Here is a 72,089-nt window from a genome sequence, read left to right as displayed (position 1 = left end):
CTGCCTTTTTTATGGCTAGCTCCAGACCACCCCCCAAAATGGCTTCTCCCTCTTCCAGGGCTCCTAGGGGAGGGCATCTCACTCCCTATTGATCAGGCTAGCTCTTCTTCCCAGGCTTTCCCTTGTAATCATTTGACTCTGCCTCTCCCTCTGAGCAGGCACGCCTGCAATTCTTCCCAAAACCAGTGGGGCCCCTGTTGTTCTACATAGTGTCTCTCCTGTCTCTCTCTCTCTCTCTCTCTCTCTCTCTGGGTTGCCTAGCAGACTGAGTCTGCCCTTGGCTCCCGCTTCCTACCAGGGACAGTGTGCTTCTCCCTGAACTACTAGCACACAGAGCCCCAGGAAGCTAGGTAAACTCCTTGGGGTTACATATAGATAAGGTAAAAAGTAAACATGGGGCAAAAATGCAAATCTGTGCCTGAATACCAACAAGAAAATCAGTGCTTAGAAATTTTCAAGAAAAGTGAAGACAGGAGTTAAGAGGATGCATTGCGCTGCAAGTACTGCAGCGTTGAGGTCAGTGCTCGCGCTGACAGAATAAAGGAGCATATTGAAAGCAAGTGACACAAAAAGCTTAAAAAAGACAGTGAGCTTCGGGATTAACAGTCAATATCAGAAGCTTTCACCAGGACTTTAATGAAAGAGAGGACACAGCACGATTGTGTCAATGAATTTGTGCATCATGCTTTTTTGTTTCGCCGGACAAACACTATTAATAGTAGAAGGGCCTACTGGTGACTGTGTGACAGTACTGTCCAGCAGCAAAAACCCCTTCCTAATGCAGACAACCTCACTCGTAAGTATCTGGAAGAAAACGACAATGCTTTAGTATCTAAACTGATGGAACAAATTGATGAAAATGTGATGTCTCATCTGATTTTTGACGAGTCTTCTGATGCATTGGACCATCTGATTCTTGGCCTTTTATTTTCGAGGTTATTTTTATTTCAAAGCAAATAAACCCACATTGTTTTGTGCTGATGTGACATTCATATCCTCTGCTGACAGCTGTTTTGTCGACGCATCAATAACTGACATGTTTGAGATGTACCAACTAACTTGGGAAAACGTGGTCACAACTAACACAGATTCTGTTTCCTATATGGCTAAGTTTACACAGGAGATTAAACTCAATCAGAAACCGGAGTTGCTATGTATTATCTGTCCTGCTCATCTGATTAACGTTGCGCTGTCAGAAGCTACTGCTATAGAAAAAATGAAATCTTGCATCACTGGATTCGGTGGCCATTTTCAAGCATGCAAACAAGTTGAAGGCTTTGTTTTACACAGTGCAAGATGAGTGCAGGGCCAACTGCTGATTACCTACCTCTGTTGTGCCACATTGGTAGATGAGCTTGTATTTCGCTGTAAATAATGAGTGGACGGTGCTAATATGTCTCTTGATCATGCTCAGTTTGTTGGTTCTAAAGGAGAAACTCTGAAGAGACTGGCAAATAACCAAAATGACCACCAGATTCTGTGCAGTTAGGTAATGTTCATTGTTGGAAACTTGGAATCACTGTGTGACACACAGAAAATACTGGAGTTTTCTCCAACTACTGCCAACACATTTGCCAGTACAGATGTTTACCAGATCCTGACAACCAAAATCTCAGCTGAACTGAGCACAAAAGCCACAAGAGAAACATACAGCCAACCCCCCCAGCTGTTTATGGAAATTCTTCTCACCCCGGAACACGAGAGAACCAAAAAACATTCAAAACCTTCAGCACAATGCTCAGCGAGAAATGGGAGATGACCGTTGTCCATAATCTGAACCCCAAAGTGTTCTTTTTGAAATGTCATCCAGGTTATGCAGCCCTTCCTCAAGGGGAATTTTGCAGCAGACTGTGACTGTTATGCCAGAGCGTTTCAACCATTTGCCACTAAAAATGAAATTTCAAATCTGAAAGGGGAATTTACTACTTACATGAACTTGCCTAACCCTGACAATGTGAAACTAGATGTCTTGGCTTTTTGGAACAGTCATCAAGACATATTTCCCAACTTTAGCAAAGTGATACGGTGAGCTTTGAGTGTAGCCACTAGATCGATTGATGCGGATTGCATATTTTCAAAATTGGACTACCTCCAAGACAGCAAGAGGCTCAACATGAGTGAGGATACTTTGAAGAAAATTATGTGAGCATACACACACCAGAATTTCTGGAAAAAACTACTGGTTCTGAGAGAAACAAAATATAACTTTGTACATTAAAAAAAAGTTTCAATTATACGATATTAAAATGTGTATATTACAAAAGAGGTTTTTTTTGTTTTTTCTTTTTCCCTGATTTTTTAATTTTTAACCCAAATTCATCCCAGTTTTAATGTCTGAAAAATAAACACTGAAAAATTCCTGGATTTTTTTTACAAGTAAAAACTGAAAACACGGAACACTGGGGATATTATAAACAGACTGTTGAATGGGGACTGTAGTGGTATTGGTGGAGGGAACTTAAATAAATGGTACTGTGAATGCACCTCCTGTAGAGTCTGTGCCGTTTCTGTGGGGCAAGAAAACAGGACTAGATGTGGGGTATTGTCCAGGATCATGATTTTCCCCATCTGTGGTGACAGAAGACCAGAAGTGGGAAGCTGGTGCAAGGAGTTGATGTTCGGGCAATGGAACAGACTCTACAATGGTTGGTGGAACCACAATAAAAGATGCACAAGACCATGCATTTGTTCCAGCAGTCCCACTGGATGGAATGCCAGTCCCTCCTTGCCTGGCAGACTGAGCAGCAAATGAGCCTGCAAGAGTTCATAAAGGAATTGGCACAGGTGCAACAGCAACGGATACAGAGTGTGGTGAGTCCCACAATGGGGAAAAGCAGTAAGACACAGGGTTATCCTGTGTAAGATGGGCTCAGCATTTGACCTTGATGCATTTTTACCAACTTTTGATGGGGTAGCAATGGAAGCCATATAGGATAAGAGATCATGGGCTCTCAGAGTGGCACCCTATTTGTCAGAGGAAGCCCAGGTGGCTTATATGACCCTGAGTAAAGAACACGCCTGGGACTACTATGGTGTAATGGAGGCCATCCTGAACAGGGTAGGCCTCTCCGCTGAAAAATACAGACAGAAATTTCACGCTGCTAGATGGACTGGAGGTGGACAGCCCAGGGCATTTGCATAAAAATTAACAGACTGGGCAACTCACTGGCTAAGGCCAGACACCCAAAGTGAAGGGGAAATAATAGACACAATAATATTGGAGCAATTTTTCCAGAGCCTCCCTGAAAGCACCTGCATCTGGGTCTGGAGGCAGCAGCCAACAGCTATAAAGGATGCAGTGAAGCTTGCAAAAGAGTTTGTGGACATGGACTTTCCCAAGAAGGAATTACAGCTGTTTCAGGGACCAAATTCAGGGAAGAAGGGGGGCAATTTTTCTTCACCAATGACAATCGAGAAGAAAAAGGAGGTGATGAGGAGACCTCGTTCAGGGAACTGGGGCATGGTTTGCTACCAATATGGATGCCCAGGGCATATAAAGTGGTTATGGAATGTGGGCTCACAGAGTTTTGTGGGTGGACTGTGGCTAGCAGAGACAGGCAGAAAAGAAAAACTCATAACATCCCTGTAAAGATGGGGAGGAGGTATCAGAGGGGACTGTTGGACACTGTTTCAGGATGTTCACTGATCCAAAGAGATTTATTGAAGCCCCATTGGATGCTGTCGGGTGAGAGCTTAAAACTAGAATGCATCCATTTTAGATGAGAGGAGACTCTGTCTAATGTCAGAGATATCCCTAGAGGTCAAGAGGGCATTTAAGTGGAAGCAGGTAGGGGTGAGAGATAAACTGCTCATACAGTTGTTATAGGGACAGACTGGATCCCCTTCCCTTATAAGAGAAAAATGGAAGTCTGGAGTCCCCTGTGACAGGAAGCGGGGCTACTCAGAAACTGGGCAAAGGAGCTTGACATACTAAAATCAAAAAACCCTAGACCTAAAGACACAAGCCAGGAGGAAAATAGGACATCCCTGGTGGGCTGGGTAAGATAAAGAGCCAATTAGCCCATCAGCATGGAAGGATAAAGAGACACAGAAAGGAAGAGCTGGGGAGATCAGAGCTAGGGCTAGCTGAGCCCAGTCTCATAAGGTATGTCCACACTACAATTAAAAACCTGTGGCTGGCCTGCACCAGCTGACTTGGGCTTGTGGGACTTGGGCTTAAGGGCTGTTTAATTGCAGTGTAGACATTTGGGCTCCCACTGAAACCCAAGTTCTAGGACCCTCTGAACATCTACATTGCACTTAAACAGCGGCTTAGCCTGAGCCCCGCCAGTCAAATTCAGGACGTGGGCCAGCCATGGCTGTCTAATTGCAGTGTAGACATACTCATAGAGACTTCAGGGAAAGGTAACCTCTGCTCTTTTCAATTCCTGAGGAGAGGGCCGAAAGCACAGAGGGTATTGTAAATAGACTGTTGCATGGGGACTGTAGTGCTGGTGGAGGGAACTCAAACAAATGGTGTGGTGAATACACAATGAGTAAGGCTATGTTTTAGTCACGGATATTTTTAGTAAAAGTCATGGACAGGTCATGGGTAATAAACAAAAATTCACAGCCCCATGACCTGTCCCTGACTTATACTATATACCCCTGACTAACTCTTGGGTGTTCTGGCAGACTCTGTAGGCACTGCTGGTGCTGGGGGGACCACCGGGGCTGCTGGTGCGGACCTGGGGTCAGTCACACTTGCAGGCTGCAGAAGTCACAGAGGTCCTGGAAAGTCACAGAATCCATTACTTGCGTGACTTCCATGACAGACTTGCTGCCTTAACAATGAGTAATCTGTACAATTTCTGCAGGGCAAGAAGAGAGGAGGGAAGGCATGCCCTGTTATAGAACATGCAATATGTTCTGCAAAATCATCACATACTGGAGTGAATTAATGACAAGAGGACCAAATTCTGTTCCCCTTAATCAGGCATTTGGTCCCATAACTTCACTCTTAATTTCTTTGGTTGGTTAAAGATGAATCCTAAACATTCTTCAAGCTTTTTTTTTGTAGAGTTAGGTTTTAGGTTTTTTTTTTTAAATAGTATTATTAACATGCTTTTCTGGTGTGTTGACTAAAGAGACTGAAATGGCTCCTTTGCTGTTACTGTCTGGTATTAATATGAATTGAAATACATAAGGGTATATATTTATTAGGTAGATCCAGTCCTGCTCCATCCAACAGAAGTCAATGACAAAACCTTCAATTGGAAAGTTATCAGGCCCTTTAATAGTTATGAATCCTTAAGAGCACTTAGACTATAAAACTATCAGGGTTTTAATATGGACAAAAACAGACTATTCTTCACACATTAGTAATTTTAGCCTTTCTAATGTTTTTATGTAATGTCTCTCATATTCCATAACATTTCATTTTTTAGTATAGAGTGGGGGTTCTCAAACTTCATTGCACCGCAACCCCCTTCTGACAATAAAAATGACTACACAACCCCAGGAGGAGGGACCGAAGCCTGAGCCCGCCTGAGCCCCACTGACCCTGGCGGGAGGGGGGTGGCACAAAGCTGAAGCCCAAGGGCTTCAGCCCCAGGCAGGGTGTCCTGTAACCTGAGTCCCAACACACAGGGCTGAAGCTCTCAGGCTTTGGCCTCGGGTGGTGGGGCTCAGGTTTCAGCCCTGGATCCCAGCAAGTCCAAGCCAGCCCCGGCGACCCCATTAAAATGGAGTCACGACCCACAGTTTGAGAACCACTGGTATAGAGTACAAAAATGCAGCCTAAACTACTTCACTTACTTACAGTTTTATTTTTTCACTTCTTAATCAGACTCTTAAATAACTTTTACAAAAAATGTACAAAAATATTGAGGTGGAGACTTTGTAATACAGGCTTAAAAAATTCTTTGGGCTAAGAGGTGGTGTACGCACACTTGGAAAATTAGGTTTGTAATGGAAATGCAGACAGAAGACTATTAACTGTAGTGGCACTAGCAGGCAGTGGTTTAATAATAGATTTTTCATGTAGGAGACAAAGCCATTAAATCCACCTTGTGTATGTGTGTGTATGTACATTGGATGGACACCCCAGTAAGACTCATAACTTTATGGAGAATTGGCAGGCATCGTCAATACACAGGCAGGCACAGAGGTGACAAACTCATCTGTGTGGAATTATTGTTTATTGAATTTTCGCTGTATGGATTTCTGTATGTGTCCCTGGTTAAATTAATATTTAAAGAAGTCAAACCAAGCTGGTATTTTCCGTTTAGATAAGGATTCCACAATTCGCACTCTGGAAGCTCAAATGTGTCCTTAATTTTTACAATTCCCCAAAGAACTTATTGTTTTAAGGAGCTGATTAGTGGAAGCCAAATGAGTGCATATTCCAAATGAAAATCAAAATGTATGACTCACGTTCTTTACAGTAATATTTTCTTTACTTGGTGTAACGGGGCTTCCACCTATCCTTTGGAGGCTATTGGGGAAAAGACTCTTTAAAAAAGTATGCAGCAATGGATAGTTATTCCTTCTAACTTTATTTTTCTTCTCTGAGTCTAGTTAGCTGTCTGGAAGTCTGAAGCTCTGAAGGGAAAGCCCTGTTTTGAAGACAAGTGGGAAGTTACTTTGGGCGCTTGGGTGAGCGTTGGAGGGGGATTTGATGTTATTAGAAAGCGTGGATAGTTTGTAAAGCCTTCCCTCTATTGGGCATGAAGTTTCTCTTTACAGATCTGCTTGTACATTGGTGATAAATTAAATAGACTTCTTGATGGTGACATCTCATCTGCATCACGTTCCCAAATTGTCTCAGCTTGCAAGTCTGGTATCCTTGGGGTGTAAGAACAGGAAGGGTTTTCAACTAAAGACATAGTTAATTAGCAATGCAATGGCAATTAATAAGTGTGGGAGCGTAGATGGCACAGGGAAAAGAAAGCAGAAATGGCGATTTTCTGATCTGCATTCACGCTGCAGCATTTTATAATCTGCCTTTTCCTCCCAATTCCAGAGACGCTGAGCGCTTTAGACGTGAAAATATGACTATTACGAATTCACAGATTATGGAAAACATTAGCTAATCACCCCATCCCCATGCTGGAAGAGAGAGGCGTTGGGAAAGCACTGGGGACAGTCTGGTGTGAAATGCAGTAGTCCTGCGAAGGGCTTTCCAAATTCATCCCCCTAGCACAAGAAAAGGATCAAGTGAGAATGCTGAGAAATGAAACGCGCTGAATAAAACAATCAGGCTTCATCAATTGGGAGCCAATTCGCTTGGCTAAGTGAATTTAGCCCGGATTGCTGAGGCAGGGTGGGTGAAATTTGTAAACCATATCCTTGTCTATTGCTTTAGCATTGGAAAAGTCGCCCTAAGGAGCTGGTATGAAGGCTGTAACGGCACAATCCCAAGCATTTCATCTGCTTTGTAGAAAGATGGTAAGCAGTTATTTCCGAAAAACAAAAGACAGGATCACAGGAGCAGCGATTCCCCTACTCGCTGGAAGCGAGGCGCCTTGGGTATTTTTCCCGTGGGGTATCCTATTGTTATCTTTCATGATACAGGCAAACTCGGCAGGACAACAAAGATTTGATCTTTGTGTGAGAAGGGAAGGTAATAGAGTGAAAGTCCTCTCCAGAGGGTAATTAATTCCTGACCATTCAGAATAGAAGCCCCCGTTCACTGTTAAGGCTAATGTTCAGGTAGCTCCGCTCTATTTTTCTTTTTTCAGAAATCTTTTTTTTTTAGCAGAATGTTATACTATTAATTGCCAATTTGCATATGTGTGCAGCTGCTGTTTTGGCTCCGATCTCCCATCCGATAAGCTTGCTGGAGGTATCACAGAGCACTTGGCAGCTTTCCTATTTGAAAAGAAAGCCTTCCTAACTACAGAACAGCTGATAGTCTATCAGTGATAGACCCTGATGGCGTGAATTACAATTACACTACTTTTCACACTAAATCTGGGTGATAGCTACTTGGAAAGAAGTTTCATCATTTTTTACCACAAACTGGAAAAAGAATTACATGGTCATGCTGTGCTTTTAAAGGCAGTTTGGTTCACTTTTGTCTATTTAACACCTAATTCGGAAGAGTCCATAGGCATCTGGAGATCTGAACGCCGCGTAATGAATTCACTGTTTAGATGGGAAATTTTTTAAATCTACCTCAAATTACATTTATTAACAAGGCGACCAGGAAGTGTTATAGTTGTTAGACGCTTCATTTATTAAATAATTTGTGGGTATTTTCAGTTGTCATATCCAGAGTCATGGGGGTTTACTTATTTTTAATTAGCAATTCCAAAACAATGCTACTGCAATTTAACAATTCATCGCATAATCTGGGGCTCTTCGGTTCAGCTGCTAATGTTAGATCATTCAGATTGTTATTTTGATCTATTTATAAATCATTTTGCTGTGGTAAGAGAACTGCTGCCTTGAAATTAATAGTCAGGATCCTCGTACTTTGCTAGAACCTACCAGCCAGCAGTGTCTACCTTTGGGTGACCATTTAAAAAAAAAGGTTTGGTATGTGTCAGAGGAATAGTAATTTTAAAAACTCACTTATTTTTTCTCTCACTTTATGATTGGTCCCTATTTCCTGTTGGCTTCCTTTGAAAATCAGCTGTGACAAGGAGGGGGGGGGAATGGAAGTGTCAAAGCAAATTTAATTGTAAGACTAAGTCACCCGCATTGCTTCTGAGGTCACAGTCTAAACTTTCCTTTTTATGCAAGGAAGTGAATTCAGCAAGATGCCTTAAATGTTTCAGATTATATATATATAAAATATTGAAATGCCCTCTGGAAAGCACGAGGCCTGACGTAGCTAACCTAACAGAAAATAGACTGTTTTCCTTTTTTAGTTGCTTGCTTTATTAGATTTCTCACTCTCACAGATTATCCAAAAACGACCCATTGATTGATCGCCCGTAGAGCTGCATTTGGTGTAAAGAAAAACTTCACAGCTTTATTGGCTCCCAGGAGACAAAACAAACAGAACAAGATATTCTTATTAATACAAACAATGCAACAAATGAGAAAATCATCACATTTAAATAAGATAGTAAAGTCAGTCCACTGTACATCCCAGCCGCCAATATACCAGGGATGACAGCTAAGGTAACGACCAGCTCTCTGAGGGACAAGTTCCCCTGAGAATTGCAATATTGCTCACAGCGTCTCATCATAGGGAACACAGTTAAGCTAAGAAAATGCCACCGAAGTCAACTATAAGAAAGTAAACTAGCCTGCCTTTCCCACCCTCTTACAATGGTGTTCCAATACGAAACTGCAACTCTGGATGTAAAAGGCAAAATGAGTTTATTCTTTCGAAAGCGTTTTGAAATCCTTCATGGCATGGGAGATTTATGTAGACTGTGATCTGAATGCAGCTGGTCAGAGTTTTGAGGCCCTATACGAATAATCGCAACCACTATATTTACCTGTGTGAGAGATCAGATCCAAACATCCTGCCACGTCTTCCGCAAGAATAGAAAGATCGTTCCTTACTCTTTAATTAAGACTCCCACGTTACAAATCAGTCTCCACTCAACTTTCCACGTGATTATTTAAAGTGGAACAAATGTCCTCCACTTTTTAAAGGAAGCCAACAATCGATTAACTTCCTTTGGGGGAAAAGTCGGACTGATATTTGTTTGGAAAAATAAAACAGAAAGTGAACCATTTTCAAGGTCAACGACCCAGGAAGTCAACCACGTGCCTCCTTTATTGGCTGCTAACCCATTAGAGGAAGGGTGTACCCAGCCTCTTGGTTAGTAACATTTCCTCAACTTGACATGGGAAAGTCAGGGAGGCACAGTGAGGAATATGGACCTTTTTGAATGTCGTGGAAGTCTTAACAGGCTTCTGGTCTCGTTACACTCAGGTAAAGAGTCGGGGGATTGCTGTTCTACCATTCCAGCAATCTCTTCTCTCCTAACGGACAGCCTAAAATCAAGGTAAAGAAACATTTGTCCGAAGTCTGTGTGCTTTTGCTAAACACAGAATGTCCCCCTGTCTGGGTGGCGGCCACCTGACTCCTATGAAGCCCATGGGAGTTTTGAAAAAACTGCATCTGTGCCGCGGCCTTTACTCTTCTAGATCTGCAAAGAAAAGCTGAAAGGATTGGCTCTTATTGTGTGTTTGCAGAGGGCCGGGCCCAAAGGAGTGCCATCGTGGTTGCTGCCTCTAGACCCTATTGTGATACAAATAAAATAAATAATAACGAGAATAATTAATAAACGCCTACTACACTCAAACCCGTTGACTTGCGTTTGGGCCTGCTGTGGGCCTGTGCGCTTGAGAAAGGGCCGCAGGCTCTTTTTAAGTATCAGCTGAAGAACACCAGCGTTCTTTATGCACCTCCAGCTCCCAGGGATAATAAACAGGATCGAGGCCATTCATTCCAGTGGGCATGTTGGGTGCACAAGGGATGCAGAATGGGGCCAGGTGAGCATATATACACACGTGGCCCTGTGTGTATAATGTGTATGCCCCCCTACACGCTTAGTAGCCAGCTGACTTCCATGACATCAACGGGAGTTTTGCCAAGGCTTCTCTAGAAACGGTATATACATATTTAAAGAGTAAAACAATTATGTGTCTACAGTCCAAATGGAATTGCTTTACCTTTAAAAGAAATGTCACCATTGATTGAATTTGGGACACAGTACTCTTGGTTGGGGCAATGATTACATAAATGAGTTTCTATGATTAATAAATAAATTATTGCAATGAAATTATAATACCTGACATTTGTGATTTTTTTAAGTTGTAATCAAACAAGTTCCATTAAAATGCTCGATCCTTAAAATCTTAATATATTATTGTAGGATATTTCAGGCCAAAATAGAAGCAATTTTCATATTACTTTCCCATCACGTTTTCTTTTTAAATTAATTTTGATTGAAATAATATTAGTAAAACATTAATCGGAACCCCCTCGGAAAACATGTTGATATTAGTGTGTTGGGTAAGATTTGCACAAAGGAATGCAAAGACACTTTGATTACTAAGAAAACTTGCTGTGCCTATTCCTGGTGCTGTAAAATGACTAGACCTGGCAGACTAAGCTGTCAAGAACTGTAATGTTCTAAGAATGTTTACCATTTCTTGGATGCCTATGGGCACTATATTCCATGAGCAAGAAAGTCAGATTAAGTAAATTAGGGATGACATTCCTTTTGCCACAGTCTCTTTTGTTGTCACTTGAAACAATTGCGAATCTATAAGTAACGAGTGTGCTTGGTAGACTCTATAGAAACTGAAGTTAAATGGACACATGGTTGAGAACTTTATTAGAAATTCAGTTTCTGTGGTTTTGGCTGCTGAGTCTCCGTGGGCTTTCACATCTTGAATGGCATGGAGCCCGAGGTTTCTTTTCAGTGCTCCTATTGAGCTTGGACGTGGCTTTTTACGCCCCCACCCTTATGTCCACAGTTACGTACAGTATTTCCACATACTGAAAATGTAGTCTACGCTGCTGAGACTGACAAGGCTAACAAAGGCTCTTGGGGCGCATACACACCAGATCTATTTGTGCTCTGGAACACAGCTCTCCAAACAGCTAGTTCGACTGATCTAGTGCTGTACTGGTTGATAGTATGCATAAAACTGGGATATTTTTCTGCTCCTTTATCATTATATACCGCCTATGATTGGTAATTCCCAAAGGAAGACGTGGATATTGCAGTTTCCTTTAACCCACCACAAATAACCTGCTGTTCACAAGTTGATGGTTCGGATGCCCTTTCATCTGGTTACCACCTCTGAAACAAGTGCTAATGCACTACATTTCTAGATTGGATTCCCATCCTACCTGCGATTCAGTTTATGCTATGGAGGCACTGTATTGTCACTCACAGACTCGACTTCTCACACGCAATCTGCATGTGCATTCCTGTTGCACGTGTATTGACCCTAGAAATAGCTTTAAATGGTTTTTAGGGCACCTGCTGTAAACACAACATATTTTACAGACAGCTTCTAAGTCCAGGATCTCAATGTCTTGTTTAATTCCACTCTCCAATTAGTAATTGTTTTTAATAGCCGATGTACATGCGCCTAGTGGTGGCGACAAGGGCATTTGATCAGTTACAAAATAACCACAACATTATTTGTCGTACCAATGTTCACGCTCAAATATGAAAAAGATGCTTGTATTGATGCTGTCCGAAGGGTAGCAGTGCAGCAGCACAGGCTGCCCTGGTGCATCCATCTCTTCCAGTTTGTGGGCAGGTACCGAATCACGTCCCAGCTGGCAGGCAAACGGAGTTAGCAGGAGAAGAGGCTCTTTTTGCGTATCTTCTGTGAATCCTCAGGGAACACAATAGCGTTCCTGATCTCTGGTGCTTGTAATTAAGAGGATGGCATCTTGGGCTGGAGTGTACGGGAGAAAATCACTTTCACAGCACCTGGAGAGTTTGGTGTGGTGCTTGCTGACAAAGAGGGAGCCTTTATGAAGGTTCCATAACCTTTTGCCCTAACAGACTGTACATTCGACACAGCAGGATGGGATAATATAGATGTTTGTGTATAGGTGATAGTGCGGGGATTTAAAAAAAACCGAGAGCTTTATTAAAGTATTTTAATGAACTACATTAAAACAATGAAACCCTAACAAAGCGTCCGTGTCCCTGGTAAGAGTAAAGCCTAATTGCTAGCCAGCTACTGTTTTGCTTAGCGAGATTTTTGTATTGCAATCAGATATAGAGAAAAAGCTAGCAGGTGAGATTCACATTCAACGTTTTCAGCTCTTGACCTCACAAATGTCACGCCACTTTTCTTCTATACATTCCCCTTTACCTATGGAGCTTTATAAAGAAAGTGGTAAAACAAACAAAATAAACAAAAAGACTTCATTCGCATTCGGCGTCTGCCTTCTGTCTCACACATATTAAATTTCACAAAACAGAAAGAAACAATAGAGCTTATTAAGAAAAACTTGTTCGGAATGGCAAATTAAGCATAACGGAAACACACACGTTTTTACAAGTACGTGGCTCTTTTCACCAATTGAACATTTATAACAATTATGAAAGTATATATTTGTCTCTGCAAAATGTTTCCGTTTTAGTTCACTTTCACCATATCACCCTGTTACATAAATCTGTAATTCGGTCAGTTTTCAGAATCCCTTCTAAATCAGAGCACTCTTCGCCTTTATTTTCTGGGCAGATATTAACCAAACAAGTGTAATCACTGCTCGTTGATTTTCTTTCCCAGTGAAATAGCGGGGGAGACGCAATGCACTTCTGTAGGTACAGGTTAGTCCCCACTGAACATTCTTATGGAAGAAGTGATTAATATGATAGCCAGGGTGGAACCCACAGTCTCAGCATTCCTCCTCACGGCCAATATGTGTATCATATGATGATGTATATGTTAAACAATCTTGGAAAATTATGTCAAAGGAAGCAACAGCCCAATAAGCCATATGTTCAGGGAACTTAACCGGTTTCCACTAGGGATCAAATATCAGTTCATCTTTGTCTCCTTATGTGCAAATATTAAAAAAAAATCTCATGTAGATAAAATATAAAGAGAGCCGAGACTGCATCCCCCATCGCTAGATTAAGAAACAGAGATGGACAATCTGCTACTTAGCAAAGGGCACAAAGGTTAACATGAATGTCTCCTCCTATTTGTGTTTCCAAGAGGTCAGTATTATTTACATATACAAAACTGTGCACCTAGAGTTTTTAACATTTCTAAAAAATGTTAAGAAATCTAATGCTGAGCATCGCGAGGTACTAGACTTCTCCGCACCCTGGGTATTGTAGCGATCTGGGGAATTGTTTTTTGCAGCCTGGGATGTCAGAAAGCCACAGACGCATGAAAATCTCACCATCTGTATGCTCATGGAAATTCTCATCAAATAGTCTCAAATACAGGCTTAGCATAATTTAAAAAAACCAATAACTAGTTATATGCATATCTGAAAACAATTAAAAAGCTATCGAAAGTAGTGTTCAACCTGGATTAGCAGGGTCTTCATCGCAGGCCTAAAACTAGCACTTTTCTTTGTTTGCTTAACCTCCAAATCCCCTGGTAAGGCACACCAAAATGATTTTAAATATCGCTTGTAAACGAGAGGTTTAAACTAAACCGAGATGTGTGGCTAGTGGATATCGGTAAACCACCCTAGTCTTAGGAAAGGGGTGGTGGGCTGACTTTGGGATTAACTAGTATTCTGAACAAAATCCTCCTGTACGTATTTCTCCTGCCTATTCCAGAGAACAAGGGATGTGTATTATTAGGAACCACCTTCTCCCTCTTAATGCAGAAATTACATTGTTCATATAAACTCCTGCAAGTAATACAGCATCAATATGTTATTCCCTTAACATAAAAACACCCAGTTTGTGTAAATCTGTAATAAATAATATTTTAATGTTAAGGAGAAGTGTATAGTAATCAAAATCTTTAGGGGCAGGATGGAATAGAAACTGAGAAATATTTGACAGTAAACAATCCAACGCTCATTCTTCTGCCTCACACTAGGAATATGGCGCATTTAGCTGTATTAGGGCTGCAGATGCTATCGCACTAGGAGCTGTCTTAGTGAACTCCAGGGGTGTTGGAAGTGGGGGGCAGTGAGCAAGGGCCGAGCAGGGCCTGGGCAGACAGCGAGTCTTCCCTCCCCGCCAGGAGTGGGGTGGGCTGCTCTCCGCGCAGGGACGCGGTGCGCGCATGTAAAGCAATGTAGAAGCGGGCACCTTCTACAGCACCTTTTCTCCCACTCGAAGGCCAGCTCCCTTTGTGCCTCCTCGCAGCCAGCACGCTGGACCAGCATGTGCCGCGCTTCAGGCTTGCAAGGCCAAGCGGTCTGCAAGGCACGAGGCTGGGCTCAAGGAGAGCCGGGGCAGGCTGCTGATCTGCCAGAGCCTACCAGCGAGACAGCAGGGACCCCCCGGGTAGGGCGCTGCAGAGGCTGGAGCCCTAGTAACAGGGCGCAGCCGTGCGCTTCTCCCGCCTGGGCGCCCCCACTGTGGGTACCTCTTCTCGGATTCCTCGGCTCGCTACACTGCCGGGAACTAAGGAGTCCAGCCTATCCCGGGGCTGGGAGGGGAGCGGGCATTGCCGTGTGAGGAACCCCCAGGGTTTGTGCACGTTGCCCGGGACCCCCGCCCGGGGGCTGCCCTATGAAGGCCGGGCCAGCGGGAGCTGGGTGCCCCCCGGGGTCGGGCCGGGTTCCAGCCTATACACAGGGCGCGCGCGTTGTGTGGTTGCGGAGGGCCCTGGGCTTGCCATGCGGCGGGCGGGAAGGAGGGATCGCGGCAGGCGGGCGGAGGGAGGAAGGAGGCCGGGCTGATTAGCATGCAGAAGCGCTCGCAAGCCCGGCTCCATTGTTTTAACACCTCCCCTCTCCTCCGCGCCAATCTGTCACCGTTCAGCAGGCGAACGCTGCTGCCTCGAATGCTGCTCTTCTCAAATGAGACGGATAATTAGCTGCCCCGCACGAATGGCGCACTCTTCTCACCCCTGATTGCTATCACCTTCTTGCTCCTGGCAGTTTTGACACCTCGTAATCAGCCTGCTGCTTTTTCTCTTTTCTTTCCCTATTTCTGATTTTTTTCTCTCCCCCTTCTTTCAGTTTTTTTAATGCAATCCCAGTTGCCATTTGGATTGAAACTCCTCTGCTGAGTTAACCTTGTGCGGTTGCGGGGGAAAGGAGGATGTTCGGCAGGGAGGGAAAGAGACAGAGCTTCCTCTGAGCCCCAGCTGCTGAGCTCACCAGGGGTGGGAGAGAGGAATAGCTTCGTTTGAGCCTCCAGTGCCCTTTTCTACTGAGGGAATAGCTTCCCCCAGCCTCCTCTCAATTCACCGTATTGTGTGTGTGTGTGTTGGGGGCGGGGGTACTTGGAGTGCCACACCGGCTCAATTAAGGGAGGGGGGAAATTGCATTGCCGCAGTTTACTTACGCTTGGGGTATGGGAAGGGGAGTTTAAAAGTCCAATGGCCATTTGGAGACTCTCTTCTGCTGGGAGGGGGAAAGAATTTAGCTTCATCTGAGACTCCTCGAATGAGGTGACATATATCCGCGGGGGGGGGGGGGGACACAGCTCCCACTGGAGTATGGCAGAGGGGACTGATTCCAGAGAGGTAAGAGACCTCAATTAATGCCCTGACTCTCTTAGCCATCACACAGAGGAGGACTCGTAGGATCTGTCACAGGAGTGTTTTCCTCTCCTCTAACGAGCACTGACATGACAGGCGAATTACTGGAGCTACACGCAGCTGTCGAGGTAGCAGCCAGACAGAGGAGCTACATGTGTGCTACCGGGCCGCCAGCACCAGGCATTAGGATGAGCCAGTGAAGATCTTAGTGGATCTGACCCCCAACCAGGCAGAGTGTTTGCTTTGCCTATGCCGAGAGGTCTCCCCTACACCAACGCTACCCCCAGGGGAGACCTCTCGGCATAGGCAGAGGAAACACCCTGCCTGGTTGGGGGTCAGATCCACTAAGATCTTCACTGGCTGCTAGCTCTGAGCATGTGTGTTCGTTGCCACCTACTGCCCTCACTGGGGACAGAGGACTGCAAGTGAGGCAGCAGTGGAGGCTTGTAAACCTCTGCAGCGCAGGACTGGCGGGGACTCGGCTAACGCCACTAGCCCGAGAGAAGAGTGGGGAGGATGGGAGGGAGTAGAGAGAGGGAGGAAAGCAGCCGAATACCTTGGCACGAACCTGCTGCTCCTGCCCTAATTCTGCTTCCTTCCTCCCACCCGTGATGGGTTCTTAATGCACTTCCCATGCGGACTCAGCCTCCGCTGCTGCGTTAAGCTTGTGTAGGGGAGGGGGGAGGAGAAATCGCTGCAACTGAACCTGCTCTGGAGATGAGCGTAGTAAAGCAGATGTCCGTGAGCCGCAGCACAGCCGCCGCCTCCTCCTCCAGGAGAGCAGCAGGAGAGCGGCGCCCTCACCTCCCACTGCTCCAAGCGGCTCACAGCTGGCCAGGGGGTGCTTTGGGGGGTGGGGTTTTAAATAGATTCTTGCACCCCTTGCTGTGGTCCGGGCACAGGGAACTGCCCTGGACGTGGCGCCCCCTCAGGCGCTCACCAGGCCGGAGTGTTTGAAATGCAGAGACTTAACTCTCTTCGGCGTCAGGTCCCTGGGGCTGATGGATTTGGACTCCCCATCTTTGGCTTCTTCCTCTCCCCCCTCCCCGTGCTCCCGGGGAAGGGAGGGGGCGTTTCTAGGTCTACCACCCCTGTTGTGCAAAGAGGAGAGCTCTGGCCCCTGGGCGGACACTCTTCGGCTCGGAGCAGGAGAGCCGGAGGGGAAAAACGCAGGCACGCGCAAAAAAGGTGGCAGGGATTAAAAAGGTAAATCGCGGTTTGCTCAGCTCTTGCCAATGTGAGCTGCGGGTCTTGCTTTTTACGGGTCAGAGGACAAGGCAGTTGTGTGGCGGCTCTTTTGGAGTGCGATTCCCTATCCCCCTCCACATTTCCCCCCACACCAAGTACCACCCTCAACAGCGCTCACCTCCCAGCGATAACAGGGAAGGGAACTTCACACACCCCATTGCGCCCAAAGACGTGCCTCCCTCAGACCTTTCCACCCACGGAGCTATGTAGGAAAAGGGGTTTTAACGCTATTATAGTAACAAACGCACTCTCCAGGTCACATTAACAGACAAGCACTGTACCCTGCACTTTATTACAGTACATTATCAGCCAACAGCTAGTCACATACACAGCAGGCACTTAAAACTACAGTAAACAGTTGTAGAAAAATGTTTAGTGTAGGAGTATTCTCCAGTTGACTTAAAAATCCACTTCTAAAAATGATGCAAGATTTATATTTCCCTTTATCTTTGTAAAATGGTTACCATCACCCAATAAATCTTTGAACAGAGAGAAGTTAGCGCCATGCTTACCTGTAGCTACAGAAAATATATTAATGCTAATTACGACTTAGGTCTGGACTGGAACTGTCCAGTCAAAGTGCAGAAGGCTCTCCTGGAAGAGATCATTGCACATCAACTGTTTAAAAACAAAATGCAAGCTAGCTGATCTAACATTCATAAAATTCACACACAGCCATCAAAATTTAAATTGTAGTTTAAAAGTGATTTCTAGTTTAAGAGAGACATGTATTTTGGTCTGAAGACTTGTGTTCATTTTTAAAAAAAAAAAAAATCCCTAGAGTTTGAGTAACATCCAGTAGGGAACCACAAGAAATGCTAAATTATCTTTTGAACTTCTAGTTTTAGGGGGAAGTGTAAGCTGGTTCATCTCATCTTCTCTGTATATAGGGTGACTAGATAGAAAGTGTAAAAAATCGGGACGGGGGTGGGGGGTAATAGGTGCCTATATAAGAAAAAGCCCCCAAAATCAGGACTGTCCCTATAAAATCAGGACATCTAGTCACCCTATCTGTATGTAAAAACACGTATCAGCTCCCACAGAGGAATAATTATTTTCCATGAATTATGAATGCTAATATACATTAACAATTTAATAGTGCACTTCTGCCAAAGATACATACCATTGCAATCTTCATTTTAGCCAGAGAGTGAGTATTGTTTTGTTTCTGAGACAAATCTGTTTACTAAAACAGTTTTACAGTGGATTACGCTGATCTCTGCCAATGATGTAAGAAACAAAAGACATAAATGTATCTTAACTATGACATACCTGTTACTTGGCTGCTCTAGTGATTTTACAAGAACCTTATCTACAATATAAATACAACACTGAACTTGTCTTAAGTAAAATTTGGAGATTCCTCCCTAGCCCTTCAAATGTTCTTAGGGCCTGTTCCTGCTCCTATTTACTACAATGAGTAAATAGGAGGAAAAATTGATAGGATTGCTCACACTTTATCGCCTCAAATTAAAGGCCCAGTTCTGCAAACGTTTACTCATGCAAGTAGTCCTTACTCACACAAGTAGTCAATTATTGTGGGACTACTCAGGTGAAGATAACTTGTGTAAGAAAAGGTTTGTAGGATCAGGCCTAAAGCTCATATTGCAACATGACATACTGAAGTGAAACTGAATTACAGTTTTCTACTGGGTAATTTAAATGTGTAAAATTTGAAATGAACTTAACTGAAAAACAGTTTCAGTAACATTATGAACATAGTCTTAATTCTGAAATTAACATACACACTTGAATTAAAAATGAAATATACACAAAAGCGCAACCCAGTATCTCTACAAAGCCTTATTCAGCTTGCTTCCGGATACATTGATTGTTCTTTAAAGTGTGAATTAAGATGCCTGAGAAAATCCCCCCTGGATGTAGTAGATGGTGGGAAAACTTTTTGACAGAATTCACATATTCCAGACTGCTTCAGTTCTGAGTCTGTATAACCCTGTGCCAGTAAGTTATTATCTTGAGTTTGAGATGGCTTCCAGAAGGGCTGAAAAAGGCAAAAAAAATTATTACTACTTGTGCTTAAAATGAATACAGTTCTAAATATAAAAGTTACCAGCATTTGTTTTGCACTAGTTAGAGTTTGTATATACTTGATATATCAAACAACAAAAATGGCATTTCTGGTTCTCATTACATTAAAAATCAAGAAAAGACTTCACATTTCAGCAAAGTAAAAGAATCTGAAGGAAACTAAACATTTATACATTTACATCTGCAAACACTTTGTCAAATACAAGAATATAAGTCAGATTTTAAAACTCTTGATAATCAACTAAAGCTTCCTTTGTCAACAATGTCAGTGTAATAAATACTAAGGCTTTTTATGGACTCTTCAAATATTTCACTGTAGGAAAACTAAGCCATGGCATTTGTAGTCTCTGTACTGAGATACTGTATAAACATTCCTGCAAAGATAATATTGCCCTTTTTAGAAAATAAGCAATATACATTTTACATTCCCCCTATTGGTACATATCTAGTTTTCAATTTAATCAGAAAGCAATCTCCCTGGCAATATAGGGTAGCTTATAATTTTACCTCTATTATCTGTTGCTAATATTACAGTAATGAAATTAAATTAATCCTTAACCTTCCTTTGCAATCCTGATTTCTTCATTACAAAGACTGTGTGGCCTGAGGTGTCTGAGTCTCTGCTTCTTCTTCCTACTTGGCATCAAGTTATAAGCCAAAGTGCACTCAAACTGAATGGCAGCAAGTAAGTGACAGGAGGGGACACAGCACAGGAGAGATCTCTACAGTCTTTTTGCAGCAGACCTTTTCACTATAACCTCACGTATGCACAGAAGGGAAAGAGTATGTTGGCAGTAGAAAGGCAAGCAGTTTCTCTTGAAGTTAAGTCTCTTGCTGTCCATCCCCATAAAAGAGCTTCAATTCTCATGTTCCCAAACTTTGCCACGCTAAAAAGCAGGTGCTTAATCCTCCAGTGGCAACGAACTGTGCTACCAACCTGGCTTTCACAGTGGTTAATTCTTATTTGTAAACCAGATGCAGTTTCTTTTAGGAGTTAATTCACTTCCTAAACAATGTTTAGCATTTCAGGGGGCTGTTGTTCATTAGTAATTAAGTGTAATTAAATCACTTCCTTCTGCAATACAATCTACGGCTTGTAGATAGTGGGCAGTTGATGTAAATTGCATATGAAATCTGTCTAGACACTAACATACTTTTAAATATTCCTACAGAAGTGTGTTTGTGGTTACTGACTTGCAACCACCTTGAATAAACTGGCATTTTTAATAACCATATAAAGAGGCCTGATATTTAAAGAGACAAAAAGGTTCTTGTAAAATTTGCTGAAATGTATTGGGGACAAAGTAAGGTTCTAATTTTACAAACTGTAACTAGTTTCAGAGTAGCAGCCGTGTTAGTGTGTATCCGCAAAAATAACAGGAGTACTTGTGGCACCTTAGAGACTAACAAATTTATTAGAGCATAAGCTTTCGTGGGCTACAACCCACTTCTTCGGATGCATATAGAGTAACTACTAGACTCAAGTACCAATCCCTCAAAGCACTTAAATACCACAGACTTCTTGGGGACTTAAGCACATACTTAAGTGCTTCCCTGAATAGGGATAGAATTAAGGAGACGCTTAAGCATTGTGCTGAATTGGGACCTTAAGCATCTATTTAACTATCTTCAAGCAATAGTAATCCCATTACAGTCAAAGGACTATTCATGTGCTTAAAGTTATGCATTTTAAATGGTTTTCTGAATTGTGGCCTCGCTAGGGTTGGCAGTCCCACTAAATAAAGTACTGCATCAATAATTAATATTTTCAGAATCAGACCTTAAAGTTGTAAATGTGTGCACATATGTACAGTTAACTATAAATCAGTAAAGTCTTAGGTCCAGTAAGATGCATGTTTATTTTAATCTGCTACATGTTTCAATCACATTGTTTTCAAAGAGGTACTAGATCCTAACAGGGCCACCCAGATGGAGCAAGGAGGGAAGAGGAAAAGGGGCAGTGAGCCCCTAAACTGAGTGGCATTGTGACCAGCTGCATGGGGTTGCAGTGCCATTCAGGTTTGGCACTGTGACCCTGTGTAGCAGCTCACAATGCCCAGAGTGGGTAGTGTGGCCTAGCCCCGCAGGACAGGAGCCACTTCTATGCAGTAAGTGTGGGGTAGGCTCACTCTCCACACCCAACCCTTGCAGCCTCCCCTCGGTGTTTTTAAACCCTTTTTTTGGGTGGGGGGACGACTCTGTTTCAGATTTTGTCCCAGGCCTCCAAAAATCTCTGTGCCACCCTGTATTCTAAGGAAACAGCACTGAGTTTTCCATTTAATAACCAAAAAGCAGGAAAGAGCTACATTTACCACAAACTGAGAGCAGCAGCTCCAAAGGTTCATTGTTGCCAAATATGTTGTATTTTAAGGGGCTGTTCCATCTTATAAGTTAACATATGTAGTAAATATGACAAAGTCCTAGTCTACACTAGGGAAAAAAAATCATCATGTAATTCACCACTGTTGGAGCTCCAGCAGTAGCAGCTATAGATAGGGCGCGGGAATGGGTAACGACAGGGAATAAATATCGATAGGGCTTGGATGTTTATTACTAGTCCCTATCCGACAAGGTGGTAAAAGAGCTCTGGGCACTGTCTAAACTAGAGCACAACTGCTGCAGCTGCACCCAGTGGAGAGAATTACATGTCCAAGTTTTGCCAATGTGAATACAGCGCAAAGGAGTTGTATTCATCTAACTGGATGATACTGCAGCACTTGAACTCAGCTTAGAGCAAATCTTTGACCCTATAATCAGTAAAAAGACAACCGATCAATTCAATTCACCCAAAACAAAATGCATGGAAACATTTTGGAAGCAGTTAAATAAAGGTGATGTATATTACGTAAAATATACACAGATGTATATTTAATGGATCCTAAAGTAATATTGGCTTCTGTCAAATAAACTTCTGGATAAGATGCAACATTTTAAATACTGTCCTTATGTTCTATTTTGCTACATGGATATGACTTATAAATATTGAAAATAGTTTCTATTGCCAGTTCTCTTTTGAAATGTAACATTCAATATTAAAATCTCCCCATAGAGCTGTAGTACTGGTCATTCACATTCTAAAATGATACCCTCAAACTAAAGTAATTTCCTTATTTTGCACAAATATCAATTATCTAACCCTATGCTCTTGTCCACCAACTCTCCTGTACTTTTAAAGCTGCATACTTCCCTATCAACTTGTAATCACATACCAGCTGTTTCACTTGCTGTAATATACAATGCAGGGTGCCATCTATTGAAAAATGAATTCACACACTGGCTAGTAAAAGAACAAGCAGGAGAGATAATGGAGAAAAAGGGGGAAAAAAAGTAACAAGTAATAGAATGGATGCTTCATAGATTCCACAGGAATTCTACTTGTAATAAAATAAGTTGTTTAATTTCTTTTACTCAGTCACAACTATAACTGAGAATCTGGGGAAAATAAAGCACAATAAGAAGAGTACATAATTAATAATTCAGGATAAAATTAAAATCTACCACAGCACAAACAATATATCTAAAATATGACAATGAATCTATGGTAATTTAAAAAAATAAAGTTATGTAAAGCAGACTACAAATCTCAGATTCTCTGCCAAAAATTGTCAGAAAATTAAATTTAAGACTAAGGTAGACAGTAGAACTAGGCTGGGTCAGTTTTAATAATAATACATCTATAGCTCTAGAGATCCTCAGATGCAAGGTAAATGTTATTTTAGCCCCATAGCGCCTCTTTTCCTTATTTTAAAGGCAAAGTTGAGGCACAGAGCAGTTAAGGCAATTTGCCCAAAGTCTAAGGGAGTCACTGGAAGAGCTGAGAAGAAAATACAAAAATCCTAAATATCAATATCTGCTCTAGCCTTTGGATAATGCTCCCTCCAATGAGAGAGACAAAAAAGTGAAATCCTGGCCCTATTAAAGTCAATGGAAGTTTTGTCATTGACTTCAATGGGGCCAGGGTGTTACCCAAAGGCTCTGATTCAGCAGAGCTCTCAATGGCACTTACGCACATAATTGTTTTGCTGAATTTGGCCAAAGGGCCTTATTTTCAGAGATACTGAGCATCTACAGCTCATGCTGACTTCAGCTGGAGTTCTGGATGTTCACACCTCTGAAAATCAAACCAAGCGTCTCCTTAAAAAGTAGATATACATTTACCTGTATTTCTTTAGGTTTCTATTTATGACTATTTGTGAAAATACATATTTTCCTATTCTACAAGTACTTCTAAAATATTTTACCCCTTCTAAATTGTTCTGTGTTTGTCCCTTATTAGATCTAAAGATAGATTTTTTTTTTCCCAGAAGGAAGTACACTGAATTATCTGGTATTTTTTAAAATAGCACATATGCCCACATGTTCAGTTGTACATTTTTAAAAAGTATAGTGATGCACACTATATTTGATTCTATGGAATAAATACTTGGGTAAAGAATTTTTGGATAGTTATGATTAAAATCACTTTTGCAATGGATACAGAAACAGTTACTTAATATCTTCCTGAAGTGAAATTTGTGCAAGCATCTATATTCTTAAATCTAATTTAAATCCCTCCATTATTTCACTGAAAATTTAGTTAATGTACACAAATTCAGTGTCAGAAAGCAGATCTACATAAAATCAAAAGTTCACCATAAAAATGGTGTGATTCATATAGGTTTCATTCCTGCCTGAAAGACATTTGCATAGCACCTGTTTAAATGAAATATTAACCTTTAAAATATACAATATCAATATAAAGATACCTGCTGAGGTCCTCTGACAGCCCTCCTAGTGGCCTCTGAAGAGGGAAAATTTACCTCAGTAGCATCTTGATTTGTGTACGGATGTACAAGTTTGGTACCAATGTCTGCTGTTTTCAAATATGGTGTTTTGTCCTGAGTATTCTGTTTGAGCATGGCTGTATGGCTTGGGGGTTTTGTTTTGTCAAGTGTAGTTAGGTTTTGCATAGCTGAGGTTATGTGGTCAACTCCATGAGTTTCAAATGTGTTACATTCCAATTTACTCAGGTTCATAGCATGGTCTTCATGATCCATGTTAAAATGATGATCTTGAAGCATATTTTCAGCTATTGCAGTACAAGGAACTGTTGGTTTATCTGGAGTGCTCTGTAAGAAAGTAGAGTCATTGTCTGTAGGTGGAAACTTGACACTAAATTTAGAAAGTGATTCTACAGAGTTGTCTTCCTCATCTTGGCCCACTCCTCTTGGTGTGATAGATGTTATGCATGATACACCTCTATTTATATCTGTTTTAACCCGAGGTTTTAAAAGTTCTTCTGCTTGTTCATCAGTTTTATCAGTACACTGAATAGGCATGGAAAATGGAATTTCTGTAAAGGGGGGAAAAAGGAAATTGTCAGACGCCATCTATGGAAATAATAGTTCAAAGTAATTGTTAAAGCACAAATGTGCGGATCAGTTATTTTTCTTGATTCTTTTTCTTGATTTTTTTTTAGAGTATTTTCCTGAAGTCAATAATTTGAGGGATGCTCCCCCCATTCAAGAATGATAGCCCTAGTGCAAAAAACCAGAATGTGAAATAACAGAGCTTGATTAATTTATTCTAACAATTCTCTCTCTCTTAGGTTTTGTTAAAACGTATGTTGCCCCATATTCTCAACACACACTCACGTACATTTACTAAAGTGTTCTGGCACAAATAGAAGCTGCAACTCAAGATATTATTTTATGGAGTGCCAACGGTGTGCTAGGCACTGTAGTCCCAAAGCATTTGAAGTGAATAGACCTTCACCGTAGGGATTGTCTTCCTCTGTGTTTGAGAGCTCTCAATATTATTTGTAGTTCTCAAAATGCAATCTACATATTGCTTCTAATCAAATTGGGGAATAGTTTTACTATATATTTCATGTATGCAAAGTCCTCCTGAAATCACTCCAATCTCATGGTGATAGACGCCATATAAATTCACAGGCAGAAACTGGCATGGTAAGTCTACTGCTTTCTATGCTACAGATATATATTTTTTAAATTATATGGTGAATTTGCCCCTTCTAAAGTAGTTGTAGTCATGTTGGTCCCAGGATATGAGAGAGACAAGGTGGGGGAGGTAATATCTTTTTATTGGGCCAACTTCTGCTTTTCAGCTCCCCAGAGCTCTTCTTTGGGTCTGGGGAAGAGCTCGGTGTGGTCAAAAGCTTGTCTCTCTCACCAACAGAAGTTGGTCCAATAAAAGATATTACCTCACCCATCTTGTCTCTTCCTGAATGAGGCAGAGAATCTTTTCATGTGAAAAAAGGACATCATATTGTTTATTCTATACAAACAATACACAATAATAATGTAGTGTAAAAAACCCCCACAGAAATCAATTTTACAGGCACCTATTAATTAACTGGAAGCAGCTTGACAGATACCCAGAACTTTGGAATATCAGGTCCCTTATTTACATCTTAAAATATGGATTTAGGAGCATAACTTTAGACTCATTCAGTATTTTCTTTTCAGCATTTGATGTCCAGGTTTAGCTGAACTCAGTAGATACTTGTACATATTGATTTCAGCTGAGTACAGCCATAAGTGGGTACCATTAAAATTTTATCTTTTCAATTGTTATTCATGGGAAATTATCACAAATATGGTTACCGTTTAACAGTTAGACAGTGAATACAAGTTTTAAGGGAGTCCAGTGTACATCTTATTAGGACTACAAGTCATGTTATTAATAAATATATCACAGTCATGATCAGCAAGCACTTCATTGTACTTGCCTCAAGAAAAGACAAAACATCAACTTTGGAATAAACTTGCTGGGTGCCCCAAATCAGAGATAAGAGGGGCACATAATAAAAGATCAACTTTCATCTACCCTTTTTTCCCCTTTAATCACTTGAAGTCATGGACCACTAGCTCTTATTTCATGTGAAGTTGTAACATAGTTTGCCAATATGTACTGGAGACATCTGCAGGGAGCTGGAAAGGTAAGGTAAATAATTTTTTTTGTGAGGGTTTGAAAAGTGGTCTGTAAAACCATATCAGGACCTGATCCTGCTGTCTTACTAGCATGTAAAAGCTAATGAAACTACTTCTAGTATTATGCACTATGTCCAGTATAAGTGTTAGCAGGATCAGGCTCGTAGGACTTAGTCCAGTTCTCGCTGAAGTCAGTTTTTCCATTGATTTTGGTGAGAGTTGGACGTTTAGTCTGTATAATTTAAAAAAAAAAAAAAGTGTTTCAAGTCTGCACAAAGCACTCTATTTTAAAGTCCTCTACCTCTCCACATGCCAGCTCCACAATCCGGCAGCCTTCTGTGACAAATGTGAGGCTGGAAATATTCATAATGGGCATTTTTATAAACAGAGCTGAATAAAAAACAAAAAGTGCTGTCACTTAGAGCATGCTGGGGCATCAGACTGAGTGAGAGCCAATGATCTACTTCAAGGGATAAAAAAGAACCCTGAAAGTCAGTTACATGGTGACTGCCTCTTACCCATGTAATTTGGAATGTTCCTCATACAATTCCAAAACTCGTGGTGCATTTTCTTAGTGAACTGCAGAGCACCATGCAAGCAGACTTGAAAGAAGCAGATGGTAAACAGTAGAAGTACTTTCAATGTATGTGTAATTTACAGTATTTTCAAATATAAAGCAAAGCTTTCAAACAGTTGAATCACAATAAGAGCTAAAGTAAGATGTTACCATTTACAGGTTCTCTCTTTATGTTAAGTTTACTGAGTTGGTCTGTTTGCTTTCTTGCTAATGTGCATATTCGATGACATTCTTCCTTCATCTCCTGGAAAACCATCTCTAGATCTTCCCTAAAAGTTCAATATTTTAAATCAAAGTGTCAGTGAGTTCAGCTCTTTCATGACCTCGAATTAAAAAAATAATATTCCACAACTGTAAGCCAGAGATAGTGTTAACAGCTAAATTTTTCTGGTAGCCTTCTACTTAAGGCATGCGCACACACATTCTCCTTTGCAAAAGCAAATGAAAAGGAGGAAAGTAGTCAAACATGATGAAATATGTAGCTGTTTGGTCATATAGCACATGCATAGGCCCCCTGCATGAAAATGGTGGAATGGAGCAATAAACCTTTATAGGCCAGGGATTCAAAGGAAACCTGAGCCACAGACCTTTCATGTTTCACTGAGTTCCCTCCAGCATTGGCAGTACAACATAGCCTTGGCAATTATAGTGTTCCTGTGTTCATGTGATGGCCAGTCCAGAGTAGGGTGACCAGACAGCAAGTGTGAAAAATCAGGACAGGGATGGGGGGTAATAGGAGCCTATATAAGAAAAAGACCCAAAAATCAGGACTGTTCCTATAAAATCGGGACATCTGGTCACCCTAGTCCAGAGAAATTAGCTAATGCTGTTGTGAACATACATTATTTCCCATTTTTTGCTGTGGACTTTAGTCCATGCAGGAAAGGAAATATGCTATGCAAAAGCAGCTGTTGCCTTGAAAAACAAAAGTTTTGCCGGCGACAAGCACCAGTGTGAACAACGTGTTGTCGGCAGGAGCATTCTCCTGCTGACAACTCAAACACTGCTTGTTGGAGACCCGACAAACAGCAGCTACACAGCGCTACTTTTAGCGGCATGGCTGTAGCGACACAGCCATGCTGCTAAAAGCTGTGTAGCTTAGACATAGCCTGGTATTCCCTTCTGCACAACCCAAATCCTAGCTTTTTTTCCCCTCTTGCTTTGTTTCCCTACAGACCTTTCACAGGTTCCTAAATGGCTGTCAAATACTTAGTAAATCACACTAAGAATGGGAAACATAGCTCTTCATACAAGTGCAGTTTTTGGCTTCTTGAAAAACCATGTACAGTACATTATTCTGCTTACTTATGCATCACAAATACTTGAATTGAGACACATTAGACCACACAGACTAATAAAACGTAAGTTCTTAGATCTTGCAAAAAACTTTTAGTTAAAGGTGACCTGAAGATTTGGGGTGGGGTAGGGGAAAGAGACACAGGGCTCGTGCCTTATTTTGCTCCTTTATGCCACAGGGTTGTGTTGTTGCTTTTATAAAAATGTTTTTTTTCCCTGTGTTTTTATTCACCCTGTAACAGTTTGGTCTATTAAGTGCTGCCTTCCTCGTTTTGCTGAAGGTGTCCTTTGGAGGACCCAGAGATGTGGATTAGGAACTCACTCAGAAGAATGAGGACAGCTGGTGAGAGTGGTTTTAGTATTTGTTCCAACTGTTTCTCAGGTGTTTCAGTTTGTTAGTAGTTAAACACACCAAAACCCCACTCAAAAGCTTTTAATATTTTGCATTTATATTTTATTCAATCAGATTTCACTTGCTTCTCTCTAATGCCGTGTCATAATCCTGCAAGTTCTCCAGTCACGCATAGCCTTGCAAGAAGAACTGGGCATACAAGAGCTGAATTTTAATGTAAAAAAACATGCGGAGGGTAGGGAAGAGGGGGAATACTTTTTTAAAAGGCACTTCAAATAAGCTTTAGGAAAAAATAAAGTAGCAAAAAAAAAAAAAAAAAAAAAAAAACCCATTTTTTTCACCCCATGTGACACCTTTAAGAATCTCCCTCTAAATGATCATTCAGCAAAGATTGGTAAAAACCTGGCTTAGGTCTGCACTTTTCACAGGAGAATACTACTAAGGCTCTGGTCAACCCCCTTCACCATAAAACATGCAGAAGGGCAATACTCGCTCATTAAATACAGCGAGGTTCAGTGTCATACACCTCTGTGATGCCCTTCTCTTGATTATACAGGGGTCACAAGGCCTCCTCTGCATTGTGGGCAGAGGCACCATAGCTAAACCTGGCCCTGAACACTCCGATTTGGAACCATAAAATTGAAGGATTAGTCCCTTGTGCAATCTGTTGAGCCCTCTCCTGGCAGCACTGCCCTCCTGTACTGCCACTAGTTATTCCAGCATGACTGCACAGTCCCCCAAAAGGAGTTAATGCTGGTTATTGTATGAGCTTTAACATCCATAGCTATTTCCCATGGAGCTTAAACTCCTGCTGCATCAAGTGGCTGTTTTTTCTTCCTCCTGATATATCCCTGAATACCCATAGAACACCAGCTATGTGTCCACATGCCACACTGGCTCTGCTCCCCTCCCTACGCCGGCTTCTGGGCCCTTTTCTGTTCTTTCTGTATTATGAAAAGGGAGAGAAGCAGCTGGCCTTATTACCTTTTAGTAAATGTGAACATTAAAAATTGTTTACAAAAATGCTGCAAAATTATTTACCTTTCATGCACAGTTAAAATACCAGGGATCCCTGGAGATAAATCCTGTCTAGCTGGAGCAATCTTCGTATGTTTAATCTTAAAGTAAAACATGGGATTAGGGAGCTTGTTTTGGTGTACTAATTTCAATTCTTACATTTACATGGATTTAACACAAAGGTAGATTAACAAATGTCTCAACATTCTTCAACATCAGCAGAACCAACTAATCTTGCTTGTACTCCAAGAAGCCATTTAGAAAACAAAATGTACAAGAAATCTCATTCTTCATTCTTTGATTTAAAATCCCTTCTAGTACAAATTTGGTAATTCCACTATTTTTCCCTTATACAAAGGTTTTCATTTGAGACTCTCACAGGACTTTAATATGTGGGTAAATGTTATCCTCCTCTTTATAGGTAGGGAAGCTAATGCACAGAAGTTGTATTGTATTATAATTCAGTTTTAATCATGTATCAGATCATAGGCTCATTTCTAAGGAACTGATGTATTTTAGTTTCAAAAAGCAATTGTCTCTAAAATTTTCAACAAGCAGATTAAAAGCTGATAAGTATTCTATCATGCTTTTAAACAAGTTGTTACCTTTGACTACCACCTTGTGGATTAGACTCGTATTACATGGACTGTAAATTGTTCACTAAATATAGGCTACCCAGTAGTTTTCAACCTTTTTTCAGTTGTGGATCCCTAAAATATTGCAAATGGAGGTGCAGACGCCTTTGGAAATCTTAGACATAGTTTGCCGTCCAGCAGGGATCCGTGGATCACAGGTTGAAAACCACTGCTCTACCCTGGATGTTTTTCCTGGTAAGTGAAACACCCAATCTGACCAAAAGAGTGGGATAAAAATGGAGGATTGAAGCTAGGGATAATATTCAATCTGAGTCTGAATTGTAAAGACCAACTACAATACAGCTATGTTATTTTTCTCCATCAATATTATATTTAATTTTATAACAACTTAAAATAAAAATAAGATGAATAGTTAAATTGCACAAAATAAGATTCAAGTATTTTATGGCTTAACTGAAGGAACATTACAGCTAGTGTTACTGTACCTATTTTAACAATTTTCTTAGCAACTTACATACAGTTGTAATCTAAAATCTGTTAACCAGAATAATTTGTATAAACAAAATCTAAAATAAGCATAATTATTTGCAAAGGTGTGGTGTCTCATTTTATTTACTTACCTCCATTTCATACATTGGCATATGTATGCAATCCTGTGCTTCACTTTTTTCTTTTAATCTGTTTTTTAGAAACCTTATTTCTTCTTCTTTAACGGCAATAATAGATACAAGTTTATTTTCCTTTAGAATGTTTTCTTCCTCAGTTTCCTTCAATTTAATGCTCTCTGTTTCCAACTGGTCCTAAAAATAGCACAATTGGTTAATATTTCCAGAACAGGAAGAATATCATTATGCAACAGCCTGGGATAGACTAAATTAAGTCTTGGCAACCTAAATGAAATGAGTCTTATCTACTCACTAACATCAGTTTGCGTTGACATAATTAAAGACCATTTAGTACTATCTACAGATATGTCTGATCATGGACAATTACTCAAAACAAGTGTGTGCTGTTTTGAGTTTATAAAAGCAAACCCAGCAGATGTTCACCTTAGTGTTTTAAAAAAGTGGAAGACATTGTCTTACTTCATTTATATACACTGTGTGCAGTAACATTTAATTAGTTTCATAGCATGCTAAAATCAAGTTACAGCAATTTTAAAGAAGGTGACAAAGTCTTCAGAGTTAATTTCTGGAGCAGTTAGAAATGTAGCTCTTTATCACTTAGGTGATTTAGATTTCCAAAGACCCAAGGTGCATGCAATGCTGAAAAGATAAGGAATTAGACATTTTAAGTGTAAGCCCTAACCCAAATATTCAACCAGACTTTTGTAGAAATTATATAAGGAGAAAATCTAGCAGGTCACCAAAGGAAAACTTAGGTTTTTTTTAAATGTATAAGGAGGCAATCCTTGGATTATTTTTGAGTAAAAGAATATATGGCAAGAGGCACAGAGACGCAGTTACAACAGCTAACAAGTCGTCTTTCCTTGAAAGCTGTGGAAATGTCTATAGCTAAAGTTTCTATACTAATAGAAGCATAGGATTTCTAGAAAGTTTGCAGAGGACAGTAGAAGCAGTAGTGACAATTATCCAGTTACATACATAAATATATTTAAGAAGGGGGAATAAGAGAGGGAATTTTGGCAGTTATTTTTGGAGGGATTCAGGAAGCACTGTGGCAGTCAAATAAGAAAAGGCAAATTATGGAAGAGAACTATTTGAATATGGATGACTGAATTGTATTTTTAAAATGCCACAATGCGAATAGGAGACATTCACTTGATTCAAATTAGTTTTATTATATTTGTCTAGAAGCAATCAAATGCACCAGAAATATTCTGCTCTTATAATTTTGAAATTGGGTACAAAAGTCTCTCTCTGAAACATTTCTAATTGCTTTGCAAGTCACCCAAATAACAGAGTAATTCAGGTGTTTCATTCCCAGGACATTTTCCCACTAAAATTAAATGTTTGTTTATAAGTGTATTGATCTAACTGATCAAAATGGTTAAATAGAAACACGGTGACTTTGACCTAGGGCTGCAAAAGTCGCATGCAATGTCAAGATAAATAATGTGCCAAAATGCAAGTCACACCATCTGGAAAAATAATTAGTTTAAAAACAAGGTCAGTGGGAAGACAGATAAAGAATGCTCAAAGGATGAGCCATGTTAAGTCAGGTACCCGGCTCCAACAGGATAAAACTTAAGTAACCAAATAGAGAATTAGGCCCAAGGTATATCCTGTTCAACACCCCCCCCCCAAAATGTTTTATGAAGCCTGTACATGCAAATACAATGTACTAGAAGTACAATGTGTACATGGGATGGGGGCAGATGGAGAAGGATCCAGCCCCAGGTGTGGTGATTCAAGGAGGGGAGTGTATTCAGATAACCCATTAGCAGAGCCCCAAAGAGGCTGCTGTAAGAGTCAAAATATAGATGCATTCTGGGATGAAGTTTAGAGAAGACGTTTCTATATTTAAATTTCACAATTTGAGCCAGTTAACCAAGAGTCAGTGCTCCAGGTCAGCTCACCCTGCCCCCCAAATTACCTAGTCCATAGTAGGCCTTCCCTTTTCTCAAGGAGTAACAGTCAGCTTCCTCCACTCACTGAGTGGTCAAAATAGTCTTTAAAATGGGTTCTCTTCACCACAGGGAAACCCCATATCTCACTGGCTGGCTGAAGTCCTAGCAAACCCAGTTCCCCTGATGCTCTCAATTGGCAGGACAACCCATTTCTAAAGCCATCCCCCTACACCTATATATGCTATTACCTTCCTGATTACTTCCTTTAGCTGGAGGACCCTACTTTCAGGTTTGATGCTTCTGGCAGGTACTGTGGGACAGATTTCAGTACCTGTTTCCAGGACAGGCCATTAACCCCTTTCTGTCCTTGTCCAGGTTAGGGTCTATACACCCCATTACATGGAGTGTAAAGAAGTCTAGAGTCCAAGGAATGGGATGAAGAGAAAAGATGCAGCAAGAGAAGTGTTAGTCTTGATGGGACACGAAGACTAGGCAGGAAGAGATTGTTGTACTCAGTTCTGAAATGGATAGGAAGTCTGTGAAGATTTTAGGCTAAAGGTCATGTGTTCCCAACTTCCAGAGGGGTCTGAGATTTTTCAAAATATGACATGTAAATTTGACTGAGGGACTTAGGGAAAGCAAAGGAAATCACAAAAGTGAGATGAGAAGAAGGCATAAAAAGTTTCTGTAGTCAAGGTAATATTTTATGTGGATCAGGTTAGAAAGGGATAAACATTTACTGAGTTGGGAAGCAAGTAAGAACTTTGCTGAAGTTTAATACACAGGTTCCTGACCATTTGGGTGTATGCAAGATGGAGGTGGTGGTGTTTTTGGATTAAGGTATTCTTACCAGTTTTGAATGTGCTGAAGTTGAAGGAAGTTATGGTGGAGCCAGGAGTTGGATAAGGTTGAAGTACTTAAAGAGTGAGGAAAGGGCTGTAAGAGTAAAGGTTATAAAGCATAAGGAGGTCTGAAAAACATTACACAGTAACGTTAAGAATAAAAATCTAACAATTGCAAAGCAGGGTTAAGCATGAAATGTATCAAGTACATACATTAGAAACAGGCAAATGTGCAACAACACTTAGCTCATGGCTCCTTCAGTCCCTGCACACAGCTCTTGCAGAGTCTAAATAGGACTCTGCTCTTTTTGCTCTGGCCAAAAGTCAGACAAAGCAAGAGGAGCACAGATTACAGGAGTGCCCCCTGAAACACAAGGCAAACACCAGAAGCAGTGTGGGAGTCGCTATGCTCTTCCTCTGGTAGGGGAACAAAGGCAATGGGGCACAAGGAAGGCAGAGAGAAGAGAAATTCAGTGGGAGAGTCACTACATACCAGCACAACAGCCTGTCTGTGTACTAAAATGAGCATCATGTTGTTGTGAAGAAGCTATTTCATCACATACTGATGAAAGTCAGCATCACTTTGCGCTGTCATGACATCATTATATTGCCTTTCCCATATCTTACAGACACTAACAGTGACAATTCAACCTTTAAAGAACCAGAGTCACCAAGACTGATTGGGTCTGAGTGGCTTCAACATCAATATGATAACTCTCCTAGATTAGTTTATGAACTCATGATATATTTTATATATCTTATATCTCATGATCCCATGACAGTTATGAGACTGTCTAGTGGTATCTGGCTCAATTAACATATCTGGCCATGTTCTGAATCTTATGTACTGGGATTGGCAGCAGGGATAGAAATTACTCCTGTGTCACGGAGCTCTCCGTTATGACATATCTTTCCTGTCAGGGTGTGGCAACCTATTTTAATGGTCTGTCCTAGGAAGCTAATGGAACAGGTAAAATTTCAGATGGCTCTACGGAAGAATGCTGTTCAGCTGACAAACTTCCACCAATGGCCTTATGGAACATTAACCATCTTTTGTCTGACTATTGATAAGTTTACCAATAAGTGTCCCATTCAGCTTCAGAGGTTACCTGGCTAATTCTGCTTTTCAATCACTCCAGTGGTGCACAAAGAAAGCTTAAAGCTGTTTCAGACAGGCAGGTGCAGGAGGGTCCGCAGCTGGTATAAATCCAGTGTATCAGCTTTCCATTACCTGCTCCCTCATCTCAGAGGTAGGTGGTATGGAGGAGGCATACTGGGGTGGGAGGGGCTGGAACACACAGCACTCCAGAGGACTAACACACAGCACTCCAGAGGACTGCCCCAGCTAGCATTTCTTAGAGTAGCCTCTCAGACTGCTTTAAGTTATACGGGGGGGAATTTCAGCCCCAGGATCAGGGGCACAGGAAGGTGACTTATAGCACAATCCTCACCACTCTGCTTATGCTCTGAACAGCTCAGAACCTAGACCACTAAGTAACTTATTGCAGCATAAATCATTTTTGAGATCTGATGCCCTGGCTGTGCCTGAGATGTAGAAGCATTTCTTTCCCTCTGCTATAGCATCTAAAGTCCTGAAATATTTCTGGGAGGAGTGTGAACAGCATGGTAAATATGGGTGTTTTGTCTTGGGTGTGGAGTCAAGTATTCATGCTTCACAGATAAATTTACACTGATTCACATGGCACTGTTTGCCTTTGTGGGGAGAGCTGTGTTTAGGGGAGAGAAATGCAAGGTCTTCTTTGCTTGGGTTTCATGTAGTTTTGCCTGCAAAGGTCATGGCTATGGTGGGGACGTTTGGGCTGTGACATGAAAACTGGACCCACGTCCTTCCTAGTTGGGAAGTATTCAAGACCATTCCTGGAACAGAATGGGATGTTGACCCCTTGGTCTCCTAAAGGGAAGCATTGACAAATAACTCTCTCTTAGTCCCTTTGGTCATTCTTTACTGTCTCGGGTCCTCACAATTATGCCAGTTATCACCCACTCTAATCTCCTTTTCTGAGAGAAGATTGTTGAGAAGGCTGTGGTGAGACAGTTCTGGATATAAAGGAGTCCACAGATTTCCATGATTTCATTCTGGTTTGAGCCTGGATATGGTACAGAGACTGCACTAGTCTCTTTGGTCAATCCCCTGTTGGGATGTATGAAGATCATATCCGTGATAGTATTTTTAGTTGCTAGGTCTAAAAGAACAAGTACTTAATGGTAGAAGGCTAACTACGAGGTATAGCTCAGACACCTGCAGAGAAGACAAAGTTTCTCTTGAGAGGCTATGGTTTTTCCTCTGCAAGAGGATCCAGAGGGATATGTTGAGCAATGCTCATATGTCCCAAGGGCACTCTCAGGTATGGCTGTATAGGAATTATTTTGTCACCCCTCTTGATCAATGTGTAAGAATGCCAATCTGGGAAATGTGTTTGGGTTACAATGTCAACAGAATGCAGATGAAATAGAGCAGTGGTTCTCAACCAGGGGTACATGTACCCGTAGGGGTACACAGAGGTCTTCCAGGGGGTACATTAACTCATTCAGATATTGGACTAGTCTTACAACAGGCTACATAAAAAGCACTAGCTAAGTCAGTACAAATTAAAATTTCATACAGATAATGACTTGTTTATACTACTCTAAATGCTATATACTGAAATGTAAGTACAATATTTATATGCCAATTGATTTATTTTATAATGATATAAATTATATAATATATATAATTATAAGACAGATCTGGCTTCAAGACTAAGCTTGATAAGTTTATGGAGGGGATGGTATGATGGGATAGCCTAATTCTGGCAATTAATTGATATTCGATTATTAGCGGTAAATATGCCAAATGGTCTGTGATGGGATGTTAGATGGGGTGGGATCTGAGTTACTACAGAGAATTCTTTCCTGGGTGTCTGGCTGGTGAGTCTTGCCCACGGTTTAGCTGATCACCATATTTGGAGTCGGGAAGGAATTTTCCTCCAGGGCAGATTGGCAGAGGCCCTATGGGGTTTTCGCCTTCCTCTGCAACGTGGGGCATGGGTCACTTGCTAGAGGATTCTCTGCACCTTGAAGTTTTTAAGCCATGATTTGAGGACTTCAATAGCTCAGACATAGGTTAGGGGTTTGTTACAGGAGTGGGTGGGTGAGATTCTGTGTCCTGCGTTGTGCAGAAGGTCAGACTAGACAATCATAATGGTCCCTTCTGACCTTGAAGTCTATGAGTCTATATGGTAAAAGTGAGAAAGTAAGCAATTTTTCAATAACAGTGTGGTGTGACACTTTTGTATTTGTATGTCTGATTGTATAAGCAAATACACCTCATTTAAAAGCTAACTTGGAGCTACGTGAGATAAATCAGACCCTGAAAGGGATACAGGCAATTATACAATTGGGGAATGTTCTAAACCAGAGGTTCTCAAACTTCATTACACCGCGACCCTCTTCTGACAACAAAAATTATGACAGTCCCCCTCCTGCGGTCCTAAAGCCTTAGCCTGCCTAAGCCCCGTCACCCCGGGGAAAAGGGGGTGGCAAAGCCAAGCCTCACCCCCCCAGGCCGGGGGGCCAAAGCCCAGGAGCTCAGCCCCAGGCAGGGGGCCTGTAACCTGAGCCCTACCGCCCGGGACTGAAGCTTTTGGGTTTGGGCTTTGGCCCTGGGCCCAACCAACTCTAAGAGTACGTCTATACTTACCTCCGGGTTCGGCGGTAAGCAATCGATCTTCTGGGATTGATTTATCGCGTCTTGTCTAGACGCGATAAATCGAACCCGGAAGTGCTCGCCGTCGACGCCGGTACTCCTGCGCCGCGAGAGGAGTACGCGGAGTTGACGGGGGAGCCTGCCTACCGCGGGTGGACCCGCGGTAAGTACTTTGTAGTTCGAACTAAGGTAGTTCGACTTCAGCTATGTTATTCACGTAGCTGAAGTTGCGTATCTTAGTTCGAACTTGGGGGTTAGTGTAGACCAGCCCTAAGCCAGCCCTGGCGACCCCATTAAAACGGGATTGTGACCCACTTTGGGGTCCTGACCCACAATTTCAGAACCACTGTAAATCTAAACACTAACCAGGGACAGAATGAAGGGACACAAACTATTTTAATTTAAATCCCACCACCATGGATTTACATGTACTGAATTTATACAGCTACTGAATGAGACAGTTTTGCTAGCGATGTAGCAGAAAGGAGTTCATGTGGTGGAGGACAATGGCTGTGGATATAGTTTACCTGGTTTAGGAAAAAAAATTTGATAGAGCATTTCACTCCCCCCCTCCGCTGCCAAATAGTAAGCGAACTACCATATTTGGGTTGATAAAGAACCGACTCTTCTACTGAAGACAGCGTTTACAAGAGAAAGCTATTTAGATTGGACAGGGTGGCAAATGAAATACTAGGAGGATCAATTTTGTTCAATATATACCAAAGATCCATATTAAGTAAGTGATTAAATTTACAACTGATACATCTCTTACTCATGCACATCATTTTGTAAATCAGAGAGATACCTGAATAGTCTAGAAGCAGGTACCGATAGGTAGTTTGTGCCTCGAAAAGACAGTCTTGTGGTTAAGACACTGGACTAGAACTCAGAAGATCAAAGTTCATTTCCCAGCTCTGCCATAGACTTCCCATGACAATGTAAGCACATCATAATCTCTGTGTCTCAGGTCCTTATCTGTAAGATTGGGATAATTCAGCTTCCTTTCTCACACTCCTTTTCTGTCTTATTTAGATAGATTGTAAGCTCCTCAAAGTAGGGGCTGTCTCTTAATATTTGTTTGTACAATACAGATTACAATGAGACCCCCAATCATGGCTGGATCTCTAGGCTCTACTGGAATACACATAATAATAATAATAATAATAATGAAATTCAATACAGAGAAATGGAAAGACCTGCAAAGATGTTTTGACAAGGAGTTAACTCTTCAACAAAATTCTACTCTCATTTTCTAATTAAATACAAAAAACTACCATGGAAATTATATTGTGGAGTTACAAGTGCTAACCCAGAAGCGAAGACTATATGAGGATGAGATTCTTGTATCATCCTTTCATTCTAAAATGGCCTTAGTAACAATAAACTGAAAATGCTTATTTAAAAAAAAAGTCTCAAATTAGATTCCTACAAGATAATTAGCAACTGTCACTAATCTGATAAAATGATTTTCAAATTAACACCTCTGATTAAAATGTGCTTAGTTCACCGAAATGCAGGATCACTTTGTCCATAGCTCAGATTTAGCAAACAAATCCCCAAATTAACTTTTTTAGTCTGAGCTTTTGGTTTCACAAGGTTTATTAAGACAACACTGTGGGGTCATGCTCAGACTGACAATTCAGCCTTATGGGATGTGCAAGCCCCAGAAGACGCAGCAGGCCGAGCAGTTCAGGGAAAGGATCAGCTTGGTGCACAAGGTCTGCTCTGCGTGTGGGAGCCTCATGTAAATCACTTCCTCCCTCCTGACCACTGCTGCTCTAGTCTCATCCCTGCCAACCTCAGTAGGTCTATGATGAAAACCCTGGCGTGGCTTCAGCCAGCTACGGATAGGGGGAAAGGAATATATCCAGCCAGTTTAGGCAGCAAGTCACTTCTCACCCCAATCACTTGCCGCAGCGCAGACTTGCCAAGTCCCCATCCCCACTCCGACAACTGCATTGTGACAGATTCTCATTACAGAAAAGGGGAGCTCCTTCTTGACTGTCACATATGTGAGGTGAAGAAATAAGTGAGCAGACAGGGTCTCCCCCCCCCCTTCTTTTTCTGAGTCAACATTATTCCCATGATCCACGCTGCCAAACAGCAACAGAGCTGGGAAGAGTCAGAGCTTTATCCTCAACTGGTGGAAATCAGCACAGCTCGACCAACTTTGGTGCAGCTATGCTAATTGACATCAGCTGAGGATCAAGCCCATAAGACCCTGGAAAGGGAGCAGTTCAGGGCATCTCTGAAAGTTCATTTCTCCATTTAGAACCTAAAAGCATAAATATAATAATCATGTTAAAGACAATCAGGCTACTGTACCTTTAAAAGTTTCTCTCTTTGCATTGCTAGTTTCAGTTTTTCATGGAGCTGATCAAAAGTTAGATTAGGGGAGGTGTCATTTCTCCATGTTTCACTATCTTCAGGCACCAGAACATGGCCATGTGCACTACCTGTAAAATAAAAACAGCTCTCGGAGCATCACTGCATGTCCCCCCCAGCCACGTTAAGATTTAAAAAAAATAAAAAATAAATGCATCGTATGAATTTGGTATTTTCACTGGGCCAAGTATCACTGTAAATACATATTAAGTTTATTTTAGTTTCCTTTATTGGACCTAGTATTAATCCAACAGAGGCCCAATTCTGCCCTCTAATACTCAGACAGATGGGCAAATCCAGCAATAAACACATTGTTGAAAATAAAGCCATCAGCTTTGCTGGCATTTGTGAAAAGGAAAAGCGTTAGACTAGTATGAATAAATAAATATTCACAAGAGTGCTTTTACTGAAAGAGTTTTAATGGCCATTTTGAAAAGTTCATTTCTATCCTGTGTAGAATTGATCCAGTTAATTAAGAATGTTCACTGACAATTTGAACAGAAAGAGAAACTCCTGTTTCTAAAGCTTAAGTAACCCAATAAGTTAACAAAAGAGTGCCATGTAACTTAGCTGACCACTCACACAACATAGAAAGTCACACCTATTTACCCAGTTCTCGACCAAACTATAGGCTAAAACTTGTTCACACAAATTAGTCAAACAATTGTGATCAGTATTCATAAAAATAAATCATATCCTGTTTGCAGATAATTTGTTACTACAATTAACAACTCTACTCACCTGAAGTCCATTGACTTCAATGTGAGCAAGCTGTATATATTTTTTTTTTAAATCCTCACTGTTTCTTCTCGAAGAAGAAACAAAAAGGTTTCCAAGATTTTTCATTTTATAAACAAAATTTGAAAAATGCAAAAGTATGTTAAATCTTTCTGTTCACAAAGGAAGAGTCTTATTGCCGTTAAGTATAGCATTACCTCAGAGTCCTTTTGTGGATACACATTGTAGAATCTGAAGCAATAAAGAAGTCAAAACTAAACTATTCTGCAGTATAATACATGATAAAAGGAAAGACATATAAAGCACACAAATTAGAGTACGTACCTCTGTTAGCATTCACAGGAGCCAACTGTGATTTAAGTTTTGTAATCATACTTTTTTGAAACTCTATCTGTTCCTGCTGTTCACATATTTGCTGCGTATAGCTTTCTGTCTGAAAATACAATAATTTAATTAGCATTAGTCTTATTTTGTTTTGATTAAGGGCTTCAGTTTTAGCAGATACAGTTTATCAGCTCTCTTTTTGGGATGCCTGCGGCTACAATTTGTGCACAGAAACTTGACAGTTGTCACCTGTGACAGGTCTAATTTTAAGTCTGTACTGAGTGGAAAAAGGTAAACTACTAGATAAAACAAGATTGCTGTAAGTCTTGGTTAACAGTGATGGTAGTAAATGTCAGGATAACGTTTATACAAGAGGCAATTTTCAGTCGTAACCACAAATTAAATTATTTGTGTTTTAAAGTTAGGATTTGGGTATTTATTTATTATTCTTTCACAGAGTCGGTTAGTTACCCCAGTTATATCTATATAAAGTCACTATCAATTTAATTTTTCAGGAAATAAATCTAAATGTCTAAGTAAAGATATTATTTTTTTCAAATTTAATTTGAAACAATATTATAGTTCCACTCCCCATACCTGTTTGCTGTTTAACTAAAAAATAGGAATAAATATACATGTCTATATTTAATACATCACACTGCATGTCTTTGCTACCTTTGCCTTCCAAGACTCCTGGAAGAGGATGGGGAGAAAGCCCAACTAGCAAAGAAAAGAATAGCTGATCAGTGTTACTCTTCGTCTAACTTTGCCTAATCTCCTCCCCTAGCTTGACCTGCCCTGTTAGAACCTAGAAGAGCACTGAGCTACTCTAGGGTAGATGAATATTAGTCAGCCAGTTAACTGAACAACAATCAGGGACCATTCAGGTAGCTGAATAACAGGATTAAAAAAAAATATATATATATTACACACATGATTCCACTAGCCCATTCCTGATGGTACAACACTAATAGTGCTGAAGTTATGGGAGAAAACTTGTGAAATTCTAACAAGGAAGTTTTAGGAGGATTATTTGAATTTTTTCTGAAATTACAATACACATTACTGCACAGAAAGAGTGGGGACAAGATTAGTGTGTTTAAATTAGTTACTTCACTGTTATTGTATCTGTATTGTAAGCCTCACTAAGTTAAAAAGACTTTTTATTGAAAAGATGCACTTGTCCGTACAACATGCAAGAATAAACCTACAATCTGACTAAAGGTTACTCTGAAAGGCTGAGTAATTGTTGCACTATGAGAGCATTTAAAAAAAAAAAGTGATCATAGAGCAGTACACTCCAGCAGCTATAAAAGACCTCAGAAAGCAGAAAAATCACTGAAAACCAAATTGAAAATGTACAACAGCAATGTCTTGTCAACACTTCTGTACAGAGCACAGACATGACAGCTAAAACAGACAGAAGAGAAGATGCTTTTGACAGCCAGTGTGCACAAATTATTCTTTGAGTCAGATGGCAGCAACAAGTTACCAACTAGAAGATCTGCATGACAACCAACTATCCATCTGTATCAAACACCATCTGGCCAAGATGACTCTGGCTTCTGTGTGTTTGACATGGCTCCCAACTCTAGAGACTGGCAAAACAAGTGGCCTACCAGTAACTTTAGTAAACTGTTAACAACAGAATGCTGGACAAGCCAACAAAGTGCTAAGGCCATGGAGCGAACAGAGGAAAAGGAAGGAAACATTAGAGCAAGCAACATATGTAGGTCATCCAAAAAAATCTCATGTTTGGTAAAAACCTGCAGTTTCTATAGGTTGACTTCCCTTAGGAAATACTTTTACCTTTAATGGTTCTGTTCTGCAGTCAGAGAATCTGATTGCTGAAGGTTGATTAGGGCAAAGACAAGCTATTATGAACACTTTATGGAAGATCTGTGTATTGCTTGTCTCTAAACAACAACAACAACAAAAAATGCACAACAAAATCCCATAGAAATTTGTTTCTGTCACTGTAGAATACACACATTCTCACCCATTTGTTCCTTATGTTCTAATTTTCCACTGAGCTTTAGAAAGGCTGTTCCATAAGCATGTATTTATTTTCTTGTTTTGAGTGCAGCATATGTATCCAAAGAGGACAAAATTAAGTTTATAATTTAGCAATTAATTTCAAAGAACACAGAGTTAGAGTTTAGGAACGTCTCAGTGGTGTTGAGAGAGCGAGAGCCCCAAGCCAGAATAGCAAATAGCTTGCGGGTAAGGCACTCAGCTAGGATATGGGTGACCCAGGGTCAAGCGTCTGGTCTTTGACTCAGGCAGAGAGTGCATTTGAACTGAGGTCTCCCACATCCAAATAAGTGCCCTGAGCACCAGGCTATTCTGCGGTGGGTCTTTTTTTGGGGAGGCAGGGTTACTGGATTTCAGAATAAAGTGTGCTTTCTGGCAGACATTTTCTTACCCCCAACTCCATTACTTCCTCTCTCTGAACTGTAAGATAGTTTAGGACCCATGTTCCTCCAGACAGACCCCACCATAGCCACCTCCACTGAACTGTGTGTGAACTGATGAAGAATGAGAGACTCCATTGAAGAGCAGGATTTGAAATGCTCTAGAGACCACGGTGTGCTAGGCAGTATCACAAAACCACAAACTGCTGTTTTTGCAGAGTATTGGACTGTATGTGCGACTAGTAGCTCCAGACAACTCATGGAAATGTTGTTGTGTCCAACATGATGGTCGCAATCTATCCTTGTAAATGCTTGTTCGCATCAGTCCAAAAACCTGAAAAACCCAAAGTGCTCCAAATTGTTCAGAATCTTCCTTGAACCGCCCTCTTCACTGCTCATTGTTGGATAAAAGCATATAAGTATACCGTTTGACTCCTGTATTTTAAAAAGTGTTAATATTGAAACAGCTTGTAATTTAGGTAAGTTAATTAAAAATACTTATGACAGAAACTGTATCTTTCGATGTGCTTGTACAGCATCTAGCACAGTGCCCAAAGACCCCAATATAACTAATTATTAATAACTTATAAGGCACATCTTTGGGTCAGGTAAGTAACAATATAAATAACTGTCTGAAAGAGCTTCAGATTTCCCTATCAATTTGCTGTAAAATAAGAAAAAGATAATTAGATTTAATATTTTCCATGAAAGATGGATACTTCGTAGACAGCAAAGATACATTTACATTTTTAAAGAGCTCCCTGATTATCCTCCATAGACAACACCTTTCCCCCACCTAAAACCCCTTCAAAATTACAAATGAATAAAAGATTAAAGACTGCCAGATGATACACATGCATATTGGGAGTTCCCCCCCACACACACCATAATGTGCTATTCTTTGATTGAGTAGTTTGTTTTTTTAATTGCAATTTCTATCTTTAACAAGATGCACTGAAACTTCAGTTGCTGAAGTAAAGCAAAACTGAAGTCTTCACATTTACTATGATTCTCAACAGAAGGGATAGCTTTAAAAAACAAACACCAACACATACTTTTTGCTGCAGTTCTTTCACAGCATGGTCTCTATCCATGCATGCCTGTCGAAAGGCTTCATAAGCTTTATTAAGCTGCTCTCCAATATTTTTATCCATACTTCCCAGCGCTGTCTCATCACTGAAAAGATGGACAAATTAACAGACCTGAAAAGTGATCAGAAAGAAAAGGATAGTTAATTAACAAAGGTAAATTTGAGAGACAAGGTGGGTGAGGGTAATATCTTTTATTGGATCAACTTCTGTTGGTGAAAGAGACAAGCTGTCGAGCTACACAGAGCTGTTTTTCAGACCTAGAAAAGGTACTGTCACAGCTAAAGACAAGGTGGAACAGATTGTTTAACATAGGTAGTTAGCACATATTCCAAAAAGGGACCATGCAAGGTGGAGTGTCCCGTTAACACCTCTGCAGTGATACAACCTCTGCAGTGATTACACTAATTACAGATTAGTGTAATAAACCATAAATCCAGTGTCTCTGTTCAGTCCACAATTTTTAGTGCCTAGCAGAGTTATGAATTTAAACTCCCAGGCTCATCTTTTGAAAGTGTTGTGCAGGTTTGAGGATGAGGACTGATAGATCACTTTATATCTGACTTCTTCTTTGTGAAAAGTGTTCACCCACAGGTGATGGCGTGTTTGTGTCTTTTATCGTTTTCCTGTGCGACAATCACTACGCTCTCAAATGAACTCACACGGAAAAGTGAAAAAAAAGACATCACTTGTGGGTGAACACTTTTCACAAAGCCATCACTCTGTATCTGACCTCTCAGTCCTCATTCCCAAACGAAACCTGCACAACATGTTCAAAAGACAAGCCTGGGAACTTAAATTCCTAACTCTGCTAGGTACTAACAAAGACACTGGATTTATGGTTTATTAGACTAATCTGTAACCAACTAACCCCCCCTTTCCCCCATTTTGTCCCATCACTGCACAGGTGTTAACAGCACATATTCAAGGTAGAGAGTGGTCCAACTACTTATGCTAATCAATCTGTTCCACCTTGTATTATTAAACTGTGACACTCAGAGTACCTTTCCCAGACCTGAAGAAAAGCTCTGTGTAGCTTGAAAGCTTGTCTCTCTCGTCCACAGAAGTTGGTGCAATAAAAGTTATTACCCCACTCACCTTATCCCTCTAATATCCTGGGACCAACACTGCATACAAAAGGTAAATTTGTAATTTTATCATGTCACGTAACAACGTGCATCAATATCAGACACTTAAAACAATCAAGTACATGGGACAAATTATCAAAATCACCCAGTGTTATGTACTATGGTCCTGCCCATGCAAACACTTAGGGCCTGAAGCATGGGCCTGAATCAAGGCTTAATGAAGTCAGTTTGGCTTTGGTTCAAGCTATATATGCACATGCATAGTTCCACTGTGTTATGCATGTTTAAGTGTTTGCAAGACTGAGTCTGATTGTTGTATATCATCAGCTTTCTGATCTGAACACACAAGTGTTGAGCTTAATGATTATTCGACTGTCCAAAACACCAGAAAGTTTTCTATTATGGAACAGAACATAAATAAATAAAAGTCACCAAGTAAACAATGGACACATCCCTTTCCTGTCATATCTAAGAATGCCAATATAAGAAACACTACAATGAATTTCAGAACACCTTTTATCTACAGGTTAACAATACCAAGCAGTGAAAACTAGCAAAAACCTAGGACCTGCTGTATTAATTTAGATGGAATAAGTGGGTCAGAGATGTTAACATTCAATGGTGTTAAACGAGGGCCAGGGTTGGGTGTACAGAGATCTGTCTTCTTAATACCATGACAAAAATATTGACTTTTTTAACCATTTATTAAAGATACAGAAAAGTAAAAACAGTTAAAGCATTTGAAGTGTAAAATATTAAGTAAGGCTTTTATTTTAACAACATTCTTGTTCCCTTTAGCTGGAGAGAGCGTTAGAAGAAAAGAGTCCCTTGTTTGACAGTCTTTTAGAAGGTATTAAATATTGTACTAATTGTCTTTTTGGGTAAAAGGGAAGTTAGTTGGCATAAGCTGGAGCTGTTGCTGCTGCTGCTAAAATCCAATCCGGTTTCATTTCAGGTGGTGTTTGGGATTCAGCTGGAGCTGGTCATGACATCCCTCAGGATTAAGATAAAGAAGATCTGGGGTCCCAGGTGATGTGGGGTGGGGAGAAGGGAAGGGAGCAGTAGCTGCCACGATGGGGAAACTTGTTCCAGTAGCCTCCACTTGTTCCTTGCCCCATTTTATTTAAGGGCTTAAAAAGGGTGTGATGGGTGGAATAGCCCATCTCCTCATTATATGTCAACCACTTAGGTCTAATATGACACAGCAGTTTTGGCTTATTAATTTCCAGACTTGTATTTCCTTGCTTACTAAATCTGACTTAACAGTCTGACTTTATTATTAAGCTTTGTTGTTTGCACTAATCTAGTTTTTACTGTTGGTCTTCTTGCACCTGTTTTTAATCAACATTCTTTATTGAAAATAACCATCTACTTTCCATGGTAAATTCCTAAGCAGGCAAAAGATAGGTCTGTTGTGACAATTGGTCATCTTTCTCCATATGTTGGGATGTGTAACAGGAAGGGCTGGAGGGCCGGGGGTTAGACAACTCTGATTACTTTAAAGAGGCACACCTGAGAGGAATCAAGTGATCTCCCCTACAAACAGTAGCTGGAGGCTGCAGTTTGTTCAGGGATGAGAGACTACTAGGAGTGAGCAGGTGTAAACAGCAGATTGGGACTAAGACTCCAGGTAGGGCTTCATAGTGGCCTACCAAACCAGGAAAGGCCTGGGAAGAGTAACAGAAACATATGTTTGGTAGAGTTTGAGTTTTATTTTGAGTTAATCTTCTAACCCAGACCCCCAGGAGGAGTATTTTGACCATAAAAGAAGTGTATGTAATGGACCCTGAAGAGGGGACAACAGAGGCAGGGTACTACAGAGTGACCTCTGGCCATAAGGGGGTACTCTGGAGGCACCCAATTCTGTTACAATATATAAACATAAATCCTGTATGTAATGAATATCTCCAATTCCAATTCTTAGAGCCGGAAATCAGTGACCCCTCCTCCCCCAAACACAACAGTCCCCAGGACACAACTATGACAGACTTCTATTTCAAACTGAATGAAACAAAATGCTATAAGTCTTTTGCTTAGACATCATCAGAGGAAAACTTATGTTCCTGAAGCTTGTGGCAGAATCTGGATATAGTCCTAGACAGGGTGAGCCAGGAAAAGGGGAACAGGGATGTGCATCTTCCCACTGCTGGACAGTTGGTGGGAATCCACCAAAAACTGCAACTTGAAGTGGTTAGTGTTTTTTTGGGGTTTCTTTTGTGGTATGCCCTCCATGCAGTGGAACCTCAATAAGGGGGTGGTGGTTTTAGAGGCAGTGGTGGAATCTTTGCCGTGAGACTCCATTTGAGCAGCACAGTAGGCCTCTACAGGGATGCCCCTGGCTAGGGGAGATCCTCAAAACCATAGGATCTGATTGTTAGGCCAGTTGTGTCTGCCACTAAATTCATGTTAAAGAGGTGGCTGGAATGACAGCTATTGCTATGGGAATTATGACACGAAAATTAAAACTTAGCTTCAAATGAATTAGAAATCAGAAGATGCACCTGAGTCACTGTTCATTGTTTCTCTCTAAAGACAGTTTATAATCAGAACAGCCACATTCAGCACGACCACGATTTAACAGTGTTTCTGCCACTACAGCACTTTTCTAACATTCTTTTTAGGTGTTAAAGAGTGAGCTTAGGCAAACTTTAAATGAAACTTCAGTTCAGTAACGCGGAAGCGAAAATATTATTGAAGATCACAATCCCTGCTACATCAAAGCAATTATGCTCCTGGTAAGCTTCAAAGCAAGGAGATTCATGGGGAGATAAGGCAGAATACACAAGGTAATCTTTCATACTAGAAATGTTTCAAACACAATTTATGCTTTATATAAGGCTTTTATTAGGGAAAATAATCAAGTTCCTGATCTTCCTAATAAAAGAATAGAAAACAGTCTGCTTTTACAGATGTGAAACTAGTAAGATAAGAGGAAGGTGTCAGTATGGGAATTTTTAGTGACGTATGACTTCAGGTCCATATTTAAAGCTATGCTACCAGGGAAAGAAAACAGTATATTTAAATAAATGGAATGTGATACTAGTTTAAAAATGTACGAGTTAGCAGGCTGAAAAGGAGACATATGCTTTGGCCATCTATATTCTTGTGTTTATGTACACAAGACCTGAAAAGGGAGGGTGCAACATGCATGCGACTGTGATAATGAGATACCCACAATTCTGTGATTATTCGTTGGTAAGCTACCAGCAACAAAGTGGACAGTTTAATTAGTGCTGTAGTCCTTTATGGGGGAATGCTAGTAGACTTATCAGGAAAGGAATTAAGTACAAGGAGATGTACTTAATGGGACCAAATTTTCCAAAAGGGCTCAGCGCACACAAGTGGATCAGATTTTCAAAAAAAAGCTCAGCTCCCACTTAGACAACTAAGTAAAGTGGCCAAACTTTCAAAAGCAATCAGCCAGTCTCCTTGTTCTTAATAAGACATGCTGGGTTTTGAATGCTTTAAGACTGGCACAATTGTGGGTGCTGAGCCCTTCTGAAAATTCTGGCCATATAAGCTAAGGCCTCAGTTGGTGTAAACTGGCATAGCTCCCTTAACTTAAGAAGAACCACAGTGATTTACACCAGCCAAAGAACTTGGCTCAGCATTTTTAAGACAGTTATATTTGTGTCCTATCAGCTCTGAGAGTCACTCTAACGATGTATGTAAATAACATTTCATTACAAATATGCTAACAGGTACAAAACACAGTGTGTGTGTTTGTATCAGAGAAAGGAAATACACATTACATAGCATTTATGATAGCTCTCTCTTCACATTGCAATATGACCTATGGTTGTGGTTGCTTCAGCTACCATAAGGTCAAGGTAGGTCAGTACTTACATAGAAGATAGGAAAAACCCAGGCGTTGGTGATTCAGAAGGTGGCACTACTGCTTCTGAGTCAGTAAATTAACCATTCCCCCAGTATGGTAGTCAGATGTTACACAATTTTTGTATTGATATAATTACTTAATTCAGGGGTGTGATCTTTTACTGAAATAGTTCTCAGTCGACATAGGTATGCAAGTATAAAGGTGCCTTATACTAGTATAGCTCTTTCCCCTTCCCATATGGGGAATAAAATACTTTTACACTGATATAGTTGTGTTCACACCGTGGGTGGGTGTATAACTGGTACAGTTAAAGCAGTACAATTTGTGTGTGTGTAGACAAGCCCTCAAACTGCTTCAAGAGTATCTTTCAGCTAAATTGTAAACCAGAAGCATTAACTGTTGGATATGTGTCTTGTATCTGTTCTAATTTGTTTTATTTGAACTGTTCTTTTAAATGGAGAGAAGATCTCTTCTCTGCTGTAGAGGCTGTAGTTATTTTGTGATCAAATGCAGCATACCAAAGAGGAGAGACTCACTGGGTGCGTCCCTGCTGGGACTTCACTCTTATTCTTGTTTTCTAGATATAAAATATAGTTTGTGTCTGTAAAGGTATTCGAAGAAACAACACTATCTGATCATTTAATCAAAAGTATTTTTCACAAGAATGAAGGGTGACAGCACCAGTGACTGTGCCACATTTCTGTGTGTGTAATTACATTCTGCCTACCTAAACTTCCCACTGTACATGCAGTTGAATAATGTAACTCTTCTCTCACTATTGTGGAGTACTTCCGAGTGCTGTTGAACTGGATGAATTTCAGCCCAGAAGTGACTGCACTTTTGTAGCAGGTGAAGCTATTTCTATATACTAGGTTCTGAAGTACTTGGGGATATTTAGGAATAAAAGGCACCACGTGGATGTAAGATTATTACAATATAAGTAGCTAGGTGTGATTGTGGGCTATGAGGGCATCATTTTCCTCCACCAATGCAACGTAAGGGCAATGCATACTGCCTCAAGGCATCTTGTATAATGTACACTATTTCTTCCTCTTCCCAAAGATTAGCAGTCTTCCTCTAAATGGAATATTCCTCACTGTAGTCTATAGATGGGCAGGAAATTAGCTGCATAACTTATAGGAAGTGAAAAAGGAAAAGCATTGTTAAAAATCAGAATTACTGAAAGTGTGCTCTTATGTTCCTGAAAGGCTGGCACAGGACAATGAAACTGATTTTATACCTTTTTGTAACTTCCCTCAAGTCACCCAACAGGTTGTTAGGCAAACTGTTGTGAGTTATGTCTTATACTAACAAAAATAATTGACAACTGGCTGGTAGTGGAGTTTGCAAGATTTCTTCTGTTCACAATTCTAAGTACAGGAAGATATGGTTTTTAGCTTTAGATGGCCCACTTTCTGTACAAAAATGAAGACCCTTTAGATTGTTTCCTAAATACCTTTAGGCTAGTCTCTTGCACTTGGACAGTGTAGTTCCTCTGATTCTCTATGAGGCAGTCACACAATGACTAGAGATGTTAAGTACTGAGACCTACCACTCAGGACAAAGTACTGAAGGTAGGGGGCCAGATCAGCCACTGATGTAAATCAATCTAACACCATTGAAGTCAAGAGAGCTACAGTGATTTACACCAGCTGAAATCAGGCTCCTTATGTACTGTTTAATATTTAACTAATCATTCAGGTCAGAGGACTAGATAGCACTTAATGAACCCTAGAAAAAAAACCCATCACCTCAGAAATCCAGGCCTTTTGAGGCATCACTTTACCAACACAGATACCTGCTGCTGGGGGAGGACTGAGAAATCTCCCTTGAAGACTCATTCTGGTCTCAAAGCATGAAGGGAAAGGCTACCAAGTAGAGCTAGGCAGGACACAGTTTATGTCCCATCCATATTTTCGAGAGAAGATTTCTCATCCTGAATCTGGACAAAAAGTCAAACTCAAATTTTCCTTAAAAAAAAAAAAAAAAAAAGGCATTTTTCAGTCTAATTGACTTAGATTTCTAAATAAAAAGCTGTTTTGAACTGGAAAACTGGAAACTTTCATTCTGAAAATGTCAAAACAAAACATTTTGACAACGTTGGCACATTTCAAAAAGCTTGAGTCAGGAGACTGGTCAGTTTCAACAAATTGGCATTAAAAAAAAAAATTGTAAAAAAAATCCCAGACCAACTTTACTATCAACCTTTCCCCCAGATAGTGTTAACGGGAGGTGTCAGAGGAGATGACACAAGGAGAACAAGTCATGAACAGGGCCCTCAAAGATTTAGAGCAAGTATGCACAGTTTTGGAGGGTCAGACAAGTATCCAGACTTTGGGTTTGTGCCCCCTCCCTAATTACAATATAATCACAGCACAGAAGGAGCAATACAAAATGCTACATACACCATATACATCTACTGTTATATTGCATTTGCCAAACAGTATCATCTAACAGTGTTAAGTAGCACTTTTACATCCCTGTACAAAAGCTGTGATCATGTAATTAAATATTTATTGAAATGCATATTCAGAAGAGGGGGGAGTTAAGGTCTACGTGACATCCATACGGCCCAATCTTTGCAAGTAAACTGCTGCACCTACATGGCGTCCCAGTTGGGCCTTAGTAAGTATTTCCTGTTTAAATACACAGCCATGTTTATGTAGGTCTGATGACACTGCTCTGCTACAGGATGGTACAATATCATGCAAAATGTATTACAATAAGAAATGGCTACATGTATCAGGACTAGTAAGTTATAGTTTTAACAAAACACTGGATGGTGCTCAGATACCATGGTGACAGGCACAAAACCAGACATTATACATGAGAGAGGAAACAAAAGATACAAGAGCCTATGGCCATCTGCACACATGAGACGCCGACTGATTTCAGTTGTTGAAAGCAGCATGTTCCTTAATGCTGTGCTATGCTGTTCCATTAGTAGTACCACTACACAGACAACCATTCGGCATATTGTAAAGAAGTAGAACAACTTAGTTTGTCACTACAGGTCTGTCTCATCTTATGCTGGGGTTACATTCCGCGGTCAGCGCGTAAAGCGAAAACCGCGTATAGTCAAAATGATCCTTGAAAATCCCTTAAATCACCCATAAACTTGTTCTGGAAGATAGCCCCTTTCCTCTATGATTTTCTTTAATTGTTCAGGGTAGGCTTTTGCTGCCTCCTCATTGGCAGATGCAGCTTCACCAGTAGTCTGCATGTTTTTGAGGTTGAAGCAGTTCCTAAAACTGTTAAGCTAACCTTGGCTGGCTTTGAATTCCTTCTTATCAGAAGGCTGTCCCTCTTCGGCGGGAGGTTTGAACAGCGAATAGATGCTAAGAGCCTTTTCTCGCAACATGTTGCCATTGATAGGCACACATTTACGGTTCATGTCTTCCAGCCATAAGTTTAATGCCTTTTCAGTCTTCACGAAAGTCTTATCACGCACTTGGCTTGTCACCTTAGCAGTTACTGGAGTACTTGATGCCACGGCTTGACGAATTTCTGTCTCTCGAATCTTGATGGCACAGATGCTAGATTCGTTGCGGCCGTATTTACGCGCCACGTTGGCGATGGACATACCGTCTCTCAATAAGTCCAACACAGCCAGTTTTTCCTCCAGCGTTGGAACACATCGCTGTTTCTTCAGTTGACCACCAGATGAAGTAGGTGCCTTGCGTTTAGGGGCCATGTTTTACAGTACAAAAAATATGTATTGTCTCTTTAAACAGTACAGGCACAGTAGAATCTCACTCAGCGCGGCGAGATGCGCACAATATGAGAGGCACAGGGGGACTGAGTACTGTAGTGGGAACAGCAGATTCGCTTCTCCCATCTCACACTCACTCCGGGGCAGACACACTATTTAAACTTTTTTTTTTTTTTTTGCCAACCCTCAAGGGTTATTATAGGGGAGAACTTTATCACAGGCCTAAAGACATGCTGTTGCTGTCAAGTCCCCCCCAAAAATATTTTAGAGGAACAGCAGATTCACGTCTCACGCTGGTGGAATCACCGTGTTCCCTCCCCCCCCGACCGCGCAAAGCTGAAGTCGCGCATGTTAAATGCGCGTAAGATGCGACAGACCTGTATTTATATATTACTTAATACTCAACTATACTGATAATGAAGATGTACACCATAAGTGTCCTTGTCAGCAACTCCTCGAAAGCCTTCTTACATGTTTAAAAACAAATGTATCAAATTGAGTGTGTGTGTGTATATATACACCCCCCCTTAATGCTAAAAGGTTCACATCAAAATATTGGTGCCGTTCCAGCACTAAGCACTTCTCTACATTTCGTCTGCTTTTCTATGCAGTTTTCTTCCATGGGAATATTTTTTAAAAATTACTTTGCCACAACCAGACCACCACTGAGAACTGGGGAAGCAGCTGAAGTAATTATTCATAAAAAGTTGAGGGGTTGTCACTGTAGTTGGGCTCTTTTCTCCAAAAGTACCCAACAATGCCTCATTTTACACCACCGCTAGTGAGAGCAGAATCATACCTAAAGCCTCTAGTGCCATGACTCTGCCTTGTTGTGAAACAAGGGTGAGGACCTCTGTTCTTAGGTTTTATAAACACAGATTGTTACTGTCGATTTATTTTCTGGTAGGTTCTTTTAAGAGCTGAAAAATCTCCCATTCATTCATCCTGTCCCAGCCACCTGTGCTCAGCCCCTGCAGAATAAAACCTTCTTCGGAAGCCACCGGAGAGGGGGGTCATTTTCTCCCATGACTGACACACACTGGCTCACAGAGCAGTGAACAAACCCTCCCTGCCCTGGGACCTCTGCAGCCGCCTCTAAACGCAGCCCCCACAGAACAACTCCTCCCTCTCCTGTCCCAAACAAGCCAAGCAGCCCGCACTTCGTTCTCCCTGCCCCTTGCAAACTCAAAGCAGGGCCCCGGCGTGACTCACTAGCACCCCAAGTCCCCATCCCCCTTTTCCTCCTCCCCAGGCAGGCGCTTCACTTCCGTCTTTCTGGCAGGAGCTGCACGGTGACTGCGGAGCTCAGCCTGCGAGTCTCCTGCCCTGGTTACGTGTGTACGAGCTACTGAGCACAGGGGCAGGGGGGCAGGGGTTGCCCCCAAACCTGAGGGGGGGGGCTGAAGGAGAAGCACGCTGACTGTAAATGCAAGACTAAAACGAAGAGGCGCGCCCGACCGAGGAGCAGCTCGCTGAGCGCTTCCAGGGGCATGTGGCTAGTCCGCTAAGAGCTGAGCAGTAACTTCAGCTGCGACATTCAGGCCGCTCCGGCCCCGGCCGCTCTGCCCGGCAGGGGGAAGACAACGGTTTAAAAGTGAGTTAAACTTACGAACTCTTCTGGGCTCAGACAGGAGCTGACTGCTCTTCCCCAGCCTCACTCTCTTTAACCCAGGAACCAGCATTTACTTCCTGGTGCGTCCCACATCCGCCCCGGCCCATGTGACAGTGTACAGGAGAGCATCACCGCTCTGCCCTCTCCCCCAGGGTTAGAGGTTACCAGCTGCTGGGTGGTTAAACGAGACATAACTTAAATGTTAATAACTGTAGCAAACACACACTTTGTATTGCAACATGGACGTTAAAAGATCCCCAGTAGCACTTTCCTTAAGAACAGGAGAAAGATTGTTTCAGTGCCTTTGGCCATCTCTCCTCCATTCACTTTTGTGCGGTATTATGTGCCAATTTTCTGCCTGTTTGTTACCCCCCACCCCTCTCCCCACCAAAGTGGCTGCACTTTCATGCCCAATGGAGCGATTCCTCTGTCCATGCCATTTGTAAAGTTGCATATGTGTGATAAATGTATGAGATACATTGCAGTTCCAGAGAGCGCCTTTCATCCAAGGATTTGAAAGTTTCGTTTGATCCTGTATACTGGTTTAGAGTGATACTAAACTTGTCCACACAATTAATTTGGGCAAATAATTCTGTTTCTCTAAGCTGCACTGCACTCTCTTTTTGAAAATAACATTAGAAAATAAGCTAATCAATCATTTCATATACATGTTTATTATGGGTGAACAGTAATCACTCCAGAGCCAAGGTTGCAACTAAGTTCTCATTATAACCTTGTATTGTCTCTGCCCCATACACTGCTCTCTCCAGCTCCGGTAGATGTCTTTTAGGACCTCGGGGGAGGGAGGCGGGAGGAGACTAGATCTGGGAGAAGATCTGGGTCATCCCCCATTCTCCTTCCTCTGGCCCTCCTGATGTCAGCAGGAGGGGAGGATACCTGCTGGTATCCTGAGGGTAAGCCTCAGGAAGGTCATTGGGTCCCATACATATTCCTCCTGGGAAGCTAAGGCTGATCGTGGGGTAGCTACCCGGTGAGGTGTATCAAGGGCCACTCTGACTCACACCATCCCCTGCCCCTCTGAGCCTTGGGAGGCTCATTGAGGCCTACCCTCAGTCTCCCACAAGATTAGTTAGTCCCCGATAAAACGATTTTTACTGATAAGAGGCTGACAACTCTGTTTTGGCTCATTTAGTGCTGAGTAGTCTACTATGGCTGTGAAGACAGCCACAAGGAACCTAATTAGTCTTTGAGTCTTCCTCAGGTGAGGCCCTCATGAGCCTCCTAAAGCTTGCTAAAGGTTCTCTCCTGTTACAGACCCCTGGACATCTACAAGAAAGGGGGAATTAGGCCCTCAATTTCCTCCATCGGGGCTTTAACCATCAGCAGACATAGAAGGCTCAAATTCTCAAGCAATTTAAAAATAATTTTTTTGGCATATAAAGCTTTTTACGGTTTTTTGTTTGTTTTTCTACTTTACAAGATTTTTTTTGTACTGATCCAGTCCTGCCACCTACATCTGTACTTCAGCATTTTGTTCTTCAACTCCAATTTGTCTGCTCATGAAGATGACCCTCAATAAGTAGCTGAAATAACAAGAGAACTCCTGAGCTGCTATATTCAATTCAAGCTATGCTAAATTTAGTACAATTTAAGCCACATTAAAAACAGGCTAAGTGTGTCATAAATCAAATAATGTTATCTGACAACAGTGAAGATAGTCTGGTATGTATTCAGCTGGTGTAAATTGTCATAGCGCTACAGATGTCAGTGGAGCTATGACAATTTATACCAGATGAACAGCTTCCTCAGGGTATGTGCTGATGATTTTACAAGAAACAGAAGTTCTCTGATCAAACTCTAATACACTCAGTACAAGTTCCATATTAACTTATTAAAGCTGCCAGACCAAAAGATGACAGCCATTTAGAATTTTTTTCAATTCATAAGAACATAAGAACGGCCATACTGGGTCAGACCAAAGGTCCATCTAGCACAGTATCCTGTCTTCCGACAGTAGTCAATGCCAGGTGCCCCAGAGGGAATGAACAGAACAGGTAATCATCAAGTGATCCATCCCCTGTTGCCCATTCCCAGTTTCTGGCAAACAGAGACTTGGGACACCAAATACATGTACATTATTCTTCTGTTTAGCACCTTGTCAGTAATATCATTTTGTGATATGCCACAAGGAAAGCTAGTCTTTCCTCCTTGATCAATATTTAGCATTATTTTTCTCTTTCCCCAGGTATGATTTGATATATAAAGTGGTACATGCTGTACAAAGGCCTATCCTAATTTTCCTCAGAATCTCCAACTTCTTATGTAAAAATCTAATTCTATAGCCTTTCTAAAAAGAAAAGTAACTCTCTAAAATCACAGTGTAAAATCTATAAACTCTAACAGGATTACTGGAAACCAGGGGTGTGAAAATATTTTGGTGGAGAAGGCCAAGTTCTATTTTTCATTATGGTCCATAGGCTGGGATATAAAAGTAGAACTTGGCCTTTTGGGAGTTAAGATTGAGGCTCCAGGCAGGAAGGGCTGGGAGGAAAAAGAGAAACGTTTATGGGGACTTTTGGATGGGCTTAAAAACTTTAGTTTGAATGTTTGCTAATTTAATAAAGTTAAACAACCTGAGAAGGGATGGGAATGGATTGTTTGAGTTTCTTGAACAGTCCAAGATGGGATACTGAGGCAGGCTGCCTGTACTGTGACCTAGAACATACATTGGAGGCAGCGGGCCCACTACAACCTTATTTCAGATTTAGCATCACTCAGTGGAAGAATATATTCCTCTATACGATCACTGACATTTCTGCCCTTTGTTTCTTTTCCCCATCTCACTTTCTCTTTTTCTCTTCTTCTTCACTGTATTTGTGTCTCCTCTCCTCTTCCCTCTGTACATCCTTCCCTGCAGCAACTCCAACTAACTAGCAACAGAGGGTCCTGTGGCACCTTTAAGACTAACAGAAGTATTGGGAGCATAAGTTTTCGTGGGTAAGAACCTCACTTCTTCAGATCCAACTAACTATGGGGTTCACTCCCACATCAGTTTTTGACACTATCATTAATGATATTCAAGCGGCATCATTTTAGCAGTAACATCACAATGAGATTAGTGGGTGGAGGAGTTCACATTTCTGAAGTGTTGTTCCAGGCTGCCTGCAGACATATTGGTTATACTTGGTCTATGTTTGGAAGTTGTTCCTTGTGGCTCACATTCTGCACAAACTGAATAGGTCAGACAGGCCACATAACTACTTCAAGTGGGTTGCAGCTGGCCTCAGCCTGGGTGTTTGACACCCCGGCCATAAAGGACAGTTTAACAAAAGATACAAATACTTCACTTTGGGGTCAATATACAAAACATATTATTGTAGATAACATCAGTCAGACTACTGCCATAAATCAAGTAGCAATAAAGTGTGGGGTAGAACTTACTACACATATGTTTGCAATGCAACATAGGTTCAGGAAGACTACATTTAACTATTAGTTTAAGGATGATCCTTCATGATGTTTTATTGCTCATATATGAATTGGCCTCTACAAATCAACTTTCAGAAGCTGAAAGGTTAAAATGTTTCTCCAAGCTTCTTTATGTATCCACATTTTCAAACACTAGGTGGCCCACGTCAGATGTTTAATTTTTTTCCCCAGGACTATTAACTTTTACAGGGGAAGCATAGTACATTATGAGGCACAGACACAGCTTTTGGCATTATATGAATTGAGAAGTTGGTGTTACTCGGGATATTCACAGAAAGGTAAATTATCAGACTAAGAGAGAAGACCGAATCTAAAGTTTGGTCACAGAATTAACATGTCAGAATTAAAGAGAGGATCTACACTATGTTGATGCAGATGGAAGGTATCACCTCTGGGTTGGAGAAGGAGAAAGAATTGTGGAGCAATGTAAATGAATCTGTAGAGGAGACTAACTTTTTTTTCTGAGAAAGTAGTAATCTGTAAACTTTAGCTATATGTAACATAAATTTGGTTTGTTTTTTGCATGGAATATTTTCATAGTAGACAGAAATGCACAGAAAGCTTGAGTTGCAGAGACTAGCTAAACAATTATCTTTAAATGCGGTTTAAAAAACAACAACTTGGTGTAATCTATAATAATGTTAAGGCAAACATGAATACAATTACAGTATTTACATCTCCTCGTGCAACCTTACTATAGCAATACAGTAAGATGATAAAGATAGGAGAAAATCATAATCTGACATTGTTTTAATTATTTCAGTTTGACTGCATGCAATCTTTTGCCTAGAAGCTATAGCAGCTAAAGTTTTTGATTACCTGTAAGTAATCTCTTTAAGAATATTTTTCTTCAGTCACTTTCTTCAGTAACAAGATAGGCAATTTTTATGTAGTCTGGAAGCTTTATCAACAGGATTTTGAAATGCAGCTCAGTCAGTCTCCTATATTGGTTATGACTGATGATAGCAGGGAACTTCCACTGAGAAATCCCCCACTTAAGAACTTCCTTGTATGCAGCTGCAAACAACCAATCATTATGAGATAATGTTGGCAACAGAAGACAATCTGTAAACCAGCTATGGGCCTGATCCTGCAGTCCTTAGTCTGAGTAGTTCCAATTATTTTAATGGTACCACTTGCATGAGTAAATGCTACTCTGTATGAGTAAGGGTTGCTGAATCAGGCCCTATTCATTTAAATGGCTGCTTCTTCAGAGCTAATGTAACTATTCCATTTGCAACTAGTTTTTTACGTCTTGATGGGGGGGAAATCTAATATTTTGCTAAACCTTGGTCCCAAAATTCACATGAAGTCTGTGTCACTGACAATGCTGATAGTAAATAGCAACAACTTTGTATATACCTAGATAAAATATATAGAGATTAGATGTATATGGTACGTAAACACAGGGTGTAATTCATCACTCTGCAGAGAGCCTGAGCAAAACCTAGGCACCACTTAAGTCTCATTTAAGCTCTAAAGCAGTGGTTCCCAAACTGGGGTTCGTGAAATGTTACAGAGGGTTCTCGGGAAAAAATTCCCTAATGGCGGACAGAGCTGTCCCTAGGAACTCCGGGCAGCACAGGGCCCTGGACTTCCAAGGGCTAAGCAGATCAAAACAAGCATATCTATCACCATGAAGAGATTTAAACTTCAAGACTCCTTATAAGAAATGGAAAAATGCTGTTTTTAAAATTAAATAGGCAGCTAGTATTGTTTTTAAAATTATTATGAAGAACAAGTTTAAGCTTTGTTGTAACGTGCGTTGTTTGCCTGGACTGCTCAAGACCTGAATGCTTGTGTAGGAGGAACTCTTTGAGTTGGCATCTTAAATACCTTCATGCTGTTTCACATCTGATACTCCTTGATGAAACATAGGAGCCTTGTCTTATGACAAGCTTATTCAAAGTGATACAAGCTTATAACAGGCTTATTCAAAGTGATACAAGCTACGAAAGTGAGATTTTGGCAGAGTGTTGCCATTTTCATAATGTAATAAAAATACTGTAATGATAAATAATAATTAATAATAAATAGTGTGTAATAAGTATGTCATAAAAACAAATTTTATATTTCCAAGATCACTGCTTTTATAATTTGTACTCAGGTAAACGAGAAAATCCCTGGAAATATTCATTTTTAGGAGGGGGTTTGCGAGACTTGACATTTTAGTGAAAGGGGTTCACAGGTTGTTAAAATTTGGGAACCACTGCTTTAAAGGGACTTAAGTGGTGCAGACCTTGGGCTTGGGTGAATTTTATCTCTAGTGAAAATTCTTTTCCCCACCAAAAAAATGTATAGTGAAATTTATAAACTGAGTTTTGATGTTAGAATATGGAGGAGAGCATCTGTCTGGGAAAAACTCCTCTTCTTCCCTCCTGGAGGAGCAGCGGCATATTCTCTTCTCACATCCTTCTGATGCAGGGTACTCTTAGTGATGTCATACTGATGCAGACTTCCAGGAATTTCTCTACATATGATAACCTCCTGTAGAAGCCGTGTGATGTTGGAGGAGTAGGGGCAGGTAGCAATGCAGTCTCCAACTCCTTAGGATATCCGTGAGTTTAGAAAAGCAAACTTTCTGCCCAATTAATGGAAGGAGATTGGAAGGTTGTAACCGTGGTTTCTGAAATGATGCTGAACAGTTTGTCCTTTGTTACACTTGCAATTACACTATGGTCAGCACTGACTCAGCTGTACCTTTTGTTGGCTCCTGTTGGCATAAGAGACACCAATTTATCAGCACAGCTTCAGTTAAACTCAGATCTCTTTCTAGCAAAAGTGACAATGCAAGGAACCATAAAGAAACAACAATGTGACTTACATGCTAGCAGCATAGGAGAGTTTTTAATAAATGTAGGAACTTCTCAGTCAGGAAGTTCTCTAATTACTGCTTGAAGGATGACTTTTCATGTTTATGTCATGCTTCAGCACCCATTGTCAACAACAGGTACATTCCATAGTGTAGAGAAGGCTTAAAAAGTGGGTTACAATAGATCAATTGTGTGGGGCGAAATTCACCCCATGCAAAGGGCCTGCACAAGGCCTATGCACCATTTAAAATTTCACAATCGGGTGTGAGAAGGTAAAGATGCTGCAGTCTGTAAAGATTACAAAGTCCCAGCTGGATTCCTGGCCACTAGGGTGAATCAAAGGGGAAGGGAGAGGTCTTTGGGGAAATTATTGCCTTGTGGTTTTCACTTGATTTGCTTTTGTGATTGTTTGGTGGATAATAATCAAGCCTTGAGGAAAAGGCCTTACAATAGTGAGGGGGCTGGAGCTTTATTTCCATTCCTTGACTGATAAAACCACACAGCAGATTAAATGGGATTTACCTGGTGCAAAGGCTTTGGAGTGGCCTGCTGCCAGTAGGTGAATGTCATCCTGGTAGCACTTTAAATTGCTTCAGTTAGGAATCCAAACCATTTTCCATTGTCACCCATGTTTTTTCATATGCTTGTGACTGTATGAAAAATGCTGTCGTTTTCCAGGGTTGGTTTCTTCCCAAAGGTAAATTATTTTGGAAAACTTTAAAACAACAACAACAAACAAATAAACAAAAAAATCCTTCAGCCATTTGATTCAGAGGAGAATTTAAAAAGAAAAAACAAATACTGCCTGCCCCATCTCTAAACATTCTTCTTTAGAGCAACCCAAGAGAAACATCAGCTGAAAATATTTGTACATACTAGGGCTGTCGATTAATCGCAGTTAACTCACACAATTAACTCAAAAAAATTAACTGCAATTAAAAAAATTAATCGCGATTAATCGCACTGTTAAACAATAGAATACCAATTGAAATTTATTAAATATTTTTGGATGTTTTTCTCCATTTTCAAATATATTGATTTCTATTACAACACAGAATAAAAAGTGTACAGTGCTCACTTTATATTACCGTATTTTTTATTACAAATATTTGCACTGTAAAAATGATAAAAGAAATAGTATTTTTCAATTCATCGCATACAAGTACTGTAGTGCAATCTCTATCGTGAAAATGTAACTTACAAATGTAGATTTTTTTTGTTACATAACTGCATTCAAAAACAAAACAACGTAAAACTTTGGAGCCTACAAGTCCACTCAGTCCTACTTCTTGTTCAGCCAATCACTAAAACAAACAAGTTTCTTTACATTTAGGGGAGATACTGCTGCCTGCTTCTTATTTACAATGTCACCTGAAAGTGAGAACAGGCATTCTCATGGCACTTCTGTAGCCGACATTGCAAGGTATTCACATGCCAGCTATGCTAAACATTCGTATGCCCCTTCATACTTCAGCCACCATTTCCAAGGACGTGCTTCCATGCTGATGATGTTTGTTAAAAAAAATAGTGCATTAATTAAATTTGTGACTGAACTCCTTGGGAGAGAATTGTATGTCCCCTGCTCTGTTTTACCCGCATTTTGCCATATATTTCATGTTATAGCAGTCTCAGATGATGACCCAGCACATATTGTTTGATTTACGAACACTGCAGATCTGACAAAATGCAAAGAAGGTACCAATGTGAGATTTCTAAAACTAGCTACAGCACTTGACCCAAGGTTTAAGAATCTGAAGTGCTGTCCAAAATCTGAGAGGGACGAGGTGTGGAGCATGCTTTCAGAAGTCTTAAAAGAGCAACACTGAGATGCAGAAACTACAGAACCCGAGCCACCAAAAAAGAAAATCAAACTTCTACTTGTGGCGTCTGACTCAGACATAGGCACCGACTCCATGGGTGCTCTGGGACTGGAGCACCCATGGGGAAAATTTAGTGGGTGCTCTGCACCCACCAGCAGCCAAGCTCCCCGCCCCGCCCCAGCTCACCTCCACTCCGCCTCCTCCCCTGAGCAGGCCGCGTCCCCGCTTCTCCTCCCAGCGCTTGCCGCTGCAAAACAGCTGTTTCACGGTGTAACAAGCTCTGGGAGGGAGTGGGGAGGAGCGGGAACACGGCACACTCAGGGGAGGAGGCAGGGGCGGGGATTTGGGGAAGGGGTTGGAATGGGGGCGGGGCAGGGATGGAGTCAGGGCGAGGCCAGGGGCGGCAGGGGTCGAGCACCCACCGGTGCCAGGAGAAGTTGGCGCCCATGGACTCAGATGATGAAAATGAACATGCATCAGTCTGCTCTGCTTTGGATCGTTATTGAGCAGAACCCGTCATCAGCATGGATGCATATCCTCTGGAATGGTGGTTGACGCATGAAGTGACATATGAATCTTTAGCACATCTGGCACATAAATATCTTGCGACGCTGGTTACAACAGTGCCATGCCAACGCCTGTTCTCACTTTCAGGTGACATTGTAAACAAGAAGCAGGCAGCATTATCTCCTGCAAATGTTAACAAACTTGTTTGTCTGAGCGATTGGCTGAAGTAGGACTGAGTGGACTTGTAGGCTCTAAAGTTTTACATTGTTTTATTTTTGAAAACAGTTATTTTTTTACATAAGTCGACATTTGTAAATTCAACTTTCATGATAAAGAGATTGCACTACAGTACTTATATTAGGTGAATTGAAAATACTATTTCTTTTGTTTTTTTACAGTGCAAATATTTGTAATAAAAAATAAATATAAAGTGAGCAGTGTATACTTTGTATTCTGTGTTGTAATTGAAATCAATATATTTGAAAATATAGAAAACATCCACAAATATTTAAATAAATGGTATTCTATTAGTGTTTAACAGTGCGATTAATCACATGATCAATCACAATTAATTTTTTAATTGCGCCATTAATCATGATTAATTTTTTTAATTGCTTGACAGCCTTAGTACATACACTTCCTGATTTCATTGATTTGGCTATACTTTCCTGGGGTTTATTAGACTAAACATTTATAGTGATATCTGAAAGTCAGATAATGCTACTTCTCTACATACTGAGTGTTAGTATCTCTTCTTTTGAATCATTCATTTCCTCAGTCCTTTTTAAAACGGTCTTAACATGAAAAATCTATTTCTTTAGAATCTGAGTGCTTACTGCTTTTTTTCTGTATTATTTGACTGCAACCAAGACATCAAGCTTACTGGCAATTGTTTATGTTGGCAGATGGTCAAAAAGAAATCTGTATTATTTTGAAAATGCAGGGGTCTGGAAACTTGAGTCACAGCACAGGGCTTTTCAGGATTGTTCTCGAAGGACTGGTGATTTCCATCCTCAACTTTTCCTCTGTAAGGCTTGTATTGGTGAAAATGGTGAAATAACTTTCATGGCTCCTTAGCTGATGATATTATTTATAAAAGCAATCAGCCACTGTATATGGTTGGTCTCTTATACAACCTTTTGTAAGACTCAAGTGTTTGGCTTTAGTTCTTATTATCTTCTCTAAGGAGTCTAATGAGAGGGGGAGTTCCCCTACAAAGTACTTTTGCCACTTTTCTGATTTTCTTTTAATTACACTCAGTTGTCCCATTTTAAGGGCACTAGAACTTTCTTTCTGAATATTGTGATACAGTACTAGGCTTTTTAGTGCTAGAGACTTCCTCTGACTCCAGCTGATTTTGAGGAGTGGCTCTCACACAGCCTTCCTCTGTAGGCAGGAGAAGCAATGGCTCTTAGCCCTTGTCTACACTATGAGTTTAGGTTGAATTTAGCAGCGTTAGATCGATTTAACCCTGCACCTGTCCACACGACAAAGCCATTTTTGTCAACTTAAAGGGCTCTTAAGATCGATTTTTGTACTTCTCCCCAAGAGGATTAGCGCTGAAATCGACCTTGCTGGGTCAAATTTGGGGTAGTGTGGACGCAATTCGACGGTATTGGCCTCCGGGAGCTATCCCACAGTGCTCCATTGTGACCGCTCTGGACAGCACTCTCAACTCAGATGCACTGGCCAGGTAGACAGGAAAAGCCCCACGAATTTTTGAATTTCATTTCCTGTTTGGCCAGCGTGGCAAGCTCAGAGGTGACCGTGCAGATCTCATCAGCAGAGGTGACCATGGAGTCCCAGAATTGCAAAAGAGCTCCAGCATGGACTGAATGGGAAGTACTGGATCTGATCACTGTATGGGGAGAGGAATCCGTGCTATCAGAACTCCACTCCACCCCAAAGGACTGCCCAAGCAACAGAAAGCTGGCATTCAATAAGTTTTGAAGTACAGTGTGGCCTTGTCCTTCCCTCTTCCACCACCCAACCTGGTGCTTCCCTTCTCCCCCACCCCTCCCAGGCTACCTTGGCAGTTATCCCCCCATTTGTGTGACGAATTAATAAAGAATGCATGAATTTGAAACAACAATGACTTTATTGCCTCTGCAAGCGGTGATCAAAGGGGGGAGGGGAGGGCGGTTGGCTTACAGGGAAGTAGAATGAACCAAGGGGGCAGGTTTTCATCAAGGAGAAACAAACAGAACTTTCACACTGTAACCTGGCCAATCATGAAACTGGTTTTCAAAGCTTCTCTGATGTGCAGCGCGCTCTGCTGTGCTCCTCTAACCGCCCTGGTGTCTGGCTGCATGTAATCAGCTGCCAGGCGATTTGCCTCAACCTCCCACCCCGCCATAAATGTCTCCCCCTTACTCTCACAGATATTGTGGAGCACACAGCAAGCAGTAATAATGATGGGAATATTGGTTTCGCTGAGGTCTAACCGAGTCAGTAAACTGCGCCAGCACGCTTTTAAACGGCAAAAAGCACATTCGACCACCATTCTGCACTTGCTCAGCCTATAGTTGAACTGCTCCTTACTACTGTCCAGGCTTCATGAGCCATGGGAGTAAGGGGTAGGCGCGACCACGCGGTGCTGCCGGCTGGGAGAGCAGCCTCCAGCTCGCATGATATTCCAGGCAGGACTGAATCTCCGTGAGATGAAACTTAAAAAAGAGAATGACCTGGAGTCACTCCCATTTATGTCCAGGCGCCCCTGACCGACTTCACCGAGGTCTGCCAGGAGCACCCATGAGACGACGACGACGGCTAGCAGTTGTACTGCACTGTCTGCTGCCACGAAGGCAAGGAGCTGCTGCTGTGTAGTAATGCAGTACCGCATCTGCCAGCAGCACCCAGGAGACGTACGGTGATGGTGAGCTGAGCGGGCTCCATGCTTGCCGTGGTATGTCGTCTGCACGGGTAACCCAGGAAAAAAGGCGAGAAACGATTGTTTGCCATTCCTTTCACGGAGCGGGGCCTTGACAACATGTACCCAAAACCACCCGCGACAATGTTTTTGCCCCATCAGGCATTGGGAGCTCAACCCAGAATTCCAATGGGCGGCGGAGACTGCGGGAACTGTGGGATTGCTACCCATAGTACAACGCTCCGAAAGTTGACGCTAGCCTCGGTACTGTGGACGCACTCCGCCGACTTAATGCGCTTAGTGGGGACACACACAATCGACTGTATAAAATCAATTTCTAAAAAATCAACTTCTATAAAATCGACCTAATTTCGTAGTGTAGACATACCCTTAATTGCTTATGGATTAACTTCTAAAAGATAAAGTATGATATGGGGTACTAGTTGGTGTATGCTACAGATTATAAACTATACTATATATTGAATACATGCAACTGCCAGTGGAGTTACATATGTGAGACAGACACTTTGACTACATTTTAATTAATACAGGGAAAACTCTATAACTGATAAATTGCTAATTGTATGGACAGATTCCTTTGTATCCCGAATTCAAAAAGCAAAAACATGTTCTGTCTTGGCTGTAACTGCTATAAAGCCTTTATATTCTTATTTTAGCATTTATTTGAAACACTTTCAATTCAATGTTACCAAACAAGTCAATGGGCCAGTTCATGAATTATATTAAGGCCCTTTTATTCTATTCTGACAGGATAAAGTGGATGGAAATAGCCCCCTCTGTAAAACTAATTACTGGAGCTCTACATCAACCCTCTTCTGTCATCACTGGCATAGGCAATGGATTTGGGGTGTTGCTAGAGTAGACTGCAGAATGGCTATTCTCTGCTTCCCAGGACCATGAAAACAGAGTGAATTACAGCAGTCCTGAGGCTGCTCTAAATTACCCAGAGAACTAGGTAGGGCCCTGCATGGCCCCAGAATACAAGGAGAATAAAGATGACTTAAAGCTACTTTAGGCCCGGCCTCCCTTCCCTACCTCAATCACAAGAGTGGAATAGCTGGGAATCAAGCCCAACATATCTAAGGTTGTTCAGTACTTGACATTTAACAGGGAAACACAGAGACATGGGAACCTCATTCAGACAGTACTGTTGCTCTCCATGCCAGTAATTTCAGACATTATTGAGGCACATATCAGTTTACAACCAGTGGCTACAAAAGTCAAAAGGAATCTTCTGAACTCAAATCCCATGTCAACACAAGGCCAATTGACAGCCTTGGCTTTCCTGAGTGGGAGCCAAATCTGAGTAGAAGGCCAGGTTTAATGGCAAATCATGTGTGTTTTTAATTAGCTATTAGTTAGTTCACTTCATCTCTTCCCCCTCATCTACCAGATAAAGTTAAGTCTAGATTGTAGCACTAATGATGTAGATTAGAGATGAATGATAACACAAAGGGGTGCCACAGGGGGGAGCAATTATTTGGGAAGTTAGCTAGTCATAAACAAAACATGTCTAATCATGTCCTGTGTTCCTAATTATTGTACTCTCCGGGTTACAATAATGTCATGTCCCATAATCATGACGGTTCTATCATGATAATGGGACAACAGGTCAGTTTAAAATGAGTAAAATTAAGCTAAGCTTGCAACCCATGTAAAACTGCAGCAGTAACCTAGGGTATATCTTACAAATTGCCTCACTTCTTTGCCACATCGTTCATTGCACTTTTACATGTGTCATTACTTATAGGGGAAAGATGATCTGAATGACACCTCCACGCCCCTTTGACTTCTTCTGGTCTTTTAAGTCATCTAGTGTTTTTATTATTGTTCCTTGCTGATCTAATTGCTCCATCTTCCTGTTTTAAAATTCATACTGTTTTTAGAATAGGAAAAGTGGCTTTGTGGCGCAAGCACAGAACTGGAAGTTGGGAGAACTGAGCTCTGGTTTTGACTCTTCCATACATTCGCTATGCAAGCTTGGGCAAGTCACTTTGGCCTAGATGCACAGAGACATAAGTCTTGCAATGCTGAGCATTACAGTGCCTAACTTTTTTGAGCTTAGAAAATCACTGGGACAATACTGGGATTCACAAACCCTGAGTACGGCACCTAAGTTCCCTATTCAACAAATTGGGGGAGACAGGTACCTAAGAAAGGGACCCACAAAAGCAAGCACACTAGACAGGCAGCCACCTAATATAGCCACTGGGAAATGCCAACAAGAAGGGTGTATCCTAAATCCTGTCCCTATCATGGAATTAGACACCTAAGCCCGGGCTTAAGGGAGGCACCTATTTCTGCTTGCAGTCTACAGCTGGGAATCACCTCTTGTACAGTCAGGTGGCTTAGGTGCCGAAGTCGTTTCTTGTGAGAATGAATTAGGCATCTACCTCACTCCACACAAAATGGCTGGAGGAGGAAGTAGCCACCTTAGAGCTATTAACCCAGTGGCTAGCACAATTACCTGGGAGGTAGGAGACCCAGGTTCAATTTCCCCCACTGTCTCAGGGAGAGAAAGGAGACCTCTGTGCAAACCCTACCTCTCAGGAGGGTGCTTTAGCCACTGAGCTATGGGATATTCTGACATAGGGGTTCCCTCAGTCTCATCCCCACTGAATATCCCCTAGAGTGATAGATTGTGTCTGGGAGCCTTGAGTGAAGCTGCAGTGCTCTTCACCACAGGGGCAGAAACTTATGCACACAGGGAACTTTTACGGTGGAAAAATTAGAGGCATCTACAGCGGTGGACCACAGCTAAGCAGGAGTTTTGTGGATCACAGTGGGCTTAGAACTGGAGCTTAAGTGCCTAAGGCTAGGTCTACACTACAGCGGGGTTCCGACCTAAGATACGCAACTTCAGCTACGTGAATACCGTAGCTGAAGTTGCGTATTTTAGGTCGGCTTACCTGGCGGTGAGGACGCGGGAAAGTCGACCGCTGCCGCGCTGCCGCCGACTCCGCTACCGCCTCTTGTCGAGGTGGATTTCCGGAGTCGACGGTAGAGCCATCAGGGATCGATTTTACCGCGTCCTCACGAGACGCGGTAAGTCGATCCCCGATAAACCGATTGCTACCCGCCGGATCGGCGGGTAGTGAAGACGTAGCCTAAGTCTGGGGTTTAGGTGCCTAAGTACTTTTGGGAATCTGGGCCTTTACTTTTTCATGCCTCAGTTTCATCTAGCTGTAAAATGGAGGTAATTTACCAACCTCAATGAATATTGAGAAGGCTTAGCTGTAAAGTGAAATGAGATGCTCAGATAAAAGACACCGTAGAGGGGCAAAGTATTGATTAATTTAGCTTACCTAGACACACATGCAGAGCTTCATGAAACTTCTGTAACAAAGCTCAAAGCCAGGTGAAATTCACTTGTTTTCAGCAAAAGCCTGTACCTCTGCCCAGGTTTGCCTTAATGTTTGCTGAGGTCCATGTACTTTCAAAAGAAGTTTCAGGTGAAAGAAGCTGAATTTTGAACAACCATGGGATGAATTTAGGGCTGATCTCCTTCCTCCCCCAAGATATAGAGAATTATCAGTTGTGTTTGAAGCTATATGCTAGTTGGTGATTTTGCTTTGACATTTTGTGTTCATTTGAATCCAAACCTCTGTAAGAACTAAACCAGATGAAACAATACAGACTAACCCCTTGCAACCAAAGCCACTGTCTTTCCATAGCTGTATTTGCAAGTGTTAAAAAGAATGGCAAAATTATTCATCAGGCTGGTTTCCCAGCTCTTATTCACACAACAAGTTATTGGTAATAATTTTAACTTCCTGAAAGAGTTGTCACACAACTTGTATTTATTCTTTAGATGAAGAAGGAAGAGAACAATATGATCAATGGAATTAGAGATTTTGCATAATTAGTTTTGTGGCGGGGGGGGGGGAAACAAGCACAAAAAACATGCACACGCTTCGTCTGGCACAACTTCAGTCTTCTTACTCACCAGCTGCTAAGTCATTTTCATATCCCTTGCTGCTTTCTCCAAGTGAAAACACACCTGTTCCTTCAGTATTGTACCCATTTATTGTTGGCTCTCTGTAAGCAAGAAATGTAAGAGCATTTTGACTTGCATCACAGAGCTGTCATGATAGAGCTATTTAATGGGGCTGTAGCCATATTAACTGCTGATTCCCATTAGCTGTGTCCACAGCTATAGCTCATTCAATGTGTGAGTATATTATATGCGCTGACTGGCATTTATTCTAGTGATAGCATACTGAGACCATTAGAAAATACAGTCCAGTTTATCCTGGTTTGGCCAGTATTGCTGCACACTTCCCAATAGCCCTCTACCTACACAGCAGTTATAAACTCCATCTCCATCAAATCTGCTGGTCTGAGAAGGGCAGGCAGAGCTGTAGAAGTAGAGCCCAGGAACAGAGACTTACTGAATTGCAGCCTATGTTGCAGGTGGAAGAGCAGGTCAAAGGAGCCTAGATGAAAGTGATATATCAGAGTAGGGATAATGGCAGGAAAGACCAAAAGAATAGTAGTAAGGAAGTAGAGTGATGATGCCTAATAGAAAGCACAGGATGACTATGAGGTGAAAAGTGCTATAGGATAGGATGAGAGAAGAGTAGCAAGTCATGACTTTGTGCCTGATCATACCCTACTGTAGGAAAATACAAAGAGGAGACTAAAGAGGAGGAAACTACCAATTGGTTCCTCTCATTGAGAACTTCTCATTCTTTCCATTGGAGGCCAGGGATTTACACACATGGCTATGGGCCTTGCTTGCAAGCTCTGGTAGATCCCCGAGCTTACACACATCCTGCAGGATCAGTGGGAAGGTGGGGCTATCTGCATGGAAACTCTGGGTCTCTGGTGCTGCTCCCATTCCACATGCACACCTTGCAGTGAAGCCACACTGAAAAAGCTTCTGTAGCATATCAGCATTATAAGGAACAGACCAATGGTTAGCTGCAATCAATGACTGGAAACTTTTCAGGAAAGGAAACAATTTGCCTGATTGTTGCCTGCTACCAACACTAGTCTACTACAGTCAGTCATAAAAGAGGCACTATCATCTAAGTACTGATTAATAATACTTTGTAGCACTTATATAGCACTTCACAGACATTAGTTAATTCTCAGAATACCTGACCAAGCTAAGAATTCCCACTTTACAAATAAGAAATTGAAGCACAGAGAGGCTAAGTAATTTGCCAAAGGCCACACTGCAAGTCTTGGTAGAGCTGGAATTGGAGCACAGGAGTTTCTAGCTCTCAATTCTGTGCTTACACCTATGGTCTATGGTTTCTCTTATTTACCATAAAAAGCAACAGAGAGTCCTGTGGCACCTTTAAGACTAACAGATGTATTGAAGCATAAGCTTTCGTGGGGTGAATGCCCACTTCGTCGGATGCATGACATGGCATTCACCCACGAAAGCTTATGCTCCAATACATCTGTTAGTCTTAAAGGTGCCACAGGACTCTCTGTTGCTTTTTACAGATCCAGACTAACACGGCTCCCTCTCTGATACTTATTTACCATGTGACATCAGCACTTTTATTTGGTTACTATCCAGCATCCATAGGTTTCTTTTATTCTAGCAAATTGCCTTTTTTACCAGTGTCTCTCAAGTGGCTACATACTCTTCACCATCCTTGATAGGATTTTTCTACATTGTTTTGTTTTTTGTTTTTTTAATTCCAGTATGTATTCTTCCCATCTGGCTAGTCCATCACTCTTCTTAATTAGTATAATGCCATCCTGTTAGATTCTCTCCTGCCGGGAAGTCATTCGGCTACCAAATCATTTCTTCACCTCCATCATATATTTTAACATTTTAAAACTGCAAAACTGTAACATTCTTCTTTAACAGGAAAAAGTGAAATCAACTACAGCAACACTAATTAGCATTAGCATTAGCTAGTTTAGCATTAGCTTGAATTTAAAACAGTCCTCATGAGATTTCCGAGCATGTACCCAAAGTATCATAAAATATGTAGCCACACTCCTTTTCAATTAACATTCATTTATTTGGGAACAAGAAAAAGAAGCAACAAACAGGCACAACCTGTTCCTCGCTCCTTTTCTCTCTAGTATTTATCTTCTGCCCAGCAACACCAGACTGCTTTCTCTGCTTGCATTCCAAAAAAGAGCTCCTTCTTGTGTCTGGGGAATACCAAGGTAGTTACAGCATCATTATATTTCCCTTTCTTGAGCCTTAAATATGTTTTTTCCAT

At 41.2% G+C, this 72,089-nt stretch overlaps 1 protein-coding gene across 2 annotated transcripts; it reads right to left on the bottom strand.

Moving 5' to 3' along the window:
• Window positions 1–17,580: 17,580 nt before the first annotated feature.
• Window positions 17,581–44,273, bottom strand: TANK (TRAF family member associated NFKB activator). 2 transcript variants are annotated; one of them, XM_029910481.1, is made up of 8 exons: window positions 44,133–44,273; window positions 40,664–40,772; window positions 39,542–39,672; window positions 30,759–30,938; window positions 29,567–29,643; window positions 27,028–27,146; window positions 24,114–24,700; window positions 17,581–19,321 (listed from the first exon to the last, which is right to left on the bottom strand). In XM_029910481.1, the coding sequence occupies exons 1-8, from the start codon at window positions 44,229–44,231 to the stop codon at window positions 19,127–19,129; spliced, it is 1,497 nt and encodes a 498-aa protein (XP_029766341.1). In that variant the 5' UTR covers window positions 44,232–44,273; the 3' UTR covers window positions 17,581–19,126. The 2 variants fall into 2 exon arrangements, with proteins under 2 accessions (XP_029766341.1, XP_029766342.1); XM_029910482.1 differs by having other exon boundaries at window positions 24,168–24,700.
• Window positions 44,274–72,089: the final 27,816 nt, after the last annotated feature.

This window comes from Terrapene carolina, unplaced genomic scaffold, assembly GCF_002925995.2.
Source record: "Terrapene carolina triunguis isolate 2854851 unplaced genomic scaffold, T_m_triunguis-2.0 Scaffold62, whole genome shotgun sequence".
Classification (NCBI taxonomy): Eukaryota; Metazoa; Chordata; order Testudines; family Emydidae; genus Terrapene; species Terrapene triunguis.
Note: the sequence above shows the minus strand (reverse complement) of the source record. Positions and strands in the feature narration are given on the sequence as shown.

Excerpts from the sequence above, each read along its gene's own strand:
- TANK (XM_029910481.1), bottom strand. The coding sequence starts at position 44,231 with ATGGATAAAAATATTGGAGAGCAGCTTAATAAAGCTTATGAAGCCTTT. Across the intron at positions 29,644-30,758 it reads TGCCAATGTATGAAATGGAG|ATTAAACATACGAAGATTGC; the intron begins GTAAGTAAATAA and ends TTTTACTTTAAG. Across the intron at positions 27,147-29,566 it reads ATTTTAACTGTGCATGAAAG|GGAAGATCTAGAGATGGTTT; the intron begins GTAAATAATTTT and ends TTGAACTTTTAG.